Source organism: Stomoxys calcitrans, chromosome 1 (assembly GCF_963082655.1).
Source record: "Stomoxys calcitrans chromosome 1, idStoCalc2.1, whole genome shotgun sequence".
Classification (NCBI taxonomy): domain Eukaryota; kingdom Metazoa; phylum Arthropoda; class Insecta; order Diptera; family Muscidae; genus Stomoxys; species Stomoxys calcitrans.
The window spans coordinates 101,933,610-101,999,180 of record NC_081552.1 but is presented as its reverse complement, the minus strand read 5'-3'; the positions used below and the strand labels follow the sequence as shown (position 1 = coordinate 101,999,180).

The window sequence follows — 65,571 nt, the reverse complement described above, 5'->3', positions numbered from 1 at the left end:
ATATATATATATATATATATATATATATATATATATATAGACAAGCTGAGTCGCGGACACGGCCCGCTTTGCGCCCGATAATGCTACGTTGCGGAGGAGAACTGTAAATTTTTAATTTTTAAAATTCTGCCTCATTTTAGTTGAAAATGTATTCCAATTTTGCTGTGGATCTTTCTACGCTCAAATAACTCTTAATTAAATAGCACATTGCAATGGTCAGTAAAAGTCCTTCCTGGGGTGTGGCCTTCGTCGCAAAAGTGAGTATCAAATCCGTGCTCTACTCCCAAAGACCTTCCATTTAAGCTATGGTCGGTAAATATATTCGATTTGAGGGGATTTTGGGGGTGGGGTGACCCACGAAACACTTATTCCCACAATCGGATACCAGATTCTTTTTCTACTCTCAAATACCTTTAATTTGATTCCCATATTGTAACGACTGGTCTATAAATGCGTTTTGCACCCCTTCACATATCAGAAAATTAAGTACTCTATTTTCACCTCGAGTCCATAATGCACCATCTGTGAAAATTTCAAGAAAATCAGTTCAGCCGTTTTTGAGTCTATATGGAACACACAAACAAACAAAAATTCATTTCTATATACATATATAAATTGCTGAGCCCGGCCCACATCGCTGCGCCTTCATTTTTTACCACGAAATATATATTTCTTATTCTTACTCCAAAATTTTGACAACATTTTAACGAATAAGATTTTGCTCCAACATTCATTTTTCTATAGAAGTGTTTTGTATTTATATCTATTTTTCCTTTGGCAAAGATTGGCATAAAACTACCTTAAACACCGTCATGGATGGGAAAGTAAACAACCGCACCGAAATTCCCATATTTTATATTTCTTTATTTAAAGGGTCGATAGGGGGTCATAACAAAGATAAATGCTGTATGATTAATTTTGACCACTTTGCCGTCTCTCTGTTCTTGTTGGCTTCTCCACATTATCTATCAATCGATCGATCGATCTAGCCATGCCCGACCGTCTGTCCATCAGTCTGTATGTCGAAATCAAGCAAACTTTCGAAACAGTAAAATAAATACTTTTCATTTGAGTCCAATATGTCTGTTTCAAGCACTTTTTGGCGTTGGGCGACACCTTGGATACTTGAACCCAATCTTTTGTACCATGTTCATAATCTACTCTCCAATATCATTCATTTGATTGTCCCGATCGATCAACCTTTATTTTGGGTGGTGTTTTGGGATAACGGGGGAGGGTACGCCCCTTCCAATATCAACAAATTCTATAGTCTATTCCTCCCAACTGACCAGCCTATTCCTCCTTACTGACTGACGCCCCCCTCGAGATATCTAAAAACCAGTCAGAAGGGCAAAAGTTGGGCGGTGCCGACTGTATAACACCCTACACCTACATTATAAGTACAATTTGAGACCTATATCCAATTCTTCCAATCCAATTGGACCTCGGCGAGCAAATATGTTCAAACTGTAAAAACTACTGTGACAAATGACAACATTATGGCAAATTACCCAAAATCTGACGAACATATATATGGGAGCTATATCTAATTCCGAACCGATTTCGAGCCAACTTCTCAGAAAATGTGGTAGTCGTCGAGGAAAGCGTTGTGCAAAATTTTGGCAAGATTGGTCAAACAATGCGCTTGCAGTGGCTCTTGGGGAGAAAATCTGGCGGTAAACATATATGACAGCTATATCTAAATCTGGCCCGATTTCTATGACATTCACCAGTAATATTTCTACAGAATCGGTTAGCAAATGAGCACTTTTTTGCAATATTTCTCAAATTCGGACGAACATATATATGAGAGCTATACCAAAATCTGAACCGATTTCGAGCAATCTCCTCAGATACTCCCCAGTAGAGAAAAGCGTTTTGAAAAATTTTGGCAAGATGGGTCAATATATGTGGTTGCAGTGGCTCTAGGAGTGAAAATCGGGCGATATATTGGGTTGCCCAAAAAGTAATTGTCGGTAATATAGTAGTAATATAGTCGGCGTTGACAACTTTTTTCAACGGCTTGTGACTCTGTAATTGCATTCTTTCTTCTGTCAGTTATCAGCTGTTACTTTTAGCTTGCTTTAGAAAAAAAGTGCGTGAAATTTTGTTTACATTTGTTTGTTTGGCGTCAATTTTAATATGGGTACCACATGTATTGAAAGAAATTCATTTAACAAACCGAATCAACGCTAGTGATATGCACCTTAAACGCAATGAATTCGATCCGTTTTTAAAACGAATCATAACTGGAGATGAAAAATGGATTGTTTACAACAACGTTAGTCGAAAACGATCATGGTCCAAGCATGGTGAACCAGCTCAAACCACTTCAAAGGCTGATATCCACCAAAAGAAGGTTATGCTGTCTGTTTGGTGGGATTGGAAGGGTGTGGTATATTTTGAGCTGCTTCCAAGGAACCAAACGATTAATTCGGATGTTTACTGTCAACAATTGGACAAATTGAATCAAGCAAACCATCAAGGAGAGCGACCAGAATTGGTCAATCGTAAAGGTGTCATATTCCACCAGGACAACGCTAGACCGCACACATCTTTGGTCACTCGCCAAAAACTGAGTGAGCTTGGCTGGGAACTTTTGATGCATCCACCATATAGCCCTGACCTTGCACTATCAGACTACCATTTATTTCGATCTTTGCAGAACTCCTTAAATGGTAAAACTTTCGGCAATGATGAGGCTATAAAATCGCACTTGGTTCAGTTTTTTGCAGATAAAGGCCAGAAGTTCTATGAGAGTGGAATACTAAATTTGCCAGGAAGATGGCAAAAGGTTATCGAACAAAATGACAATTATATATTTGATTAAAGTTCATTCTAAGTTTTATTAAAAATGCATTTACTTTCTTTTAAAAAATCCGCAATTACTTTTTAGGCAACCCAATATATGAGAGCTATATCTAAATCTGAATTGATTTCCATGAAATTCACCATTCAATTCGAGAGTCGTAAAAAAATCCTTCCTGCCAAATTTCGAGAGAATCGTTTAACAAATGACCATTTTATTGCATTATTACTGAAAATCGGACGAACATATATATGGAAGCTATAACCAGATCTAAACCGATTTTTATACCCTCCACCATAGGATGGGGGTATATTGATTTCGTCATTCTGTTTGCAACACCTCGAAATATGCGTCTAAGACCCCATAAAGTATATATAACATTAAAAGTCGAACTAGCCATGTCCATCCGTCTGTCTCTCGAAAGCATGCTAACTTTTGAAGGAGTAGAGCTAGCAGCTTGAAATTTTGCACAAATACTTCTTATTGGTGTAGGTCGGATGGGATTGTTTATGGGCCAAATCGGTCCATGTTTTGATATAGCTGGCATATAAACCGATCTTGGGTCTTGACTTCTTGCGCCTCTAGAGGACGCAATTCTCGTCCGATTTGACTAAAATTTTGCACATAGTATTTTAATATCACAAAAACTGTGCTAAGTATGGTTCAAATCGGTCCATAACCTGGTATAGCTGCCATGTAAACCGATCTTGGGTCTTGACTTCTTGAGCTTTTAGAAGGCGGAATTCTTATCTGATTTGACTGACATTTTCCACATAGTGTTTTCACTTAACAACTGTGCGAAGTATACTGGGATCTTGAGTTTTTGTTTTGCCTAAGAACAGATGCCGGGAAAAGAACTCGACAAATACGATCCATGGTGGAGGGTATATAAGATTCGGTCCGGCCGAACTTAGTACACTTTTACTTGTTTTTATACTTATTCATTTTATATTTAGTCATTCCGCTTGCAACACATCGAAATATCAATTTTCGACCCTACAAGTTATATATATATTTCGGATCATCATAAAATTCTAAGACGATTTAACGATGGCCGTGTGTCTGTTCGTCGGTCTGTTGTAATCACTCTATAGCCTTCAAAAATTGTGATATTGAACTGAAATTTGGCACAGATAAGTCTTTTTGCTGCACGCAGGTTAAGTTCTTGAACCGGCCAAATCGGACCGTAATTGGATATACCTGCTATATAGACCGATCTGCCGATAGAGGGTCTGAAATTCATAAAAGCTTTATTTATTACCCGATTTCGCTGAAATTTTAAATAATGGGTGGTTTTAAGCCTCGCCACTTCCGATCTAAATAGTAATCAGATCAGACTACACAGATATGGCTGTCATATAGACCGATCTTCTAATTTAGGGTCATAATCCAATAAAAAGCGGATTTCTAGCCTAATTTTTCTGAAACTGTTACTTGTATATGAGTTCTCGGCCCCTATTTAGATATAACTATGGATAAAGTAGTGGAGTTATAATAAAATAGGATGACTATTATATCCTTGGAGGTGGGTATCACACGTTTTTACTTGTTTTTTGTTGTTTTGGTTATCGTCATTCAAAATCATGCGTCAAAGCTCCCACTTTGGATACCACATTTTTAAAGATCCTCCTATGTCGATCTCAATTTGAGGGTACAAATTGTACTCTACTTCCAAAGAACTTTTATTGCTACCCTATTCCATCTGACACATCCTTTCATTTGAGTACAATATAATCTCGGTCGTCCTACAAGACAGTTTGATGTTGTTTTTATTGGCAGGAGAGGGTCGCTCCTCCAGACGCTAAGACACAAAAGACAATTTAGTTGTGTCCTTTATTGTCGAGATATACATGTCCTACTGAACGGCAGGACGGATTCTTGAATCTTTATATAAACATTAGATTCGAACTCTATTAACATAGACCTTTTTTGTACCCACCATCGAAGGATGGGGGCATATTCATTTTGTCATTCCGTTTGCAACACATCGAAATATCCGTTTCCTACCCTATAAAGTATATATATTCTTGATCAGCCTAAAAAACTATGACGATCTAGCCATGTCCGTCCGTCTGTCCACCTGTCTGTTGAAATAACGGTCTTTAAAAATTTGAGATATTAAACTTTGCACAAGATCTTCAAATTGTTTTGTCCATAAGCAGCTTAAGTTCGAAGATGGGCTATATCGGACTATATCTTGATATAGCCCCCATATAGACCGATCCGCCGATTAAAGGTCTTAGGCCCATAAAAGCCACATTTATTATCCGATTTTGCTGAAATTTGGGACAATGAGATGCATTAGGCCACTCAACATCCATCTTCAATTTGGCCCCGATCGGTTTAGATTTGGATATAGCTGCCATGTAGACCGATCTCTCGATTTAAGGTCTTTGGCCCATAAAAGGCGCATTTATTGTCCGATTTTGCCAAAATTTGGGACAATGAGTTGTGTTAGGGCCTTCGACATCCTTCTTTAATTTAGCCCAGATCGGTTCAGATTTGGATATAGCTGCCATATAGACCGATCTCTCGATTTAGAGTCTTGGCTCCATATAAGGCACATTTATAATCCGATTTTACTGAAATTTGGGACAGTGAGATGCGTTAGGCCACACGACATCCATCTTTAATTTGGCTCAGATCGGTTCAGATATAGACATATATACATATAGACCGATCTCTCGACTTAGAGTTTTGGGCCCATAAAAGGCGAATTTATAGTCCGATTTCCGAAATTTGGGACAGTGAGTAGTGTTGGGCCAATTGTCAGCCCTTTCATTTATTGTCCGATTTCACCGAAATTTGGGACAGTGCGTGTTAGAGCCTTCGACAATTTGTTCTACAAAATTGAACACTGACTTGAACTTATTAGACCACTCAATATCCGAATTTGGTCTAAATCGGACCAAATTTCGATAAAGCTGCTATGGGGGCATAAGTTATGCATTTTTCACCGGATTCCGATGAAAGGTGGTTTATATATACCCGAGGTGGTGGGTATCCAAAGTTCGGCCCGGCCGAACCTAACGCCTTTTTACTTGTTTAAAACAAATAAAATTGCCATAGAAAACGAATTTCTGTAGTAAAGAACTAATTTGCCAGTCTATATACTTGGTGCGGTGGTGATAGTTCTCACTATTAAAGCATGTAAAACTTTTGAACAAAAAAGTGTTGCCCAACAGTCTCTGGGGGTCCACCACATCCCAAGAAGGACACTTACTGACCATTGCAATGTGAGGTTTAAATAACAGGTATTTAAGTGTAGAAAAATCCACAAGAAAATTGGATTACATGTTCGACTAAAATTAGACAGAAAATTCCAAATTTAGAGTACTCCTCTCCAACATATCATTATGGGACGCAGCAGAGCGGGCCGGGCTTAGCTAGTCTAATATATACACAATTGAATTTGTGTTTGTTTGTGGGTTTGTAAATTTGTTTGTTCCGTACAGACTCAAAAACGGCTAAACCGATTTCCTTGAAATTTTCACAGATTGTGGGGAGTGGTCCGGAAGGAGCAATAGGGGGGATCCTGCCCCTAACCACAATAATACCACCCAAAAAAAAGTGGACCGATCGGGACAATATGGGACTTAAATGAAAGGTCTCCAAGAGTAGAGTACGAATTCCATATTAAAAATTGGGTTCAAGTAATTGGGGGGCCACCCCGACCCCAAAATAGGTTCATTGAACGATAATGGCAATATGGGGCTCGAATGAAAGGTATTCGGTAGTAGATTACGAATATGGTCAGGAAGGAGGTATAGGCTATATAATTTGTTAATATTTGTATCAAAAGAAAGATATTGGTGAGTAGAATACGAATATGGTACAAAAACTTTGGTTTTTTGGGAATGGGGTGACCCACGAAACACTTAGTCCCACAATTGGGTATTAGATTCGTTTTCTACTCTCAAATACCTTTGATTTGATTCCCACATTGTAGTGATTAGTGGGGGTTGGCGACCCTCCTAGGCGGCCCACCCCAGATTTTGATACCAACAAAATTTCGCTTAAATCGCCTTACTCATCTCCGAGATCTGGGGGTTTTGAAAATATCAAAAAATCTCACATATCAAAAAATTAAGTTTTGAGCCTATATGGAACACACAAACAAGCAAATCGACAAACAAAAATTAATGTTTGTATATATAGCTAGCTGAGCCCGGCCCGCATTGCTGCGCCTTCATTTGCACCACGCGAAAAATATATTTCTTATTCTTACTCTAAAATGTTTACAGCATTTTAACGAATAAAATTTTTCCCCAAAATTCTTTTTTCTATAGAAACTTTTTGTATTTATATCTACCTTTTCCTTTGGCAAAGATTGGCACTTAAATTACCTTAAACACAGTCATGGGTGGAAAGTAAACAACCGCAACGAAATTCCTATATTTTATTTTTCAATAAACCTATTTTTGGGTGGTTTTTGAGTAATATGGGTATCAAATAAAAGGTATTTAAAAGTAGACTACAAATCTGAGGGCCCTCCCCACTACCCAAAACCCCCCAGCAGGACAAATTTACCGATTGGGAAAATATGAATAGAAAATGAAAGCTATTGGTTTGCCCAAAAATTAATTGCGGATTTTTCATATAGTCGGCGTTGACAAATTTTTTCACAGCTTGTGACTCTGTAATTGCATTCTTTCTTCTGTCAGTTATCAGCTGTTACTTTTAGCTTGCTTTAGAAAAAAAGTGTAAAAAAAGGATATTTGATTAAAGTTCATTCTAATTTTTATTAAAAATGCATTTACTTTCATTTAAAAAATCCGCAATTACATTTTGGGCAACCCAATATTTACAGGTAGAGTCCAATCTTATATATAAAAATCAATTTGTGTTTGTTTGTAGATTTGTATGTTTGTGTGTTCCTTATAAACTCAGAAACGGCAGAACCGATTTTCTTGAAATTTTCACAGATGGTCCATAATGACCCCGTGGTGAAAATAGGGTACTACATTTTTTGATATCTGAAGGGGGGCGAACCCTCCCCCTTACCCTAATTTTCAGAAACGCCAGATCTCGGAGATGGGTGGTGCGTTTTAAGCGAAATTTTGCGTGCTCTTATATTGTACCCTAAAAATATAAATTTGGTATCCCAATTTCGGATGAAGTACCAAGGGGGGCTGCCCCACCCTAAAACCTACCAAACATATATTTAGACCAATCACGACAATATGGGACTCAAATGAAAGGTATTTAGGATAAGAAAACGTATCTGATATCCAATTGTCGGACTAAGTGCTAGGGGGACCACCCCAAGCCCCAAAACACCCCTAAATCGGACATATTTACCGACCATGGCAATATGGGATTCAAATGAAAGGTATTTGCGAGAAGAATACAAATCTGATATCCAAATGTGGACCACGTTTCTGGAGGTCCATCCCTTTCCCAAAACACCCCCAAGGAGGACTTATGTGCTGACCATGGAAATATGGGGCTTAAATACAAGGTATTTGAATGTAAAATACGAATCTGATATCCAAATATGGGACCAAGTGTTTGGGAGACCGCCTCTCACTAAAAACATCCCCCAATGGGGACAAATTTACGACCATAGCAATATGGGGCTCAAATGAAAGGTCTTTGGGAGTAAAGTACGAATTTGATATCAATATTCGGAAAAGTGTCTACGGGACCGCGTCACCCCCACAACACCACCCGAATAGTAAGTATTTTCGGACTATTGCAATATTAGGTTAAAATAAGAGGGGTTTTTAAAGTGGAATACGAATCCGATCTATATTTTCAAGCACAAGTCACAGTGGCCGCCCCAAAACAAAACACCCCCCAAGCCGGTCATATTTGTCGACTATGGAAATATGGGGCTCAAATTAAAAGTATGTGGGAGTAGACCACATATCTGATATCAACATAAGGGGCCAACTGTCTAGCGGACGTCCCACCACCATAACAACCCCCAAATAGGACGTATTTGCTCACCAAGACAATTTGGGTCTTAAAGAGAGTGGAACTAAATATTCATAGCTTTAGGGCCAACACCCTAAACCGGACATATTTGCTGACTTTTGCAATAAGGAGTTTAAATGAAATTAAGAAATGAATTTGATATCCAATTTTGAGGGCAATGGCAATATGGGGTTCAAATAAATGATATATAGATATATGAGAATAGAGCACGTTGCTGATATATTTTCCGGGCTTGGTGTTTGGGGGACCACCCCAATCCCCAAAACACCTCTAAATTGGGCATATTTACCAACCATGTCAATGTGGAGTTTAAATGAAAGGTATTGGAGGGTAAGGCAAGAATTGATACCCACTTTCGGGACCAATTTTCTGGGGAATTGGGAGTAGAATACGAATTAGATATCCAAATTTAGGACCATGTATTTAGGGCATCACCCCTTCCCCAAAACAACCCCCCAAAGGGTAACAATTTTTCGACCATGCTAATATGTGGCTCAAATGAAAGGTATTTGAGATTAGAAAACGAATTTGATAACCTATTTTGGGGCCATGTGTTTGGGGGACACCTCATCGTGTAAACTCCCCTAAACCAATGACAATAAGGGGTTTATATAAATGGTATTTGAAAGAAGGGCACGATGCTGATATTTTTTCAGGGTATAACGTAAAACTCGATGTAATAACAAACGTTACTTTCTTCAAACATAACCAACATTGTCAGAAAAAACTTCAGGGCCATACAAAAATACAGGCATTATGATCGCGTGCACAACATGAATCCTAATATTTTGTGGTACATTTTAATTCAAATTATACAACTTTCTCAATATAAAGTTTATATTTGAAATTATAGAATTGAAATGCGATTCAAATGTCAAATCATTATCAATTACAACACCTTGGCATTTAATACTGCTAACAACTTTTATAGCTTTGCTACAAAACGAAACAGATAAAGTAATAAAGTACCGTGTGCTATTTTACCAAAAAAAACATCGCCTCGATCTTATTTATATTAACAGATAACAACATCCAAGTATTCAAAACATTAACAGTAAAACCAACAGTATTCTGCAAAACGTTTAAAAACACGAAATCACATTTTGAAACAAAACTTTGACATCCTCATGTTCATAAATGAAAATATCAAACATGTTCTGTTATTTATTATAAATTATATAAATTTAACAAACAAGTAATTTTACAAAAAATTAAAAAAACATTTATACATTTGAAAATATTGTAATTACATTTAGAAACAAAACAATCGACTTTTCGCGCACAAATTCGACTAAAGCTCTCTCATTTTTATACACTCCACCATAAAGACCCCATAAAGTATATATATATTATTGATCGTCGTGACATTGTAAGTCTAACTAGCCATGTCCGTCCGTCCGTCTGTCTGTCGAAAGCACGCTAAATTTTGAAGGAGTAAAGCTAGCCGCTTGAAATTTTGCACAAATACTTTTTATTACTGTCGGTCGGTTGGGATTGTAAATGGGCTATATCGGTTCATGTTTTGATATAGCTGCCATATAAACCGATCTTGGATCTTGAACTCTTAAGCCTTTAGAGGGCACAATTCTTATCCGATTTGGCTGAAATTTGGCATGAAGTGTTTCGGTATGAGTTCTAACAACTGTGCTAAGTATGGTAGAAATCGGTTCATAACCTGATGTAGCTGTCATATAAACCGATCTATTGTAGGTCTTGACTTATCGATCCTCTAGAGAGCGCAATTACTATCCGATTTGGCTGAAATTTAGCATGACGTGTTTTGTTGTGACTTCCAACAACTGTGCAAAGTATGGTTTAAATGGGTTCATAACCTGATTAGCTGTCATATATACCGATCAGGGATCTTGACTTCTTGAGCCTCTAGAAGGCGTAATTATTATCCAATTTGGCTGAAATTTTGAACAACGGCTTCCCTCATAATCTCCAATGTACGTGTCAAATGCGGTCCGAATCGGTCTATAGCCTGATACAGCTCCCATATAAACCGATCTCCCTATTTTACTTCTTGAGCCTATAGAGAGCGCAATTCCTATCCGATTTGGCTAAAATTTGGCATGACATGTTTTGTTATGACTTCCAACAACTGTATGAAGTATGGTTCAAATCGGTCCATAACCTAATATAGCTGACAAATAACACGATCTGGGATCTTGACTTCTTAAGCCTCTAGAGAGCGCAATTATTATTCGATTTGGCTAAAATTTTGTACAACGGTTTCTCTCATGACCTTCAACATATGGTTTGTATCGGTCTATAGCCTGAAACAGCACAACAGAGATACCGGGAAAACAACTCGACAAATTTGATGCATGGTGGAGGGTATATAAGATTCGGCTCAGCCGAACTCTTTCGCCAGATCTCTACTCAATTTCATATTTTAACAAAACGCAGGTTTTTTTGCTTTGCTTTATCTGGTACTACTATGGCAACAACAATTTTGGCCAGTGTATTTCGAATATCAGGGTTGGCTACGCGATGCCTACACACCCACCACCGCAACAAAAACAGTTAAATAATGAAGGAAATAGAAATTCCCGGGGCACCCTGAGCCGCGTGGATGAATTGGCCAGATGCGATTTTGTATTTCCTAATAATTTCTCCTCCTGTGGAGACTAAATCATCAAGGAAACAAAAACATGCATCCGCAGATTCCTCCCACGCCAGGCAGTGGAATTGAAGTTACCCCAGAAAGCCATTCCGTGGGCACCCTGAGGCGCATGGAGGAACCGGCCAAATGTCGTTCTAGGTTTCCACGATTTTTTTAGCCCTAAGGCAAAAAAAAAAACAAAATTCACATCCCCGAATCAGGCGTAGGAATGCAGCCAACCACCAAAAACAACAACAATCAAAATCTGGGCACGGCAAACCATTAAAGCGCACAGATGGTTGCCGCCCGCGTGTGTCCAGGAGCTCTCTCCAGCCCTTTAACATGCTAATAACAGTGGCTGGAGATTAGTCGTGGTTTTGAGGCCGCCACGTAGGAGGCGCACGACGATTTTTTTGTGCTCTTAATGAGACTGAAAATATTCGTCCCGCAACATGATGCACACTTCTATTGGAATTTTTTAGAAATATACTTTGCTTGAGAGACAGGTTCGATTAATGCCCTAGCCGAACACCTCACACCGTGACAGAATAAGTCCAGGACAGTCGTTCCCAGAATAACTGTGGAATATTGGGACATTAGCATTGCAGTTGCAAAAGTTTGTAAAAAACGGGCAGCCTCTGAAGTTGAAGGGCCATAACCGCAATAAAGACGGCCGATATGCAGTTTCAATGGCTTTAAGCGTGACTACTCCGCGACTTACAGCTTGGTTTGTCCCGCAATAATGCTGTTTCTCAATTCAAATGAAATGGGTTCCGGTTAATGAGAAACCCCGAATTGAAGGATCAGTTTGATAGAGTCCTTCGAGAATATTCTGACTTGAAACCTGACAGCACTACCACCAAATTGCGTGTGGTATTTAATGCATCCGGTCCCACTTCCACTGGCATTAGCTTTAATGATATTTTGTATACTGGACCCGTGCTTCAAGCAAACCTCATTGTTTTAGTTCTCCGCTGAACACTTTAAGTTTGTCTATAATGGCGACATTGAGAAAATGTATAGGCAAATTCTTTTGAACCCCCGAATTGTTTTCCGTTTGGCCCCTGATAATGAAATTCAAGATTTCGAATTGAAAACGGTCCCCTATGTCGGAAACTGTGCCTCATATTTGGCCATACGGACCCTATTTAATATAGTTAAAGATTTTGAGGATCGATTTCCCTTGGATGCGTATGCGATAAGATCGCAAACACAGAAAAATTAGGTATTGTGTTTCAACAAAAGTGTTAATTGCTTCAATTATTTTTGAAATTCGATGTTTTTTGTATCACGGCAAGTGATTGGCAATGAAAGTATACGCTGAACATATTTTTAATTGTACGAATTAAATTTGTATATAATGTTATAACTTGTGTATTGCCCAATATTATACTGTGTTCCGGAAGTGCGAATGAGTGAGATATATGTGAGATATATGTCTAGCTTTTATCACATACAAACACAAAGTGGCGTGGCTTGACAAACAAATATCAAGAAAATTAGAAGGGTGGTTTTTATCTCTACATAAATTTAATTTTTTTATTATAATTTTATTTTATTTATTTAATATCAATACAAAGAAGACCCACATCGGCCAATTATTTATGTATTGCAGTAAAAAACTATAAAATAAAATTAATAAAGGTATAAACTATACGGCTCCCCAGCCATATGAAGTGTAGTAACGAAACAAAAATAAGAAATAATATAAATATAAATATAGGTCCTACTGCCTTACAACAAATATATAAGAAATTAGTTGCAAACTATACAAGCATATTTTCAAAAAAAGCTAAAATTTTATTCTTGTAACTATTATAGGAAAAAGAAAATAGCTTAAGGTAGTTTGGTAACGTGTTCCAAAAACTATAGATTCTCACCAAAAATGAGTGATCATAAATCGTAGAACGAATCAATGGGACATCTATCTGAACATTGCGTGGAGAGTTTATAAAGGAAAATTCGCCACCCAAAATCTCAGGTTGTCCGCATTTCATGATTTTATAAAAATGTAGCACTGAACGCAGGTTAAGATAATCATGAAATGGACATCCTAAAACCATTGGAGCAAGTTCGTTTACACGATCATGGTCACGCACGGTCAATCCGAAACAATATCGAACAATTCTTCTAACCACTCTTTTTACCTTTTGTAAGTTATAAGACCAAGTTCCACAATAAACCGCTATGCCATAATTCACCTGTGACATTAGAAGTAAGTGTGCTAATCGCAGACGAACACGCCTCGGAGTATACGATCTGAGAGCATACAACCTTCTCAAGACAAGACAAATTCTATTTGAAATAAGGACTATATGACACCCAAAGTTTAGCCCGGAATCAAGTGTCAAGCCAAGACATTTAAAAGATTCTACAAACTCAACCTTATGGTTATCAACATGGAAATGATACATAAGCAGTCTATTTTGATTTGTTAAATTGTTGTTACTAAGATGATCATTAATACAAGATATTAATGATCATATTAATAATAAATATATGTCATCTGCAAAAACAAAAGGTTTGCAAAAACTCATTCTCAAACTGTGATATCATTCTTGTATGCAAGAAATAATATGGGGCCCAAAACTGACCCCTGAGGTACACCAGATGTGACATTATAAACAGCCCAACTCGTCCCATTTATGTCAACATATTGGAAACGCCCAAGTAAATACGTATAGATCAACTTGCACGCGGACTTGGAAATATTAAATTTATCTCTTAGGTAAATTTAATATTTACCTAAGAGAAATGATCTACGCGATCAAACGCCTTAGTCAGATCTAAGGACACCAAGATTCAGCTTTCGCGTTCTTTAATCCGCTTCCGAATCGAATCAATAATAGAAGGAAGGGCTATAGTAGTGCTAAAATATCTTCTGAAAGCGAACTAGTTCCAAAATCTGCACTTTCATTGAGTTTTCCAAAATTTTGGAAATAGCCGGTAAAATTGCACTTCCCAATCGGTGCAATGCGTCCAAGTTTCCACGCAGTAGGAAAAACTGATGTTGTGAAGATACAATTCATTACATAAAGTATTGGGTTGCCCAAAAAGTAATTGCGGATTTTTTAAAAGAAAGTAAATGCAACTTAGAATGAACTTTAATCAAATATACTTTTTTTACACTTTTTTTCTAAAGCAAGCTAAAAGTAACAGCTGATAACTGACAGAAGAAAGAACGCAATTACAGAGTCACAAGCCGATGAAAAAATTTGTCAACGCCGACTATATGAAAAATCCGAAATTACTTTTTGGACAACCCAATAGTATCTGAGAAATGAAGGGAAAAATTAATTTAATGAATCTAATGGGTATACCATCATAGCCGCATGTATCTGACTTGATTGAATTAATGGCAAGAATTAATTCATCATTCATTAATTCACAATTCTCATGATCAGCAATGTTATCAAAATCAAAGACCCGATTATTATAAGGACTCATATTACTTGCAAAATCCGCCGCTAAAAACTCAGAATCCATGCCACCCGATTCAGAATTTATGCCTCCAACACACCCCATTCGCTGTAATCTACTCCACATCTGCCTACTGTCTACATTATTAAACATACGCCTACCATATTCAAACCTTGTCTTCCTAATTACAGATTTCGCAGTTGGTAAATTGCAAGTGCAAATTTTGCCCATGAACATTCCACTAAGGAACAGGGGCAAACTTCTCACATATCAATTAGTGCAGTCCGATTCAAGTTTAAGTTCAATGATAAGGGGCCTGCTTTTTATAGCCGAGTCCGAACGGCGTGCCGCAGTGCGACACCTCTGTGGAGAGAAGTTTTACATGGCATAGAACCTCACAAATGTTACCAGCAAGGAGGGGAAAACCACCGCTGAAATTTTTTGTTTTTTCTGATAGTCTGGATTCGAAACCAGGCGTTTAGCGTCATAGGCGGACATGCTAACCTCTGCGCTACGGTGGCCTCCCAGTTGGTATCAGTTCTATATCTAAGAAAAACACGATTAGACTGATCTCTTTTACGACTCGCATCAATAATATCCGGTGAGTTCATCCACATGTTGTCATTAGGGTCTGTAAACACTGTACGGGTAGGAACAAGGCTTAGTTGTAAAGAAATTGGAAGTATCAAAGCTCTGGAACCTATGATAAAGCTCGTCACTGTTTATACTATGGCAGTCTTTGAACTCATTCATTAGGTTTCGATAAGAAAAAACAATGGAAATTACAATAAAGCTATGGTGGGAGCAGAAAAAGGGAATCTAACTGAAATTTACGAGCTATTAAAGATGGGTTGCTAACAAGAAAAAAGTCAATGAAAGAGGTACTATTGTTCTGTAGATGGAGGTGTGTTGGTAAAGAATTGTGAACAATTTGTAGGTCACATCTAAGGACCAAAGACCTCATATTAAATGATTTGACAGGTTCAAAAAGATTATAATTAGTCACCCATGACAACAAGCCCAGGATACTCGTCAAATAGTTCGGAGTGTAATTCTGTTAGGTATTAGCGGGTAGATTACGAATATGTAAAAGCAAAAAAATAAATGTGGGTCGTTTGCTTTCAATTTTGGCCATATAGGGTAGATTCATTTGAATTTATACAGAAACAAGAAAAAAACATAAATTCGGCCGGGCCGAACTATGGATACTCCTAACTCGGATATCTATGTAAACCATTTTTCGTCAGAATCCGGTGAAAATGTATAATTTATGCACCTGTAGCAGCTATATCGAAATATGGTCCGGTTTGGACCAAAATTCGGCACGGATATTGAGTGGTCGAATGAATACATGTCACTGTTCAATTTTGTAGAACAAAATATTGGTATTTTTGATAGCTACATCTAAATAAAGACCGATCTGAACCATATAGGACACGGATTTCGAAAAGCCTAACATAAGTCACTGTGTTAAATTTCAGCGAAATACGATAAAAAAAATTCGACATTTATGGGCTCGATCGAGAGATCGGTCTATTTGACAGCTATAACCAAACCTGGACCGATCTGGGCCAAATTAAAAAAGAATGCCTAAGGGCTTAACGCAACTCACTGTCCCGAATTTCAGCGAAATTTAACAATAAATGCGCCATTTGTGGGCCCAAGACTTTAAATCGGTATATATCGTGGCTATATGACAGCTATAACCAAATCTGGACCGATCTGAACCAACTTTAAAACATATGTCGAACACACTGTCCCAAATTTCAGCAAAATCAGATTATAAATGTGGCTTTTATGGACCTAAGACCATAAATAGGCAGATGGGGGCTATATCAATATGTAGTCCGATATAGCCCATCTTCGAACTTAACCTGCCTTTTGAGCTCAATATCTCTATTTAAAGACTGTAGCGTTATTTCAACAGACAGATAGACGGACGGACATGGCTAGATCGTCTTGAATTTTTACGAAGATCAAGACAATATATATTTTATAGGATCGATGTGTTGCAAACGGAATGACAAAATGAATATACCCCCACCCTTCGGTGGTGGGTATAAACAATTTAAACTAAGTACTTAAAAATTGTTTCGTTACGTACGTTTCTAAAGTGTTTAGTGAGCCAACTTTTTTCTGAACTGTTCGAAAACTGGGCTTTTTCAAAAAATGTGTGTGTTTTTTTAATGTGTGTATTTTTAATATCAGGATATGCAGGATAAATATGATGAAATATTAAAAATTAATATTTTCACTTAAATAATTTAACAATTTTTGTCCTGTGATACAAAATTCAATGAAATCTTTTTTTTAAGCCAAAAGTTTAATGCAATTCGCAATTTTAAGGATAAAGGCAATATTTCTAAGGAAGTTATTAAAGACAAAATTTTATTGATATTTTACCAAAATTTTTCTATAGAAAAACTTTTAATTAGATTATTTCTAAAGACAAAATTCAATGAAATTTTATTTAAAGACAACATTTCTATGAGATTTTTTCTAAAGACTAAATTCCAATAAAATTTTTTATAAAGGCAATATTTCGATCAAATTTTCTCAAAAGAAAAAAATGTCGATCAAATTTTCTCAAAAGACACAATTTAAATGAAATTTTTTATTAAGACAAAATTTCAATAAAATATTTCTAAAGACAAAATTTTAACTAAACTTTCTCTAAAGCAAACTTCAATCAAATTTTATCTAAAAACAAAATTTAAAAGAATTTTTTTTAAATTAAATTGTTTCTAAGGACTTAATTTCAAAGAAATATTTTCTAAAGACAAATTTTAATAATTTTTTTCTTAAGATAATATTTTAATGAAATTTTTCTAAAACTAAAATTTTAATGAAAGCAAGATTTCAAACAAATTTATTCTAAAGACTACATATTAATTAATTTCTTTTTAAGTAAATTGCTCAACTCTGACTCAGATTCCGCAGCCCTGCTTCGCAAGAGTGGAATCTGGGCAGAATTGAAAACGTCCGTTTGGACCCCCATAACAAAGTCGGAGTTGTTGATATCAAGCCTGCAAATTGTATCCTATCTAGGCCAGCTGTCACACTCGTTCATTTTCCTACGACAAACAAAAACTAATTTTTTTTATACCCACCACCGAAGTATGGGAGTATATTCATTTTGCCATTCCGTTTGCAACACATCGACATATCCATTTCCTACCCCATTGATCAGCGTAAAAATCTAAGACGATCTAGCCATGTCCGTCGGCTGTCCATCTGTCTGTTGAAATCACGCTACAGTCTTTAATAAAAGAGATATTGAGCTGAAACTTTGCACAGATTCTTTTTTTGCCCATAAGCAGGTTAAGTTCGAAGATGGGCTATATCGGACTATATCTTGATATAGCCCCCATATAGACCGATCCGCCGATTAAGGGTCTTAGGGCCATAAAAGCCAATAAATGCGGCCGATTTTGCTGAAATTTGGGACAGTGAGTTGTGTTAGGCCCTTCGACATCCTTCTTCAATTTGGCCTAGATCGGTCTAGATTTGGATATAGCTGCCATATAGACCGATCTCTCGATTTAAGGTCTTGGGCCCATAAAAGGCGAATTTATAATCCGTGTCGTATCGGTCGGTCGATCGATCTATATTTGGTCATTTGTTTTTCAAAATTGAACAATAACTTGTACTCAAAATCTGTGTCAAATTTGGTCCGGACATATTAAGATAAAGCTGCTATAGGGGCATACATTTTTAATTTTTCACCGGATATTGACGAAACGTGGTTTACATATATACCCGAGATGTTGGGTATCCAAATTTTGGCCCGGCCGAACTTAACGCCTTTTTACTTGTTTTGTTTTGTTTGTTGTTGTGCTCACTTAATCTATATTATTTACGGAATGTCTTGTCCCTCCACGCCGCTTACCAATGAGCGCCCTGATGATAAGACCGAGACCGCGTCGAAGGCCGGGAATTTGCGTTGCAAAGTATGTATGCAAGCGCAAGTACTGCGCCGATGCCCCCGGTTCAGAGCGATTTGTGTCAATTGCTTGGCCGATTCCCACAATCGCATCGATTACCTTGAGTGCTGCGGTGAGCACCATACACTCTTCATCAGCTAACGCGAAGGCACGGAATGGTAACGATGCCGAAATCCCCAATCAGATCAAAAATTCTAGTCAACGTGCCGTCGAGCCCAAACGTCAAGATAAGAGGCAGCAAACTAACAGATGCTTTAATCGGCATAAAAACGAACAAACCAACGCTACCACCCAACCCCAGACCAACCAAAATAATGGCCAAGCCAACAAACGTTCCCGAAGCAGGCGATCACAACAGACTGGTGCAAAACGACATAGCACTTGTGGCTGCGGTTATAGAGGGTCTAAACACCAATAGCGGACCAGCTACAATTGGTTTCCTTGTCCACTCAGGATCCCACTAACATTTTATATGTCTTTGTGTAACGTGCGTGTCCTTGAAGTGAAATCTGAATTCTCGTCTTCCGGCCCACACCCACCTCCTAATTGCATTCCTGCGAGGGGGCGCGATGGTCGTGTGGGCACCCCTTAGTTTTTAAGTTTAAATAAATTGTAAAATAAAACCCTCAATTTATTACGAAATAAGAAAAAAATTAAATGCCCAAAAAAAGAACTTCACGAAACAAGTACAAAAACGAAACACCCAAAAACAAACCAACGATACCCGAAGATATTATATTTACCCCCGCTTTATCTAAAATTTTAAAAACTAACTTATTTGTGTTTTTATTTACCCTCTCGTTTTGGTTATTATTTTATTTTAATTCCCCGCATTTTCAATCATTATGCTAAAACTTTAATCAGACATCACTCATTGATATGGGAGAAGTATTCTGTTTATCTTCAACGAATGTTTGTGAAAAAATTTATATAAATTGGTCATTTGCATAAAGTTAACACTTGTTTCAATTAATGAACCAAATATATAAATACATGTAAATTTTTGGTTTATTGCACAAATTACTTACACTTTCTGAAAATGAACGAAAATGTATTGTTTAGGATAGAAAAATTGATTTCCACTCCAAAAAAAGAACATCCCGATCCCAAAGTCCATGAATCAGTCGACTAGTTTTTCTTTGTTGACAGCACCCCGCCAATTGATGGAAACAAAATATCACAAATTTCTTTTATTTAATATTTCGCCGGCTGGCAGAATTTTTTATTGAATTCTTCATATTCTCCCGATTTAGATACATTCTGGTTTTCATCTATTTTGGTTTATTGATAATTGAAGTGATGAATGTAAAATTGCGAATTGCAATTTAAAATACATTTACATATACCAAATTGTAACACAACTACATTTCAAATACAAACTAGTATTAACAAAACATGAAAAATAGACTCTAAATACAACAATTCCTTCTGGTAACTGAAAGGGGGCTTGGATGATAGGTTATGGGTAGCTAGACATGAGCGGACAGTTAGTGTGGATGTTAGAAAAATATCTTCATAATTCATAGAATGTAGTTATATAAGGCAATAATATTAAAAGCTTAACGTAAAGATTTATATTTTATCGGAAAAATTAAAGAAAATATTGAAAGAGAAAATGCATTCAAAATAATATGGAATGAGTCCAGTTTAATTAGTTTTTTTAAATGCCGCTAACTGCTCTAAATTCTTCTTCACAAAATTCGTACTATACACTAATGCCCCTGAATATGCTTTGAAGACAACGTTGTTCTCTCCATGTAACAGGCAATTTTTTGTAACCGGTTAATAGAATGAGAAATTATCTAGTGGCCTATTTTGATAACAACTGTAGTTTGCATACGTTTGCCTGTGTTAAGCGTAGAATAAATTAAATTGATTCGCTCGCGTTGTTTCTAATATCTTGTTCTAATGAGTTTTAACTTAAATAAAAGGATGTATGAAATAAGTTTAGTAATTGCTCCTTAACTACTCCAGATACTGTTGTTGCAATTGATTATTTATTGAGATTTGCCCTCCAACTTGGCTTTGAGGGAAGCGGGCATCTCTGGTGGTGGGGGACGGGGCAAAGCCAAAGCGACCTTGACACCGTCATAGATGAACCATTGCAGGGCAGTCAATGTACCGATCATAATAATACGGGGTGTCAAACCATTCCACATACCCATGAAGCCCAAGGATTTGGCGACTTGGATGGCAGTTGAGCCCTTGGCTTGATTCAATTTTGATACAACAACATCAGCTGGATGGGAGACAATAGCACAGAAGACACCAGCAATATAACCAGCAGCGAAGGTAACAACCAATTGTTCGCCCTTGGAGCATTCAGAACGTGGCTTGGGAACAACATGTCTGCAAAAGGTAAACAACAAATGCAAATAGATATAAGAATGTATCAAAAACATTTGCAAACGTCATGAGAATTTTAAACTGTTTTTACTTACTTGTATAGCAATTCAACGGTCTTTTCGAAGCAAGCGAACTTCATCATTGTGTATGGAATTTGTCTCATCCACAATGGCACCAAACCTTTGTAGAAACCGCTGATACCTTCTTCCTTCATGATCTTGGGCATAGCCTCGCGCATAGTGTTAGCAAAACCGGGAGTAGTTTGAATCTTGACCTTGGCAGCTTCGAATGGAGCCAAAGCAATATCGGCGAAGAATTCGGCCGAAGCAGAGGCAGCCAAGTACAACCAAGTGCGGTACAAATAGGCGTTCTCTTCACCCAAAAGATTGGCATAGTATACTTTGAAGACTTCATAGAAACCAAATTTGCAGAGACCCTAAAGAACAAAAAGGAATCAAACAAAAAAATTATGATTAGTAATCCCTTAAGGCAATGAAAAATAATATCAATAAAAATATTAAGTAATAAGTATTACATATGTATTAGTGTAGTCATTATACGTTACCTAAATAGCAATTGCATTTATTGTATGAATAATAATGCTATATAATAATATTAAATCGCATTATTTAAAATGTCAACTATACTAAAGCAATTACTGGCTTAGTTGTATGTCTTTAGTGGCATGGGGCACATTAATATCTGCACCCTCTTTTCAACCTATCCTAAAGCAATTTTTATTGTATTTAATTTCCGTATACTCTTTCGATCCTTTGACCAGCACTCTTTTGTTTCTCCACTGAAAAGGCATTGGTATGAAGATGTATACTCCGGCGACTCTTAATTATCCAAAGAAAAATACCCTGAACTGAATTATACTGAATGGTCATCTGCCAACAATAAAAAAAAATTGTTGAAATCGGGAAAATCTCAAGGACACATGATTAAAACTTAAGTCATAAGTTCTGAATTTTTTTTCATCCACAAGTTACCAGGTTAGGTTAGGTAAGGCTAGGTTAAGTGGCAGTCTGTCATCAGACTCACTTAGATGTTTTTGTCCATTGTGATACCACAAGAACAAAAGAAGGAAGATGCCTCCTAGGAAGATGCCAGTAGAAGGAAGATGCATCCAATAAATTGCAAATGTTCACATCCGTGAAACTCTTTCTGACTGCTAGCGCGGGACACACACAGAGGTGTTCTATAGTCTCTTCTTCTTCGATGTCCTCACAGCTTCTGCAAAAGTCGTTACTGACCTTCAGTGTGTCAGCATGTTTTCCGATTAGACAGTGACCTGTCATGATGGACACAATGACTGAGACGTCTGTTCTAGCCAATGACAGCAAAGCGATAGACCTCTTCAAGTCTAGATTAGGCCACATAGTTTTGGTATAATCACAGCCCCATTTTTGTGACCATCTGTCATTCGTTGTCCTTCGGGCCTGGTCCGGAAAATTTAGCTTACATGTCGCTAGAAGCATACCCACAGATTCCAGTATCCCTGGAATGTGTTGGGTAGTTCCTAGTATCGCAAGCTCGTCCGCTTTACAATTCCCTGTGATATCTCTGTGGCCCGGCACCCAGAACAGCTAAATTTTGACATTCGAGAGCGGATTTTGTGTTCAGAAATACGTTCTCCAGGTATTTAATGGCTGCCTGGCTGTCTGAGTGGATATTTATCCCAATGTCGATGATGCCTAGAAACTCCAACTTCATCATGATTGCCGTCGGTTTTTCATTATTGAAAGCACCTTCAATGACAGCGAGAGAACCCTATATGTAGCCGACTAGGTCGTGAAGGGCTGTTTCAGTGGGTTTGCCTTTATTATATGCATGCCGCTGCCGCGACAGGCTATCTCCAGGGATCTTTGATTTAAGATATGTTTCTACCAACCTCTTAAGAGTCTTCAGCATAAAGGATGACAGACTAATAGGATGATAATCTTTCGCCTTCGTGTGGTAGGGTTTTCCTGCTTTCGGAATGAAAATGGCCTTCCTCCCTTCTGGTCCAAGCAGAGTATTTCTCCTTAAGCCAGGGATCCAGTCTACCACACGCAGCTTGTAATTCAACCGGGGATACATCATCAGGGCCTGGCGACTTAAAGGAGTCGAAACATCTTATCGCCCAAAGGATTTTCGGCACAGACACTAAAAATGCAAGTTTTTGCCCATAAAAATTTCCATATCAATCGGGGATACATCATCAGGGCCTGGCGACTTAAAGGAGTCGAAACTTCTTATCGCCCGAAGGATTTTCGGTACAGACACAAAAAATGCAAATTTTTGCCCATAAACATTCTACTAAGGAACAGGGGCAAACTTCCCATATTTCAATGAGTGCAGTCCGATCCAAGTTTAAACTCAATGATAAGGGACCTACCTTTTATAGCCGAGTCCGAACGGCCTCACAAATGTTGCCAGCATTACGAGGGGAAAACCACCACCGAAAATTTTTTTCTGATGGTCTTACCACGATTCGAACCCAGGCGTCCAGCGTCATAGGCGGACATGCAAACCTCAGACTCAGTGGCTCAGACACAATTTCCGTAATAACCTCCGACGAATGCATACCAGTGACAACCCCTTCTGGCGCCACGTTGTCCATTGAAGAATTTCCCGGTAAATGTGTATCAACGAGTAGTTCTAGTATTTCCTTACTAGACATTGTCCATACATTCTCTGACTTCTGAATATACACCACCGTAATAGGTCTCGGGACAGAATCTTCCTTAGCCTAGAAGCCTCAGATGTGTCCTCCACGGAGCTGTAGACACATCTGAGAAGAGATTTTTTCTGAGCCTTTCTCAGCTCACCCTTGTATTTTATTAGCTCAGCCTTATAGATGTCGCAATCGTGTGGTGCTCTTGTGACTTTTACTCTGTTGAAGAGTTTTCTGCTGTCCTTCCTTATACCAACCAGCTCTGGGGTCGACCATGGCGGTCGCTGTTTGCCCTTGGCGTGGCACTAGGACATGCTTGCTTTTCTGGTCAAGAAGGGTTAGACGTGCAGAATTTGTGCCGAAATGAATCCCAATTCGCATTTCTTTTGTTTAGCCGAGGACCACTTCTGCAATATTTTTCCCAAGACTGAAACTAATATAACGATGATCAAAGAAGCTGTGGTCGTCCAACACGTCCCAGTCGCATATTCTTCCACTTATATCTTCCGATACAAAGGTAATGTCTAGTACCTCCTACCTGTTCCTGGTAATAAAGGTCGGTTTATCCCCTTTATTACAAATTGCCAGATTGCAACTTATAATATGTTCAATAAGCAGCTCACCCCTTTCGTTAACATCCGAACTTCCCCATATCATCACTTCCTACAATGAGGCTTTTCTTCCCGACAGAATCGGCTTCAACCAGCGACTTAAGGTTTGAAGGCGGCATCTCTGAATCGTGTTTCATATATAGTAATCAGACTTGTTTATTTCCAGGCTGGCTACTACTAAATCTTCAGAGCAAGAATACAGGCTCTGTGTCTCCCATTCCCCGTACCCTAGAGTAGTTTTAATCCTGGAATTCTTAGGCCACGAACCATTTCTCCACACACCTATGGCTCCTGGATAAGAACCACGTCAAATCCCCCTGCCATCAGGAGGACCTTCAGTGCCGCCGAAGCGACCTTACAATGGGAGAATTTTATCTGCATAAACCAGACCATAGCCAGGATTCAGAATTTCCAACACCGTTGTGTTAGTCTCATTTTCTGAGTCCGCCAGGAGGTTCATCCTCACAAATTCGTTCGATCTTGTCATGAAAAGTTTCCCTACGCGTCGTGGGGCAGTTGAGAAACCATTGGAAACACTTTACCTCAGGCAGCGTTACCGTTGTGCCATTTTAGTATCAAATTTTACAACTTTTTTGGACGTTGCCACTTGTGTGCCAAGGCCCCTTATCATTGAGCTTAAACTTGAATCGGACTGCACTCATTGATATGTGAGAAGTTTGCCCCTGTTCCTTAGTGGAATGTTCATGGGCAAAATTTGCATTTGCATACAGTTTTTTAAATAAAGAATCGCATTTTTTATGCTCCTACTATACTACTAAAACCTCAGGTGCACAAAAAAAATAAATAAACTATGTGGTTTTATAAAACTTTGGACATTGCAAGTCGACGTTTTGTAGAATTTCAAAATAATTGTAATATAAATAAAGTCCTTGTATTTTCCAATCTAAAGAGCTTTCGTACATATTTTGATTTGATAAGGAATATGTCGATAACTTTTCATTATTTTGGCAAATAGATCATATTTTTTGATTAAAGAGACCAAAAGAGTTAACATTGATACGTAGAACACGATAAGTGCTAATTTCGACAATAACATTGCTAATTGACAATATATGAAGCGAAAAAACCCCATAGGTAAATTTTTTAACTTGAAACAACTGATATTTGGTAAATGATTACATAATTCAATAACATCAAGAAGGAGAAACGAAATGCTTCAGTGGCACCAACAAAACAAACCAAAAACAGACTGTAATAAATCTATCTTTTGGGCAACACTGATTTAAACAGCTCACGTACGTTTCGTGTTTTGTTTCACTGTCAAACATCTTCAGTTTGGTCTATAATTTAGCCATGAATCGTCTTACAAACGAACAACAACAACAAATGATTATATTTTGTTATCAAAATGCGTGATCTGTTAACACAGTTCATCGCGCGCTTCTTCCATTTTACGACGAAGCTCATTTTTGGCTCAATGGGTACGTAAATAAGCAGAATTGTCGATTTTGGGGAGAAGATCAGACAAAATGTTGCTTTTCGTTATTTTTTAAGCTTTAGTCGTGATTTTCTCGTGACTCGTGAGTCGAGTGTGTCGTGAGCGTATCGTGAGGCGTGAGCCGTGATTTTCTCGTGAGTCATGAGCATAATTTCACTCAGTCAAGTTTACACACGAAGAATTTTAATTTAATCACGGTCACGCACGATCATGTGATTGGATTTGGATCTCACTCACTAATCACATGACTCACGCGTGACACGACAACTCACGTGCACACCTCTATTTCAGACATGCCTGCTTCAATTGACGCATTGGAAGACGACATTGAAGCGTTTGTTCGTGAGATACCGGCCGAAATAATGGAAAGAGTATGCCAAAATTGGACTAAGCCGATGAACCAGTTGAGGCGCAGTCACGGACAACATTTGCGTCATGCACTCAATTATATGGACCCTACTATCGATTCAAATAAAGAGTTCATGCCTTCTTCTGGATTTTGTGTTTTTTTTTTTTTTTTTTTTTTTTTTGAAAAACTTTCCTAAAGCTCTTAAAGATCACTTTAGGTTTTCTACATTGCTAATTTTTTTAATGCATATAACTTAGTGTAGTCGGCAGTTTAAAGATTTTGGCTTTGTCATCCATCCTCTTTCCTACTACAAATTTTCAATTCAATTGAAATTTGGTTTTTACTCTAGCGTGCGCAATTCTTATCCGATTGAAATGGAATTTCGCACGACGTGTTTTGTTATGATACCCAAACAACTGTGCCAAGTATGGTTTAAATCGGTTCATAACTTGATATAGCTGCCATATAAACCGATCTTGGGTCTTGACTTCTTGAGCCTCTAGAGGGCACAATCCTTATCCGATTTGAACGAGTTTTTGCACGAAGTATTTCGTCATGATATCCAACAACTGCGCCAAGTATGGTTGAAATCGGTCTATAACCTAATATAGCTGTCATATAAACAGATCTGGGGATTTGACTTCTTGAGCTTCTAGACGCCGCAATTCCTATCCGATTTGGCTGAAATTTTGCATGACGTATTTTATTTTTACTTTCAACAACTGTGTCAAATAAGGTTCACATCGATTCATAACCTGACATAGCTGTCATATAAACCGATCTGAGATCTTGACTTCTTGACCCCTAGAGGTCGCAATTATTATCCGATATGCCTGATATTTTGTGCGACGGATCCTCTCATGACCATCAACAAACGTGTTTATTATGTTCTGAATCGGTCTATAGCCCGATACAGATCCCATATAAATCGTTCTCTCTATTTTACTTCGTGAGCCCCAATGGGCGCAATTCTTATACGAATTGGCTGAAATTTTACACAGGTCTCCAACATATAATTTAATTGTGATCCGAACCGGACCATATCTTGATATCGTTTTAATAGCAGAGCAACTCTTTTCTTATATCCTCTTTAGCCTAAGAAGAGATGCCGGGAAAAGAACTCGACAAATGCGATCCATGGTGGAAGGTATATAAGATTCGGCCCGGCCGAACTTTGCACGCTTTTACTTGTTTGCTTTGTAATAGCATTTCACTGGTTTCCTAGATCGCGATTTCTTTTGGAACCACCCAATCTCGTCGGTAGGATTTGTCAAAAAGGTATGTCTTCTGGGTTGAAACTATGCTCTTAAGAGTATTTCCATCTGTAGCGCATAAATCGGATCGGTCTATATGGCAGCTATATCCAAATCTGGACCGATCTCGGTCAAATTAACGATGGATGTCGAAGGGCCTAACACAACTCACTGTCCAAAATTGCAGCAAAATCGGATAATAAATGTGGCTTTTATGGGACTAAGACCCTAAATCGGAGGATCGGTCTATATGACAGCTATATCCAAATCTAGACGAATTTGGGCCAAATTGAAGAAGGATGTCGAAGGGTCTAACACAACTCACTGTCACAAATTTCAGCAAAATCGGATAATAAATGTGGCTTTTATGGGCCTAAGACCCCAAAGCGGAGGAACGGTCTATATGGCAGCTATATCCAAATCTGCACCGATCTAGGCTAAATTCACGAAGGATGTCCAAGCGCCTAACATAACTTACTGTCTCAAATATCAGCAAAATCGGATAATAAATGTGGCTTTAATGGGCCTTCGACCCTAAATCGGAGGATCGGTCTATATGGCAGCTATATCGAAATCTGAACCTATCTGAGCCAAATCGACGAAGGATGTCGAAGGCTCTAACACAACTCACTGTTCAAAATTTCAGAAAAATCGGATGATAAATGTGGCTTTTATTGGCCTAAGACCCTTAATCGGCGGATCGGTCTATATGGGGGCTATATCAAGATATAGTCCGATATGGCCCATCTTCGAACTTAACCTGCTTATGGACAAAAAAAAAAGAATTTGTGCAAAGTTTCAGCTCAATATCTCTATTTTTGAAGACTGTAGCGTAATTTCAACAGACAGACGGACGGACATGTCTACATCGTCTTAGATTTTTACGCTGATCAAGAATATATATACTTTATAGGGTCGGAAATGGATATTTCGATGTGTTGCAAACGGAATGACAAAATGAATATACCCCATCCTTCGGTGGTGGGTATAAAAAGGTAATAAGCTCGCCCAAGCCAAAAATTAGATTGCCACAACCATAGATATATTTCTCATCTGCAGATCGGTATATATAATACCTATAATTTAATTTAATTTACATTATTTGAACATTTCAGTAACTAGCCTCATAGAAGCCCTATATAGTTACAAAACTACTTAATAGAATCAACAATACAAAAAATATCTTAAGATGCGGAACGTATTGGGATAGCATATAGAGAAGCCAATACTACCCATTTATCCAAATTTCAGGTAAATCGGTTCAAAAATAAGTTATTTATGATGCCAAGAAGTTTAATCGAGAGATAGATCTATGTAGAAGTTATATCCAATATGGCCCGATACGGATCATATTCGACGCAAATGTAGAGAGTATCATACCCCTTTCTCTCTCTACAACGCATTGATCCAAATTTTAGCGAAATCGGCTAAAAAATTTGATTATTTTAAACTCAAAACCTTAAATTAGGAGATCGATCTATGTGTCAGATTTATCAAAATATAATACGTTCTAGACCTTTTTCGAATAAAAGGAGATCTAATGAAACACATTTTTGGAAATTAAGACCAAAATGGGTAAAAAATCCCTTTTATAAGCTGAAAACGCTAAACTGTGTTCAGTTATATAGATGAAGTTCGAAAATGGGCCTCTATAATCGAACTGAACATGACTGTGAATAAAAATTAATCTGATCCAATTTTCAACTCTTATTTTAAGACGCTGCAGCGTGATTATATCAGCTAAGGAACATAGTTTGGGATTTTCTCGCCTGTATTCGAACCGGGAGATTGAGATTGATAGGCGGCACGGAGGCATCCAATGTAATACAGATTAATTTTTTGTTAATTTCAAAGAAAGGCTACAACATCGGACAATATGTTCATATATCTTCCTTATAAACCGATCGGTCAATTCGATTTTTGAAGGGCGCGAAAGAACGAACCATTTTCCCTAAAGGCGGCATCGAATAAAAATATATTTTTAAATAATTTTCATGACTCAAATCTTTTGATTGTTGTTTACCATTAAGAATTATTTGTGATTGAAAATTTTTACATATTCATAGTTATTTGAATTTCAAAAACAAAAGTACCGACTACTGGTACTTGCCGAACCTAAGAGCACTTATCCTACACTGCAAAAACGATTCCCGTTATGAAAGTGAATAAAATGCGGTTATATTTGTAGAAATATTAAAAGAAATGCGGTTATATTTGTTTAGGTCAAGTATTTTAATTGAAGTTTTACTACTTGTTACATAGGCAAATCGGGGCCTTGTTACCCTGTTTATTTTACTATTTACTACCGGAAAGTTGCTAAATTGCTTACAGTTTGGAAAATGCAGTCAAATGGATATCCAAAGCAGAAATTATCCCCTTACCCTAATTTTCAGAAATACCAGATCTCGGAGATGGGTGGTGCGATTTAAAAATTTTTTATGTTCTCACATAGTACCCGAAAAATAAAAATTTGGTATCCAAATTTCGGATGGGGTGCCTAGGGGGGCCGCCTCACCATAAAACCTACCAAACATATACTTGGACCAATCACGACAATATGGGAATCAAATGAAAGGTAATTAAGATTAGAAAACTTATCTGATTTTGTTTACATTTGTTTGTTTGGCGTCAATTTTAATATGGGTACCACATGTTTTGAAAGAAATTCATTTAACAAACCGAATCAACGCTTGTGATATGCACCTTAAACGCAATGAATTCGATCCGTTTTTAAAACGAATCATAACTGGAGATGAAAAATGGATTGTTTACAACAACGTTAGTCGAAAACGATCATGGTCCAAGCATGGTGAACCAGCTAAAACCACTTCAAAGGCTGATATCCACCAAAAGAAGATTATGCTGTCTGTTTGGTGGGATTGGAAGGGTGTGGTATATTTTGAGCTGCTTCTAAGGAACCAAACGATTAATTCGGATGTTTACTGTCAACAATTGGACAAATTGAATACAGCCATCAAGGAGAAGCGACCAGAATTGGTCAATCGTAAAGGTGTCATATTCCACCAGGACAACGCTAGACCGCACACATCTTTGGTCACTCGCCAAAAACTGAGTGAGCTTGGCTGGAAACTTTTGATGCATCCACCATATAGCCCTGACCTTGCACCGTCAGACTGCCATTTATTTCGATCTTTGCAGAACTCCTTAAATGGTAAAACTTTCGGCAATGATGAGGCTATAAAATCGCACTTGGTTCAGCTTTTTGCCGATAAAGGCCAGAAGTTCTATGAGCGTGAAATACTAAATTTGCCAGGAAGATGGCAAAAGGTTATCGAACAAAATGGCAATTATATATTTGATTAAAGTTCAGTCTAAGTTTTATTAAAAATGCATTTACTTTCTTTTAAAAAATCCGCAATTACTTTTTAGGCAACCTAATAAAAGGGGTTTTAGAGTGGAACTCGAATCCGATATATATTTTCAAGGCCAACACACTGAGTGGCCGCCCATCCCCCAAAACACCCCCAAGCAGGTCATGTTTGCCGACTATGGAAATATGGGGCTCAAATTAAAGGTGTTTGGGAGTAGACCGCATATCTGATATCAACATTAGGGACCAATTGTCTAGGGGAAGTCCTACCACCATAACAACTCCCAAATAGGACGTATTTGCTCACCAAGACAATTTGGGTCTTCAAGACAGTGGAACTAAATATTTATAGCTTTTAGGGTCAATACCCCATACCGGAAATATTTGCTGACTTTTGCAATAAGGAGTTTAAATGAAATTAGAAAACGAATTTGATATCCAATTTCAAGGCCAATGCCAATATGGGGTTCAAATAAATGGTATATAGATATATAAGTATATAGCTATAGAGAGAATAGAGCTGATATAATTTCCGGGCTTAGTGTTTGGGGGACCACCCCAATCCCCAAAACACACCTAGATCGGGCATGTTTACCGACCATGTCAATGTGGGGCTTAAATGAAAGGAATTGGGGGGTAGAGCAAGAATTGATACCCACTTTCGGGACCAATTTTCTGGGGTCTACCCCTTTCCCAAAATACCTCACAAACAGCAATTTTTTACTGACCATCACAATATGGGGCTCAAATAAAAACATGTGGGAGTAGAATACGAATTTGATATCCAAATTTAGGACCATGTATTTAGGGCATCACCCCATCCCAAAACACCCCCCAAAGGGGGCATCACCCCCCAAAGATCATATGGGATATGGGATTCAGATAAAGGCACTTATATTGTTAAACTGTTAGTCAAACGATATACTATTTGCGTAGCATGGTATTTCACTAAAAGCTCTCTGTCGAAATTAAATATTCCAAAGAAAATTTTGTTCCATATAAATTAAAAGGCGCAGCGGAGCGGGCCCGGGTCAGCTAGTAGAGTTTAATCCTAAGTACTTCTAGAAAGCTGTTGTTGTTGTTGTAGTAGTTTCTTGTGTTCGACCTTTCTTCTGCTTGATTCTGTTGAGTGTCAACACCCAGGAACCTTCTACGACTAAGATGGCGTGCGTTCACAGGGATCTGGGTCTGTGTCGAGTGGGTCTGACTAGGCAGTTAAATAGGTGACGTGTATTGTGTGGTCCCAGATTACGATCGGGACATATCTTGCACGTCAGCATCTATCCTTGCTCTGTAGGAGTTGAGGCGGCTGCATCTGCCGGAACGTAATTGAACCAGAACTACTCTGGTTTGCAGAGTGAGATCAATTTCTTCAGGTGCAATGGGAGGCGGTCGTTCTCCAAGGACTACATTCACCCAGTAGTTATTTACCGCATCTGCTACCGTGTCTGCATGAATGAGGTTATCTCTTGTAGCTCTGAACCTCACACCTTAAGGCTTCTGTGCGGTGGATATCTATCCATAAGATGATGATTTGTATGGTCTGTGCGATAACAGCCTAAAAGGTATTGCTTAGATAGCATGTAGTTATGTCCTCGCACTGGTAGAACCTTTGTCTCCTGATGGAGGTGGTCCTGACAGATCTGAACATTATTCCAATGCATTTCACAAAGCTGACGAGACCACACCGGCGCTGAATAACATCGATAGGCTCAGTGCCACGAAGTCCGTCCTGTCACATAGCCGGGGCTGATTGAAGACACGGCAAATGTGTGCAGCGATGGAATACAAAGCACAGTCTTCGAAATCCATGTTGATGCTCGGGAGGAGTAATGCCTCAAGCGTCTTAGCTACTGGTGGGAGAAGGGAGATCGGTCTGTAAGACTCCCCCAAACTCGGGTCTTTTCCAGGCTTCAGTAGCGGGATCACTCTGCCCATTTTCCAGACATCGGGAACTATAAGAGTGTTCACGGAATGGTTTATCACGAAAGCCAATCCACCACCTCCATTCCTTGAGCGATTCTTACGTAGCATATTATATCAGTAACAACTGTGCAAGCTGCAGATGTTGATCAGATTTACCTCCTGGATCGCTGTATATGGAACAAAATATGTGTTGTGCAGAAGAGATGTGCACGTGGGTGAATTTTCACTCACGCTCACGAGAAACAAATATTACTCAGGCAAGACATTCACGAGCCAACAATTCTATTTACGCAACGACTCTCGCGACGCTCGAGACACACACGAGATACTCACGGCTGAAAATATATTTTTCAATGAAACGAATAATATTTTTGCCCAAGCGTCTCAAATCATGCGGTATTTTTACGTACATTTATTAATGCATAAAATGTTTCACAACTGTGCAACCACTTATTTGCTCTTTTGATTTTTATGCATCTGTAGACAGAAATTGTTTCTTCTTCCATACTTTCCAAAAGTTACAGCGTGCCTGAATTCATACGTTAAAATTCCGTATTATTTGACACGCATACAAAAAATTGTTTTTTTTCGATATTTTTTATCGATTAGTCGTGGTTTTTTCATGAGTCGTGATTTGTGTTGTGAGCAAGATCTCACTCACGCTCACGCACGAAAAATCTTAATTCAATCACGGTCACGCACGATCACGTGAATGGATTTAGATCTCACTCACGGATCACGTGACACAACAACCCACGACTTACGTGCACACCTCTATTGTGGAGTATTAACCATTTGTTTTTCTCTGAATTAAATGAAATTTAATATCAAATTAAGATCAGCGCATAATTCATAGTAACTGTTGTCCCGATTTTTTCCACCACTGCATATCCTTGTTTGCTGGTGCTTTTAAAATCCTACAAAACAATATCCTCTTTTATGGGCATATCTCTTCTAGAGTCAAGATACAGGCCTTTCCAATTTCTTGAATTTACCGCATTTTTTTCTAGTTAATATGTTAAAAAACAAAAATTGCAAGGCTTTATCTAGCACACTACAAGAGATATCCCCTTATATGAGGCAATGTTTTTAAGAATTTTGCAAGCAGTATCAATCTTAGAACATATTAAAATATCGGACCAAAGATGTGTTTTCACTAACCGAACAAATTTTGTAGGAACCAATAGACATTGAGGCATTTGTTTTAGTTGCAAATGTTTTCACTAATGATTTTTTGACTACACATATAAAGTAAAATAAAAAAAAAAATTATATCAATGAAATCGAAATAGTTAAATTTTTTAAGTAGAAAGGAACTTCGCAATTCCTTTACACGAAAAAAACAATAAATACCTATACATATGTATTTATGCATATTACAATTCTTTAGTGCTTTATTCTTAGTGCTTTTGAAATTTTTGAGGTGGTTCCAAATGTGTTCAGCAGGACTCAATATTTAGAAAAGTTTAGTCTGCATTTTAATTCGGTATTTTTTGAAAGTATCTTGGAGAAAATTAGTAAGGGGATAACTACCACTGAGAATTATTTGATATTCTTTTCGTGTTTTTAACCCAGGAGCGATATAGTCGCACATTAACATCTGCATCACGGTCAGAAAATGTTCAAAATATTGTAAAATCCAGTGTATATTTTGAACCTTTTTTAGACCGAGACAAATTTTAATACTTCGCCTTATGAATTGTTATTGGCGTATTTGCATTCCATGATATCAACAATTTGAAATTACTTTATGATTGAAACAAACAAACTAGTTGTTGATAAAATAGTATTGCGGCATGGAACACAAAATGTTTTTGCTACACCCACGATATGTTAATCCAATTTGAGTAATTACATTTTTCAAACACATGACACCTCTTTGAATGCTAGTTTTTTGTTTTTCTTTTTCCAAAAAAAAAAATATATATATTACAATGTTTAATTGCATAACATGTATGTTAGATTATCCGATTCCTGCATACATTACATAAAAACATAAAAAATGGTCAACACATACAAAACTTTCGCACATTAAACATATATCCAAAACATACCTGTGCAGAGTAGCCATACAAAGTCGGTGCCCAGCCCTTGGCTAAACCACGCATACCCTCTTCAGCTACGGTGACCTTGAATCCGTGGAACAAATTCTTGTATTTAGCCTGATCGACTTGCAAACGGCACTTAACCAAATCCAAGGGCACAACAAAGGTATGAGTAGTACCACAGGACAAGACTCCACCAACACTGCACAAAGCAAAATATTTGGTGGAACCGAATTCGCAGGAGTCACCGCTGTCGGGGGTGGCAGCAGCTTGAATTTGACGTCCAACAACTGGTCCTGCACCCTTGGCTGGTGTGTCGCATTGTACCTTGGTGAAAGGGGTGCGCAAGGGCGAGTTCTTGGCAGCTTCCAATAGTGAGGAGAACATCTTTTTATATCTGTTGGACTTTACCGTTAAGCAAACTAAAATGAAAAAGGTGAATATTACTAAAATATCTATCGACAGGTCATTGGATTAATTATCCACATCAAGTTCAATGCCAGCAATTTGAGTCAGGCCAATGTTTTTTTTTTCATTTTTGCACATGATTTTTAGGTTACATAACGTGGAGAAAAACTGCCTTCGTATATTGACTACCAAAAATTATACTTCCACCATAGAGTGCGCATATTATATTTTGAATGTTTTACACGTCTTATTTGGTACTTAATAAAATTAAATCTTTTATCTTATGCAATTTGGTAGCAATTGATTTATGAATTTTTTTATATTTTACTCCGTATTTTATAACCACACTCCCTATGATTTTTTAAGGTTACATAACGTAGAGAAAAATGAAAATTCTGGACATAATTTTATAAAAAAAAACACTATGAAAAATTCTACAATTACAATAACAACAATCGCCTCCTTGGGTTTAGACCCTTCGAAAAATTAAAACAAAATTCTGTGCAAAAATTACCTGGACCCCTGGAACCTGGAACTATGTATGGCTGAAACGGCAGCAAACAGTTGACAGACAGGGTTTGACAATTGCAATATGGCAATATAGTTTACGTATATGTGAACTAAGTTCATACGATTGTGTGTGTTACGAAAGTGGAAACGAAAGAGAAATGGAGGAATGATGGAACGGCTCTGGAGACTTCCCAGTACGCTTCGACGCTGAAAGTCGCGACGCTGTAGCGCCAGACGCTATTATTTATCGCTTTTTCCACTACATAAAGGCTGGTACAATGTTCGTTTTTTTAGGGTTTGTATTCTATTCTGCTTTCGGAATAGCCGCTGAAAATTTCAAATGTATAGCGAGCGAAAATTCCCTGCAATCCAATGTTTTTGTCTCCATTACAAAACACGTTTCTTTATATGCCCATATTTTTCTTCTCTATTTTATATACTCTTCTCACATAAATAAAGAAAAACGAAATACTTAAACCAATAAATCAAACAAAACTGATGCTTGCAATAGTTTTAAGTGACAGTATTTTTCTGCAATTTTCCTCGCTAGAAGCAGAGTACTTCATTTCCACCTTTTTTTGGCCAACGTTTTTTTATGTAGTTAGGCAGCATTCCGCCTAAAGAGCTAAACAGAATACTCAGCTTTATGCAGTAAAATATCAAATCGCCTTACAAATTCAAATGCAACACTGCGTTTGCATTGAATACAGGTTATTATCGAGATCTTTGGGCAGCACTTTTTCTTAACATCTGACAATTGTAAAATTTAGTAGTAATTTAATGAAATCGATTCACAAACAAAATTGCTGAATACAATAAAAATTATAATCACAATAAAAACTCTGTCAAAAACGTCATTGTTGACAAATAAAAAAGGTTAAGTCGTTGTGGAAACGGGTTTTGGAGATTACCTCAAATAAAGTGTATTTGGGCTCTAGTGGAAACATGTGAGCAAAATCTACCTATTTGAGGAGATTTGCAGCAAATCTTATTCGAAAGTGGTTTTGCAATAGGGTTAGTATTCTATTCTGCGTTCGGAATAGCCACTGATTTTTGTAAATGTTGTTCGAGCGAAATTTGACAGCAATAAAATTTTTTTGTTTCCATACCAAAACACGTTTCTTTATCTGCACTTATTGTTTTCTCTATTTTATATATTTTTTCACAAATAAATAAAGAAATACGAACTATTGAAACCATCAAAACAAACTAAAATGATGCCGGCAACAGTTTCAAGTGTTGCCACTATAATAGTTTTTGGACATTTTCCTTACTATAAACACTGTGCTACTTTTCCGCTTTTTTCAGCCAACGTTGGGCCGACGTTTTTTATATGGAGTTTGACAGCATTCCGCTCGAAAAACTGAACCGAATACTCAGCTATACGAAAAATTCAAATGCTACACTGCGTATACTGTGACTACCCAAGATATATTCATTTATAGGTAGTGGCAGTTGCCCAACAACGAAATGTTGAGTACACTATCTCAAGATATATTCATTGACAGGTAGAGGCGGTTGCCTAGCAACAAAATATTAAGTGCACTATCTGTCAAAATCAGTCGTTAGTCCAACTGTGATTTTGTGCATGTCACTAGTTGGCGCCATTTTCATTGTTTGTGTGTGTTATGGATTTTAACTATAATAGATACACACACACAACTAAATCTCGTTGACAGATAGTGTACTTCGCGAGAAAAAATTGTATTCGGCTGTTTACGGTACACTACCTGTTAATTATGCCATTAACTATCTATTAAAATCAGTGATTATTGCAACTCCGATTTTGTGCATATTTCTAATTCGCGACATTTTTCGGTGCTTGTGTGTATGGTTCTTAACTACAATACACACACAACGAAAACTCCCATGCACATACAATCCCATGGCAGCCGGTTGTACGCACCGGATTGACCCGATGGAATCTTCATCGGCAAGGACTGCCGCCTCAGTGTACGTGTTCGTCTTTTTTCGTCATGGGAGAGGCACATCCCGGAGTGCCTTCTCCGTATTCTTTTGGTCCGTGCCGGGATTGAAAAGAACCCCGGACCGTGGTTCTGTTCCGTTTGCCAGAACCGCCTTCATCATCGGTCAGTGTCGGTGAGGTGTAACAGGTGCTTGGAGTGGGTACATTTCCGTTCTTGCTCTGGCCTAACTTCGCTACGGGAGTATAGTCATACTGGCTATGTCGCTAGGTGCTGTGCGAACATAGCCAGCAGTGGGTCACAAGCGTCGCCGTCGTCGCCTTCGGCGTCCTCGTCGTCGGACTATGTGACCCCCCCGACCTCTCCCGTACGGCAATTTATGCAAAGACAGCACCCTAGCCCTACTATTGCCAGGCCAGTGTCGGGAAATGTATCGTTCCTGCAGTTAAACTGCAATGGACTGCGAGGCAAGATTGATGAGATTGTAGATTTTATGAGTCGGAAGAGCATATCGGTCGCAGCGATCCAGGAGACAAAGCTGACTAACACCTGCAGCTTGCACAGTTGTCACGGCTACAATGTGCTACGTAAGGATCGCTCAAGAAATGGAGGTGGGGGATTGGCCTTCGTTATACACCATTCCGTGCAGTATAGACCTATCTCGCCTGCGCTTGACGCTAGTGACCCATATATGGAATGTATGGGGGTAGCAGTCAGGTCTGGTACTGCCGAGATAGAGATATACAACGTGTATATACCGCCGGTTGGCAGCTGTGTCCCGATTAATGGCCAGGCCTACAGCCCCGACATAAGTGGGTTGCTATCTGGCCATAGTCGTCTGGTTCTGGGGGATTTTAATGCACATCACTCGTCATGGCATTCTCCCCTAGGCAACGACCAGCGTGGCATAGCTTTGGCAGAGCAGATAGATAGCTCCACGTTTTGCACGGTGAATGAGGATGCCCCCACTAGGATTACGAGGAGGTGCAGCAGCTCGCCAGACATCTCAATCGCATCCCCTGATCTCCTGAGTGACGTATCCTGGCAAGCCGTCATCTCTTTGGGGTCAGACCACCTCCCCATAATCCTCACCATCGACCGACCACCCGACTTCATAACCTCTGAGCGCCGGACGTTCATCAACTACAAGAAGGCCAATTGGACTGGCTTCAGAGAGTATACCAATCGCCGCTTCAATGAACTGCCACCCCCCTTTGATGTGCTTGTGGCCGAGAGGAAATTCCGAGACATCATCAACGCAGCAGCCGCTCGCTTTATACCAGCCGGTCGAATACCGCAAGTGCGACCCAATTTCCCGGCGCAAGCAGTGGTACTCGCAGACGAGCGTGATGGGATTCGTGCTATGGACCCCGCTAACCCCAGAATCAGCGAGCTGAATCTGGAAATAAACAGGGTAGTCAACGAACATAAGCGGAATTTGTGGCTGGAACACTTGGAGCAATGTAACTTAGGCACCGGTGCAGGCAAATTGTGAGCCACTGTTAAGTCTCTCTCGAACCCCGGTAGACGGGACGACAGGACCTCAGTCACTTTTGGCGAGTTAACCGTGACTGATCCGAAGAGATGCGCCAGGTTGTTCAACCGTCAATTTATCGTGCATCCCGAGAGAGACAGGGCAAGGAGGAGAGCCATTCGCCGTATTCGTGGTCTCCGAGCCGATGAACAGCCATCACAATTTACCGTGGGCGAAGTTACGAATGTCATCCGTGGCGCCAAATCTTCCAAGGCGTTGGGCCCCGACGGAATCTCTACATTGATGCTGAAGAATCTGGATTTACCTGGAGTTGAGTACCTTACCACTGTCCTTAACCTGTCATCGAACACTCTTATAGTTCCCGATGTCTGGAAAATGGGCAGAGTGATCCCGCTACTGAAGCCTGGTAAAGACCCGAGTTTGGGGGAGTCGTACAGACCGATCTCCCTTCTCTCACCAGTGGCTAAGACGCTTGAGGCATTACTCCTCCCGAGCCTCGTAGGAGAATTTCCATTCGCCGAGCATCAACACGGATTTCGGAGACTGCACAGCACAACAACAGCTTTGCATGCCATCACCACACACATTTGCCGTGGCTTCAATCAACCCAGGCCATGTGATAGGACGGTCCTCGTGGCACTGGACCTATCGAAGGCATTCGACACGGTCAGCCATGCCAAATTGTTTGAGGACATCGCCAACACGTCCCTCCAGCCAGGCCTTAAACGTTAGGTCGCGAATTATCTGTGTGGCCGCCAGTCATTTGTGGAATTTAGGGATAAGAAGTCAAAACACCGTAGAGTGAAACAGGGAGTTCCCCAAGGCGGGGTGATATCTCCGGCTCTGTTTAACCTCTACCTATCCTCCATCCCACCTCCTCCAAACGGCATAGAGATCGTATCATATGCGGACGACTGTACGATCTTGGCATCAGGCCCCCCACCCATTGATGACATCTGCGATAGGTTGAACGTCTACCTCAACGAGCTTGCCTTATATTTCGCTGCAAGAAATCTGAAGATATCCGCCACCAAATCTTCAGCCACACTGTTCACTACAAATACGCGTGAGGTGAATTCTGAGCTGACTGTGATGGTCGATGGAGAATTGATTCCGACCATCAAGTGTCCCAAAATACTTGGAGTCACATTTGACAGCTCCTACACTTTCTCCCCACATGCCACAGCAATCTGCAATAAAGTCAAAAGTAGAAACAAGGTCCTCAAGTCACTCGCTGGCAGCACTTGGGGTGCAGACAAAGAAACCTTGTTGACCACGTACAAAGCAATTGCCCGGTCTGTGGTAAGTTATGCAGCGCCAGTGTGGTCACGTCAGCTTTGTGACACGCAGTGGAATAATATTCAGATCTGTCAGAATGCCGCCCTCCGAACTGCGACGGGCTGCCTCCTTAGTTCTCATGTGGACCACCTCCACCAGGAGACAAAGATCCTACCAGTGCGAAGACATAACTACATGCTGTCTAAGCAATACCTTTTGGGCTGTTATCGCAGAAATCATCCAAATCATCATCTTGTGGATAGATACCCACCGCCCAGAAGCCTTAAGGTAGATCTACATGATCTAGAGCGTGAGGTCCAGCGCTACAAGAGAGAACCTCTAGATCAAGCGGCATATCAAGCGGGTCTGAACAACATTCATGCAGACACGGTAGCAGACGCGTTAACTGGCTACCGGGTGAATGTAGTCCTTGGAGAACGACCGCCACCCATTGCACCCGAAGAAATCGACCTCCCCCGGCAAACCAGAGTGATTCTGGCTCAATTACGTTCCGGCAGATGCAGCCGCCTCAATTCTCACAGAGCTAGGATTGATGCCGACGTGCAAGATGTATGTCCCGACTGTAACCAGGGACCGCACGATACACGTCACCTGTTTAACTGCCCGGCCAGACCCACTCGACTCAGACCCAGATCCCTGTGGACGCACCCCATCTTAGTCGCGGAGTTCCTGGGTCTTGACACTCAACAGAATCAAGCAGACGAAAGATAGTACACAATAAACTGCTACAACAACAACACAACGAAAACTCGTTGACAGATAGTGCACTTCGCGAGAAAAAATTGTACTCAGCTGGTAATTATGTCATGTGACTACCCGTTTTTATTTCTATTTTCGACAGCACTTTTTCGAAACATCTGACATTTTCCAATTATAATTATAAAATGTTATCGCTTAATGTCCGCTTTCCACCGTTGAAACCCCATCTTTTTCTCAATTACTTTTTTGAAACACAACACAAATAAAAATTTTATTAAAATGTTAAAGTAAAGATTGGTACTATATTCGGTTTTCGCGGTAAAACTCCATATTAAAGCCGGTTCTATATTCGGTTTTCGCGTTGAAACTCCATATAATAAAACAAACGGAAAAATTTGCTGAAATGTCTTCGTTTTGTCATAACTTGTTTTTCATCTAGAGAAAATTTCGATTCTAGTTATAACAAATTATAACAGTGAAAATACTACAAAATCTAATTATTGTTATAAATAAATGCTAAATTTGTCTCTTTTTAAATTGTTTTGCGTTCATTATTTATTTATTACGTACATGAATTTCAGTACGACCCAAACACTCACATTTGTGTGTACACATGCACATTAGCAGCTGATAAATTGTTTGGTGCCATATTAGTTTTTAAATGTAAATGGCAACATTTTGGCCAAAGAAACCAAAAAAAAAAAAACAAATGTGGTAACCTTGTCAAACCACCGAAAGAACTATTTTCGGAAATTTTTCCACAAAAAAGAACGTTGTACCAGCCTTAAAAGAATAAGCGGAAAATATTGATGAAAAGTGTTCGTTTCGCTATAACTTGTTTTTTCATCTAGGGAAAATTTACATTTCACACACCCAAAAAGAGCAAAACCACAGTCGCTGCGCATCAAAACGTTTTGTTATGTAAAATAAACGCCACCGCCAAACTTCTAACTGTAACTACGGAAAACAATTTAGTCTTTGTGGATGCATAAATAAGAAAGAGTTTGTTTATAAATATAAATAAATATACTTCTAAATTAAATAAAAAATGTTTTTCTTATAGCAAGGTACTGCAATACCTCTGTACGAAGTAATAACGATTGCGAAAGATCGTGTTGTGCTTTTGGTGCAATAACAACAACAATATTATATTGAAACAAGAGGAAGATGCTGACAATGGTTTTGGAAATTTGTGCTTATTTAACTTATACCAATGAAAATACTACAAAATTTTATTATATTTACATATAAAAGCTGTATTCGTTTCCTTTTAAATAGTTATTTGTTGAATTATTTATTAATTTCGAAGGAGTGTGTTTTGGTTGGAATTACAACAACATATATGCATTTGAGAACGGTCCAAACACTCACATTTGTGTATAAAATGCACGTAAGCACCTGAAAATTGATTGGTACCATATTAATTTGTATATGTAACTGGCAACATTTTGGCTTAAAACCCCAAAAAAAAAAAATAAAATGTGGTAACCTTGTCAATCCACCGAAAGAACGATTTAGGGAAACTTTTCCTCAAAAAGAAAATTAGTACCAGCCTCAATGTTGGAATGTACTACCGAATGAAATTAGAAAGTTTTTATGTACCTAACCTAACCTAATGTAGCGTCACTTGTCTGACACCAACGAAGTCAACGATGCAACCAAGATATATTCATTTACAGATAGTGGCACAGGATTCACTAAATAAGGTTAGGCCAAGCAATCAGCCGACATACAATTTTTTGAATTTTTGACAGTAGTCGGCATTGAGGATGTCAACTTGCTCTTTGCTTACATTCTCACATTCGTTGATGGTTTGCATATGTCATTTATTTAAATTTGAATTTTGAAACGTTTGAAATTTTCGAAATAAAAGATTTGAAAAACTACAAAAAATTTCGCGTTTTATTAAAAAAAATATTAAAGGAATAAAAAGAAAAATGCGTAGGTGTGCTTTATGCAACAAGCAGGACCACAAAATAAATGGACCGTTCTTTAGTGTGCCGAAGGATTTGGTCAGCCTGCAGGAATGGAGCGAATTGTGTGGCATTGAACTGGAAGCCAAACATTTTATTTGCGGTGACCATTTCCTTCCAGATGAGGTTGTATCATTTAGTAATAGAAAAGTGCTATTACAAAAAGCGAAACCTTTTTTTGTCTTGGTAAAGAAGTCCGATTGTTTAGAAGAGTAAGATGTCCCATAGCAAGTTCAAGGGAACTTATTGATATTAATATTTTGCACTTTATTTAGGGTGGAATTTACCTCAATGGACGAATCTGAAAATGAATGCAATATTGAGTTTGTATAGTGAGATAAATTAATACATAAATATTAAAGATTTTCTATTTTAGTGAATTAAATGTATTGGAAGATAAAATAGATGCTATTTTGGAATGCCCTTGCAAAACTATTCCTCAATCAAATACGATGAGACGTGAAATTGGGACACAGACTGAGTAAGAACTTTGCTTCCGTATGTACAAGTACATTAATGGTATTTATTGCAAAAAAAAAGTGTGAAGTAATCCGCCGTTTAATATAGGCATCCTACATATGAATATTGCCTGTTTGGTGTTGTAGTCACATTTGCATGTAGAGGTAGCGATCCTCATCAGGTGGGATGACAACCAGACAGGGCGAAGTTTGTAGCCTGTGTGGTGCTCATAGCTATCCCGTGCCTTAATTGTTGATTGTCTAATCGTATTCGTTCGTTTAAAATGAGATCCCAAAAATGTTAATAGAAACAAGTAGGGAAAGCCACAAGTCGGGCGGTTCAGACTATATAATACCCAAAAGCTATCTCATAAGCGATATAGGGCAACATAATTCTGAACCGATTTCAAAAGACTTTGGCAGAGGGTTTCAGATGGTTTATAACACAAAATGTACAAATTTCGAGCAAATATGGGTTTTCGGCTTTACTGCATGTTAAGCCCCTATGACACTTTTGATGCCTCTTGTTAAAAATTCTCAACGGTAACACTAGTCATATGCACCTTCCCTCAAAATTTAAGGTGGATACAATTGCAAATAACGGATTAATGATGATTTAAAAAAGGCCTAAGCCGAGTTTTTTCCGTGTCCTGTAAATTAACAAAAAATTGAGTAAGGCCCTTTTTATAATGAAAGCATTAACGTAGTTTCAAAGCACCCGTTCTGGCTGCTCTATACAAAACAATTAATAGTTCATTAAGCTACCCCTCACGAAGGATCGTATTTCTCATGTTTGAAAAAAACAAAAATTTTAAGAGTTATTAACAGATGCATTTTTTTGTTTTTTAAATTGGCTGATTCAGAATTAAAATTGAGAGTTGTGCGGTTATAACAATTTTAAACCAATCTTTAGCATTGATGTTGGAAGTTATACTACAAGCCATTGTGCAAAATTTCTGCTAAAGCGGATAATAACTGCGGCTTGTTGGGGCTCAAGAAGTCCAATAAAGACATCGGATAAATGTTACGACGATCAAGTATGTACTATATAAAGAAGTAAGCATCTCCCATACTATGGTGAAACATATAGAAAGGCTTGTTGTGGTAGAAACTACAAGGTAATAAATATGCCAAAAAAAATCTAAGCATATATTTCATCGTAGAAAATAGATGATTTATTTAAAAAAGTATTTAAATTAATTAAAAGTTTTTGTCTTTTTAAAACCAACAAGTAAAAACGAATTAACCCACATCTACAATCCCATGGGAGCCGGTTGTACAAATTACAAATTTTGCCCCCGGCACGGGATGACGATGGGCACCACACGGGTTGGAACTCTAATCTACGATTGTGTGGTGCTCATCGTCATTACGAGAAGCTCAACTGGGCGCTTCCACAGGTTGCAAATGTGCCTACTACAACAACAACAAATTTTGAATACAAAAACGAATAAAAATAATGTGGTGCACAGTATGCTAACAATAGCTGACATTCTTCTACATAAAGCAGTAGGTATAAATGAGATCTTCAATAGCTCGGCCAAATTGTGTTTCAGGTGTTTATTTATTCAATTGATTAGATGGGAAGGTATGCATCGACAGGTTTATCTCAAAAGGAAGACTCATGGGGACATCGACGATTGTGACACAAATCCATCTTGGAAGGGAAAAGAGGGGGAAGTTTACGCCAACAAAAGAAAACGTGTAGGTTCCAGAACTGTAAAAATATGAATATATATATATGTAAGATTCATATTACTTAAATCTGAAAGTAATTCTTATTATTGTAGACCGATCGAGCTATATTGCGAAATGGTGAAAGAGAGGAAGACACATAAACAAATAATTTCAAAACTTGAATCACAAATAAAAGACATAAAAATCGAGTTGCAAAAGGCCAATAAAATAGTTTCTTGTATGCGCACGGTCTTCACCGAAGGCCAAATCAAGAAGATTATTTCTCCCGGAGCAGTGCAATGGACCTGGGACGACATCTCACATGCAATTTGTTTGCATGCAGCCGGCCCAAGAGCATACAACCATCTCTACAAAAATGGCTTTCCATTGCCTTCCATTTCAACACTGCAACGCTGGAGCCGAAAAATAAATATAAGTGAGGGTATTATAAAGCCGGTCTTGGATTTTTTAAGATATAACACCGATATGAGCAATGAAGACAAGCTATGCGTTATTTCATTTGATGAAATGAAGGTTATGGAAACCTATGAGTACGACGCTAGAGATGATTGCGTAAGAAAACCTGCCAATTATGTGCAAGTTGTCATGATCCGAGGGATTTGGAAATCATGGAAACAGCCACTGTACTTTGATTATGATAAGCCAATGGATAAAACTATAATTTTTTCCATAATAACACAGCTAAATCAATGCGGTTATAAAGTTGTAGCAATTACCTCTGACATGGGGGCAACCAATCGCGCATTGTGGAAAAATTTGGGGGTGACATATGGTATACATTATTAGGTTCCCATATACTACAATAACTAAATTAATATCTTTACAACTATGTTCATATCAATGCAGATCGACCATGGTTTTCACACCCTTCGGCTACTGGTGACAAAATTTTCGTTTTCGCCGATGCTCCTCATCTTTTGAAGTTAATAAGGAACCATTTTGTTGACACTGGTTTCATTATTGGAGACCATTTCCTTACAACTAAAACCATTATTGACCTATTAAAGTACACGGGGTCAAGTGATGTCTCAATTGCTCATAAAATAACCACTGAACACCTCACAGTGAGTGGTCCAGGTATGAACACATATCTCCATATTAGAAACAATGCATTATAATCATACATTTCGATTTTATTAGCAAGACAAAAAGTGAAATGGGCAGCTCAGTTATTTTCGAATAGCACGTCCAATGCCATTAAAAGATGCCATTATCTTGGCTTTGAAATGTATAATCCTGAAGAGACTGCAGAATTTTGCCAATTAATAAACGATTGGTTTGACGTTTTGAATTCTAATATGAACACATTTAACTATCCAGGCAAGGTATGTAATAGCTCGGCGAAAATTAATGTGCTTTTACTTGTATAGTTTAACGTTTTTATGTATCTAATATTGTATTTTTTTAAATTAAGGAACCATTTGGAAACAATTTGGAAAAACAAAATAAAATTTTGGAACGCATGAATGCGGTGATGTCAGTGCCAATAATTCCAAATAAAAATACTCTTGAACATTTTCAAAAGGGTGTTATAATGACTAATAACTCGTTGTGTGGGTTACACGAGTATTTGAAGGAAAAATATAATATGGAATATATTTTAACATACCGTCTCAATCAAGATGTATTAGAGCACTTTTTTGGTGCTCTTAGAAGCAAAGGAGGCCTCAATGACCATCCGTCGCCTAAAGATTTTAAATTCAGACTCAGAAAATACGTTTTGGGTAAATTGTAAGTAACACTGTTTCCACATTTATTCAAGATATAAATTGGTCTTTCAGCACGTAATACGGAGCATTTAAATTCTACTGGGAATGTGGAGGGCGACACCACAGAGTGGCTTAGTTTTCCTGATGAGACCGACTGTTTGATTCTGCCTCAAAGTGGGACATCCGAGCCGCCTTTTTCGGATTCCGGTATTCAAAATTCTTTAAATATTGAAGAAGTAAATATAGATGCATTGTCAAATATCTTGGAAATAGAGTTGAAAGACTTTTCAGACTTCAGTACTCTACAAGACGATGCTTTGGAGTATATAGCTGGGTATATTATGAAAAAGCTTCACCTTGATGAATATCGAAGTCAAGAAAAAACCTTTACATGGGTGGATCAAATATCAAAAGGCTTTTTGCAAAAGCCATCTTCAGATTTTGTCCATGCCTTGAAGCGTTTGGAAGTACTTTTTGTACGTGTAAATGGCCAACGTATTAACAACGAAAAAAATTTGCAAAAAAGGCTATTAGAAGCTAGTGCCGAAGAATCGCTTCCAGAACATGTTAAGAAATTTTTTTTTAAATGTAGAATATTTTTTAGAATTAAATATTTGAATAGGGAATTAAAAATTCAAAAAAGTCAACAAAGAATAATGGCTCAAAAAAAATTTATGAAATTGAAATTATAGAAAATGTAAATATTAAATTATCTTAAACTTAAATTACTTTTTACCTATGTAGATAACGATTTTTTATTTACTTATTTATAAAGCTGTATTTTATCCCATAATTTACAATTTTGACAAATATTCCATAAAACTCCCAAATTTAATCATCTGCCTTTTAGCATAAATAAATCGATTTAATAGACAATGTCTACGAAACACATAAGAAATAGAAATTTGTTTTGCGAAATTTTTTAACATTTTTTTTTCTCAGTTTGAAAAAGGCTGGACCCTTGGTAACTTACACCACATGTGGATTGTGAAAATAATTAATAAATTAAAAAAAAAAAATGTTTAAGCCGGTTCAGATTTAGATATAGCTCTCACTGGAGATATCAACTAGCTGTCTCCCAGGGAATTTATCATAAACGTTATCTGAAACAAATTGCCTAGTACATGAGCACTTCATAAAAATAAATATAAAAAATTTTTGTTGTTTGTGTCTCTTTCGAGACCATCTCAATGATGAGATTTTTGCAATGGAAAAGGAATTACCGAGATCGAAACACAAACCAACCATCAATATAACTTCCAAAAAGATTCACATGTGGCAATTTCAACAGCATTGAAGGCAGTAACAAAACCAATTCTGGTACGGGATGACCATGAGCAGCACACGGGTTGGAACTCTAATCTACGATTGTGTGGTGCTCATCGTCATTACGAGAAGCTCAACTGGGCGCTTCCACAGGTTGCAGTCTCGCGCAATCAGCGATATCGAATGGAGAGTCTCAGTGAGATGCCGGGCGGCCTATTCTTGTTTAAATACTGAGTGCCTGTGATACTCGATATGACAAAGCGAGTTATTGGCGCCTTTAAATAACCAATTGCTTACATGGAGCTTGTTTTAACTTGTTTAACAAACAGCAAATAACAAAACAGATAGTTTTTTTTCAGAGAAAGAAGGAGAGAATGAAAGAAAACAAAAATCTACTGACATTTGATGACATTTCCAATCGGCACATTTGACATCCTCAATGATGTTATGGGGCCTATTCACTTTATGTTTTCGAATGTGACCTAACCTTCTATTGGTGAATCCTGATAGTGGCAGTTGCCAAACAACAAAATATTGAGTGTACTATCTATCAAAATCTGTGATTAGTGCAACTCTGATTTTGAATATGTTTGCGCCATTTTTCGTTGTTTTTGTGTGTTATGGTTCTTAACTATAATACACACACACAACCAAAACTCGTTGACATATAGTGTACTTCACGAGAAAAAATTGTTCTCAGCTTTTTATGGTACACTACCTGGTAATGGATACAACCCTATTGGAATGAGGGTAGAAACTCTAGAAAGCAATCCCTTGTCAAATCAAGTAAATCTACCAAAGATAACCATCCCGCAGTTTAATGGGAATCGAAATGGGAAACATTTTCCGACATAAGGCTGGACTCAGTTTGTTTTGTATTTCATTATTTATTAATTACGAAGGGGTGGGTTTTGGTTGGTATGTAAATTTCAGTACGACCCACACACTCACATTTGTGTATACACATGCACGTAAGCAGCTGATAAATTGTTTGATGCCATATCAATTTTTATTTGTAAATGGCAAGATTTTGGTTAAAGAAGTCCAAAACAATCAAATATGCTAACCATTTCAAACCAACGAAAGAAGGATGCCCGGAAAATTTCATATATTTAAAATTTCTTATACTAATCAATTATTTTCAAAATATTTTTTTCGAAAAAAATTGCAGGTCAGTCAAAGACTCTTATGATAGCTTACATGAATCTTTGTTGGCCTTAGAAGGCCATGGTGGGAAGCCGAAAGAGTGGGATCCACTCTTTGTCCATATCCTAACAAAGAGGATAGACAATACTACTCATGTATTGTATGAGCAGTCAATAGTAAACTCAAAGGAACTCCAAACAATGGAGTATTTCATGAGAAGTCTGAAGTGCCGGTTTGGGTCATTAGAGGCAGTCAACGGTATTCATAAGAGTAGGCCCAAGCAACAACCGTCTGAACAACAACACGATTAATGCAGAGATTGGGCATTGAGCCAATAGAAGCAACTCTCTGCATTGAAGGCGTTGGAGGAAGATCAAGAACAGCGAATCACCGGGTCAACGTAGAACTTCAGTCACTACCAAGCAGGTATCGAACACATCTGGAAGCGTTTGTGTTGCCATACATCATTCCACCGCAACCAAGTAGAAGTATCGACAATCCCAGAGGATATATTGTTCGCAAATCCGTACTTCTACAACACTGGGAAGATCGATGTATTACTTGGAGCAGAGTTCTACTTCGACCTGATTTTATCACAAGAAATTAGAATGTCCAAGGAGCTTCCGATACTGAGAAATTCAAAACTAGGATGCGTTGCTAGTAGAAGTGACCAGGCGGATTCAGGAACCATAACATTCCGTGTGCAGTTCTGGGAGAAAGTGAGCGGGCCTTAGAGAACTTGTTAAAGAAGTTTTGGGAGCAAGATGACGTAGGTGAGGACAAGAAGTTGACGCTAGCAGATGAAAGGTGTAAAAATCAGTTCAACCAGCACACAAAGTTCAATAAAGAAGGCCGATTGCCATTTGTCGATGATTCAGAGAAAATATCCGAGGCACTCAATATCGCTGCGTCCAGGTTATTTTCATTATAGCATAGACTTGCGAAGGATGCTGGTCTGCGAGAGCAATAAGCTAAATTCATGAAGGAATATAAAGGTCTAGGGCACATGACAAAAATACTATCAGGAGAGTTACGTGGAAGCCATTGGTGAATGTAGTCCGCATCAACTGGATGGCCACTTAACGATGTTCTACATTCAGGTCCGAAGGTTCAAGGAGATTTGTTTGGAATGTTACTGCGGTTCAGATTGTCAGGTTTACAACAGACATTGACCAGTACTTGCCAGAACTGGTCGACAAGAGGTATCGCAAGTATCAACTGATCGTATGGAGAAATTCCCCGGACCAGGAGCTCGGGCACTTTATGTTGAATACATTAACATACGAAACGGCATGCACACCTTATCTGGCCGTCAGATGTCTCAAACAGCTAGCAGACATCAACATACACAAATATCCATTGGATGCACCACCAGAAGAATTTCTTTGTGAACGACGGTATGTGCGGCTCTGACGGTTTATCAACAGCGATAGAAATATAGCTGTTGATAGCTGAACAGCTTATTATTGCATGCAGGGTTTAGATTGCAAAAATGGTGTTCGAACCGTGTGAAGCTTCTGCATGGAGTCCCTCCAGAAGACAGAAAAGTGGGCCTCTACTTCGACGAATCATCAACTAAGGTCTTGGGGTTGACACGGAGTCCTCAAGCAGATTGATTTTGTTTGAAGAGTGATGTAACTGATGGTGCAATTGTTACCAAGCCGAAGGTCACAGCAGACCGGCGCGATTGTTCGATCCGTTAGGAATAGCAGGTCCTATAGTTGCAGCAGCAAAAATATTTATTTAGCAAACATGGAAACAGAACGCCACATGGGACGACGAGGTGTCGTCGAAGATGACATCATATTGGCGAGCGTTCCGTCAGAAGTCAGAAACTTTTGGCTGCAACCATAGACAGAGCAAATGACAAACAACACGTATTGGAGCTACTAAAAAACCAGACATCGATCTCTATGATCTACAGTGAACAAAGTCAAAATTGATGAAAGTATGAGTCAAACAAGATTTAACAAAATGGGATCTGAGATGCAACATTTAGGGAACAAGGTAAAGAAGGAGGAAGATACTTCGAAAACAACTCAGTCAATCGTTTTCCTAACTTTACAACTTATGATGTTGTCGTCAAGGTTACAGCGTATAAAAGACAGCATCTTCGACGTCTTGACAGATGCGCATAAGTTCGCTATTACTGAGTCCCCAGCAGCTATTGACCGAGCTACAAGCGATCAAGGAACACCCTCCTCAATTTCGTGCTCTAGTTTCTGAAGAGAACGTAGCGGACTACTTCAACCTGATGAAAGGCATGGGAAGTGTTATGAAAAATAGCATCATATTTGAGATTTGTCTTCCTTTAGTGGATCTTCAGCAATATGATGTTAATTATAACATGAATCCCATACCCATGTTGCGATACCGTCATTTCATTTCAATATCACTAAAGTCGCATTATTGGCAGCAAATGACGCCTTTATCTGCCCTAACCCAGCAAAGTTCAGCAAGGGTAACCGGCCACATTTATGCGACATCAACTCCTTTCTGAACAGATCATCAGAAACTTGCGACTTGGAGTAAAGCATTCATCATGACAGCTGGAGACAAGTGAATCACATGGGTCAATGGATATTCACCTTAGAGGACAAAACGGAACTATCATTTGTTTGTGGTTCACAAATGACGCACCTTGAGGAATATAGAACTGGGATTCTGGAGATTGGGTCAAATTGCACACTAAAAGACAACATCTTCACAATATACGGCCACTCCGAAAACAAAAAAATTGCACATACATCAAATATACGGCTTAAACCACTGGGCACTATTATTTCAACCAGCAAGCCATTTATATTGGACACCTGCCACAATTAATGAAATCGTCCGTGATTCATCATCACACTGTGAGTTATTTGGCTCTTTGCATTGGAATAATATTATTAATCTACGTCACATTCAAGTATCATCGAAGCTCAACTTCCCATCGACAATCAATGGCGGCATCATATATCATCGACGCTACCGTTTCTTGAACGGTCACCGTCAAGATATATTCATTTTCATGTAGTGGCAGTTGCCCAACAGCAAAATATTGAGTGCACTATCTGTCAAAATCAGTGATTAGTGCAACTCTGACTTTAAGTATGTAATTAGTTCGCGTCATTTTTCGTTTTCTGTGTGTAGTCACAGTTCTTATCTATAATACACACACAAAACCAAAACTCGTTGACAGATAGTGTACTACGCGAGAAAAAATTGTACTCAGCTGTTTACGGTACACTACATGGTAATTAAGTTATGGTCACCGTTCAACGTGGCGGACAATATTCCAAAAGAACAAAAACCAAAGTACATCATAGCAACTTTGTCGTAATTTAGTTCTAATGTGTAAGCAATGTTCCAATAACACTATTATTTTTACCTACACAATGGACAATGTTCCAAAAGAACAAAAACCTAAGTACATCATAGCAACTTCGTCGTAATTTAGTTTTAATGTGTAAGCAATGTTCCAATAACACTATTAATTTTACCTACATTTATTCATTATGCATTATTTATGCAAGTCAGTAACCACAATAAGGAAGTAGCACAATTGATTCACCTAAGGCTACTACTGAAGCAAATTTGTATTACAACCATAATTAGTTTAGTTAGTATCTTTCAATAAAGAATCGCAGTTTATGAGAAATCGTCAAGCTGACATTGATGACTTAATTCGTGTGTTAAGTACATCAGTAATACCATTTCAAATTATTCACCATTTGACATAAGAGTGTATTTGGATACAACTCTAAAATTGCAATATTTCACCAACTGGGCAAGTGACTTACCTTCTTTAGTGAACACTGGCTCCATCAATAGAAATGCCGGCCACATTATAAATGCTAAACATCAAAGAGCGTAAGAAAGATAAGAGCTGGCGTTAGAGGGCAATACGTGATGACGAGTGACAAAATTTAAAGACAACATATTTGAATTGCTTACGATATTTCGTTTTTCCTTTATTGCAACTTTCGGTTGCAAAGAAACAAAGCAAAATACGAAAAAATGTTCGAACGAATGCTCGAATCAAAACAGAATAACCCGAAAATGTTGCAGCCCTCAATGTGAATCCAATTGGAATACAATAAAAATGTTGTGTCTTTAACGCGAGTTATTTTACGGTACGGGGAAGACAAAGCAGAAACCCTCTCTTGATTATCTTACGCTCTTCGCTAAACATAATGAAAATGCTGTAAAAAACATTGCTGTTGTCAATGTTAGTTCGAAAATTCGAACTTCAAATTACTTCAAACGTAGTGTAAACGGGTTTGGGAGATTCGCTCAAATTAAGTGGATTAGGGCACTAGTGTGGTTTTAACAATGGTAACACTTGGAGCAAATCTGGATTTGCGACGAGATTTCGGAAATCTCGTGTTTTACAACGAGGCTTCCCATACATTTTCAGTGAGAGCAAATACACTTATTTGGGGAGATATGCAATAAATCTCTTTCGAAATTCGAAAGCAATTCTACGTTTGTATTGACTACCGGTTATTATCGGTGGTTTTGGGCAGCGTTTTTTCCTAACATCTGACAATAATGTAATGAAATTATAATATTTTGAAGTCAAATTTAAAATTTCATTTCACAAATTTAATTGCTGAACACAATGAAAACACCCATGTTCACAAATGCAAATCACTTGCATCGTAGTGAAAACGGGTTTTGGAGATTTTCTCAACTCGCGAAGTGCTATCTGTTAACGAGTTTCGGTTGTGTGTGTGCATTACAGTTAGGAACCGGAACTGGTAACACACTCAAAATCTGAGTTGCACTAAATTCTTATTTTGACAGAAAACGCACTCAATATTTTGTTGTTGGGCAACTGCTCATGCCTTTTAAATGTATATTGGGCTCTAGTGTAAACGTGGTTTTACGACCCCCTCACAATTTTTGTCAGGTGATAAGATGGAGTTATATATATTTTATTTTTATTTATTTATTTTATTTAAATAGTTTGGTTTGTATTGTGTTACACAACAAATACACACACGTATCTGACGGAATAAGTTAACCAACTCTCAACTTTGAACGCGTTTCGGGGCGCAAAACATATGATTTGAGTAAGTTTACTATTCAAAAATTGATTTGCAGTCTGTTCAATCGAGACATTTTTTTATTAAAATCATTTTAACCACATTATTGACAATTTGCATTGAAATTAGCGTTGGAAATGACATAATAAGCAGATTTTAAGAAATTCGTATGTAGCAAAAGGCGCTTGGTATGTAATTCAACCAAATGAGCGCATGTGGGCGCATTGGATTGTTTAAGCACGCATAAGTGCTGCGTGAGATATGTAACTCCAGCTATAGTGCTTGATGCACTGAACAAATTAATATATAGATTTTGTCAGGTAAGGATATGGTTTTTGAGGGGTACCTATTTTCGGAGCTATTTTTTTTTAAGACGCTCAATGATAGCTGAGATAGTGTTATCCATTAGACGGTTGATGATCTGCGTCTGTTTCCACTGTTTCCCCGGAGTAGGCTTAGAATGGACTTAAAGACTCAACAGCTGCAGTGGTGGTATCAGGCCGTAGCATGTTGTCTTCTACTGAGACCTCGACTGGTGGAGCGTTTGCGACAGGCGCCACTGGCCGAAAGATGACTGGTCAGCAGGGGCTTTCGACGAAGACACCCGGTTTGAGTCTTAAGGACAAGGCCGAACCTATTTTATCTCCGCGTGTCTGTAATTTGCCTTGGTCACCGGCCCTCTCGGGCAAACCAATACGCTCTATAAGAGGCGCATAAATGGGAACCGACAAGCTTCTGTGGGTCGGTCATCCGCTTGGATTGGGCTCAAGGTGTGCGCCAGCGAAAAAGGATAGAACTCAAAATGTACTTCGACAACAGCAGCTAGTGAATCATCTAAGGAGGAATCGTCCACACTGCTTTCTCAACAGCCCCTGGATGCCCTGGCAGACTCAGCAGACGAGACTTGCGCAACAGTAATGGAAATTCTAAATCCTGACTATGGTTCGGTTTCTACAGATAAATCTCGCACTGAAGGTCTTTCTGATGGCAAGAGGATTTGACATGGTTCTTATTCAGGAGTCATGGGTGTGTGGAGGAATAGTTCGTGGACTATGAATTCCTTGATTTAACTACTCAAGGGCATGGGGAATGGAGAACACAGACTCTGTATTCTTGCAAACAGTTGTCTAAATATATTTTTTTCTTCCGTCTCTAAGGACTGAAGTTTCAGTAGTAGCCGGCCTTGAAATTAATAAGTCTCATTTCTGGCTGGCTTCCCTATATGGCACACGATTCAGAGATGCCGCCTTCAAGCAATAAGTTGCTGGTTGCAGCCGCTTCTGCAGGGAAAAAGAGCCTCATTGTGGAAAGTGATGTGATAGATGTTACCATTGTATCGGAAGATCTAAGCGGAAGCATATGCGTCTAGGAAGTTGTGGATGACCACAGCTTCTCTGATCGTCGGTATATTAGTTTCAGCCTTGGGTAAAATATTGCAGAAGTTGTCCCCCGGCTTAGTAGAAGAATGGCGGATTGGGATAGATTTCGGCACACATTCTGGTCGACTATCTCTTTAAGCAAACTGCGGAGGATATAGACACAATGGTCAAGAGGATCACGAAGGCCCTGAGTGATATGCTTGTATCAGGATGTCCATGGTGGACCCCAGTACTGGTTGGTGTAAGGAAGGACTGCATAAACCTCTTTAATAGGACGAAAGCCACAAGGGAACCAAACGATTCGGACGTCTACAAGGCTGAGCTAAGCTGAGAAAGGCTCTGAAAAAATCCTGGGTGGAATTCTACAGCTCCCTGGAGGATACATCTGAGGCCTTTAGGTTAATGAAGATCCTGTCCTCGAGACCTATTACGGTGGGATACATTCAGAAGTCTGATAATGTATGGACAATGTCTAGTGAGGTCGAAAATCCTTTTGGCGATAAAAAGTTTCCAGTTTTATATGTCACCAGGCCCTGTTGATGTATCACCGGTTGAATTACTAGCTGTGTCCGATAGACTGGTTCATTGACTTAGGGACATATACTCTGCTTGTATCAGCATGTCGTATATACCTGAGGGATGGAGGGACACAAATGTCATTTATATTCCAAAAGCAGTAAAACCTTGCCACACGAAGCCGAACGATTTTTTTTTCCTAATGCTCTATCATCCTTTACCCTGGAGATTCTAGAGAGGGTAAAAGAAACATATCTTCAGGCAAAGATCTTGCAGATCGCCTGTCTCGGCAACAGCATCCATAAATTAAGGACAAGTCGACTGAAACAGCCCTTCACGACCTAGCCACCTACATAGAGGGTTCTCTCGCTGTCAAGGAATACACAGTGGTAACATTTCGTGACACTGAAAAAATAGAACTGGTCATATCGAGAAGGTTACCCGACCACTGCAGTGTGTATCAAGCGGAACAATGAAAGAAGTTCCGCTATGTCCTGCAGTGTTCTCGGACAATCAGGCAGCCATTAAATCCCTGGAGAATGTAGTTCTGAATTCAATAACCGTCCGTCGACTGTCGAACACCTCTCAACGAGATGGCTGAACAGTTCAATATTCATCTGTTCTGGGTGCCAGGCCAGGGAATTGTAAAGCGGAAGAGCTTGCGAAACTAGGAACTACCTTACACATTCTAGGGGAACTTGAATATGTGGGTATGCCTCTAGCGACATGTAAGCTTAAGCTTCAGAATCAGGCCCGATGGTCAACGGATGATAGATGGTCACAAAGGGGCGTGAGCATTCCAAAATTATGTGGCCTAATCTAGGCTTAAAGAGGTCTACCGCTTTGCTGCCACTATAACAGACGTCTCAGTCATTGTGTCCGTCTTGACAGGTCACTGTCTCATCGGAAAACATGCTGACAGACTGAAGGTTGCCAGTAACAACTTTTGTCAACGCTGTGACGATGTCGAGGAAGAAGATTCTATAGAACATCTGGTGTGTGTGTGTCTGTGTCTCGAACTGGCAGTCAGAAGGAGTCCCACTTTAGGTTCTCATTTCTTTCAGAACTTGTCTGATTTAGCGGAAGTGAGTGAACATTCGCAAGTAGTTGCACTTTTTAAAGCGATCTGAATGGTTCAACGGTAGGAGCAAGAAGGTACCTTTCCTCTCCTGCTCCGGTGGTATCACAATGGACGAAAATGTCTAAGTGAGTCTGATGGCAGACTGCCAATTTAACCTAACCTAACCTTTGTCCGGTAAAGACCTGGTTCTTGAGATATAGATCTTTAAAATTTCAAATATTAATTATTTATAGGCCGATTTCAACGAAATAAAGCGGAGTTATTTGTGTCATCCGTTTGACAATTTGCAGAAATGCGATCGAAACAACTTCCAAAAAATGCACACAAACGACATGTGTATGCCATGGAAGCTAATTAGTCGTATGGAAAAGAAGTCTATCACAACAAATAAAATACATGCGGTAGAAAAGAACAGTCAGACTTGTGTTAGTGTTGATTTTACATCGTAGACACGTTTTCGCGGTATATTCGACATAAGTACGACCTACCAATATACGGCCCTGGAAGTCTCCACACCTAATATGACCGATGAGTTATTCTAAGCGAATGACGAAACGCGTCAGATAGTGGTTGGTGTGTGTTGTGACCTATGGCTTTCCTTTTCTCGAACGAGAAAGAAACGAAAAATTTTGAAATTAAATTATTTTCGCCCTAAATTTCGGTATGCACCTCGGTTGCAGCCAAGACATTTATGACTCCACTGGAAAAAGGCTGCTTAGACTACAAAATAGCAACAAACATCAATTTACTATTTTGGGCGATTTTTAATAATTTTTGGCTAATAAGGTACAAATGTATTGAAATTAACCTTTTTATTTGCAAATAATGTAATTTCATGTTGCTTGGAGCTTTTAAAAAACCGCAATTACTTTGTGGGCAACCTAGTTGCAAGAAAAAAATCACCAATGCCTATTATGTCACCCTGTTACTCAAAAAAAATTTAATTTCAGCTCCGTACCAGGAAGCGAAATTTTCGGTAACGGTACCGGTAACGAAAATTTCGTTTAGGATATGTCAATGCATTTCTTAAGGTAACGAAAATTTCGCCAGAGGTGTATACTGCGCTAAATGAAATTTTAGGTAACGGTAAATAAAATTTCGTAGATGATATATCAATGCATTTATTATGTGAAGCTTAGTATGCACCTTTAGCGATATTTTCGGTTACAGCCATGACATAATTACCAGGTAATACCGTAAACAGCTGAGTGAATTATTTTCTTGCGAAGTACACTATCTGTCAATTAGTTTTGGTTTGGTGTGTGTATTATAGTTAAGTACCGTAACACACAAAAATAAACGAAAAATGGAACGACCTAGTAACATTCTCAAAATCAAAGTTACTAATCACTGATCACTGATTTTAACAAAACATCGATTTTAATGTTGGTCGAATTTTAATAATTTTTGGCTAATAAAGTACGAATGTGCTGTAATTGATCGTTTTTATTTGCAAAAAAATTAATTTCATGTTGCTAAAACATACATTTTTATTTGTAGTTGCAAGAAAAAAATTCACCAATGCCTATTATGTCACACTGTTACTCAAAGAAAATTTCATTTGAGGTGCGTACCAACAGGCGCAATTTTCGGTGACGGTACCGATAACGAAAACTTCGCTTAGGATATATCAATGCAATTTTTATGGTTAGGTACATTTCGCCAGAGGTGCACACTGCGCTTTAACGAAAATTTCGCCAGAGTTACATACTGCCCTTAAGAGAAAAAAACTTGAAAATAGAAACGAAAATTCGTTTATATTAATTGTGACGTTGATTCACTTTAAGGTGTTTATGTGTGGATATATGTTACAATATTGTGAAATTCATACATGTGTCGTATGGAGAAGAGGACAATAGTACGGCTGAAGGAAGATCATCGAAAAAACGATTTGAAAACATCGGGTAATAAGGTAGAGTTTATTGGTCTGCTTGTGAGCTTAGTCTTGGTCTGCTTGTGAGCTTAGTAAAGCTCACTTCTGCCGTTATTCCGATGCCCTATTCTCTCGATTCCTTTGCGATGACTGCTTCATTGACACCGTCGCTGTCTGCGTCCGATTTAGAAACACCACCTTTCCTTAAAGGCTGGGGACGAACTGTGCAACATTTTATCGTGATTTCCCTTTTTTAGATACATAATAGATTTTGAAGCAAAAAAACTTGTTAAATTCATTCAGTATGACATTCCCTTATTACTTATGAAAATTTTTCTTTAAATATTATGTTTTTATTGAGATTTTTGTAGTGTTTCAAAAAAGTATGTTAATGGCAAACCATATTGAGGGGCTCAAGCTAAAATTTATTCGTTTTACATTTATTTTTGTTTGCGCCTGTGTTGTCTTTTGTGACAAGGAAAAGATTCTGTCAGATTTCGCAATTTCGCTGTGAATGAAGCCAGTAATAGGCTTTAGGGGAGATATATAGGGAATGCAACATTTGACATGCGACAATGCTTTGACAGTTAGCTCGGAATACAGACAAATTCCAATATATTCGTGGATGATTCCATATTGATCTGGAAACCCATTATGACAGGGACGGGTGTGTTGGACGATAGATTGTTCATTGGTCACACAGCTCAGTTGTGGTTGTTGTCAGATGATTGGAAATTGAGATCTGGACATGTGGACATTTCAGCTGCTCGCGTGATACCACCTTATTAAATCCATCTTGGGTACATGGCTACCCTGGATTTGACGACTTATTTGTCAATCTGGCGTTTGAAAGAGGCCCGTGAAGATAGATTTAAATACAACTTAGCCAAGACACAAACCTAACATTTTAACAGAATATACGAACTTAATTCTGTCCTTAAGGCAAAACGCAATGAAATTACAAGAATATTTTCTCTAAAGTCAAATTTAATGAAATGTTGTCTAAAGTTAAAATGCTAACGAAACCTTTCCTTAAGACAAAATGAAATAAGCCAGAATATAAAAAATTAATTAAAAATTTTTTTGAATTATCCTTATCGTGAGAACTTAAACTGAGACACAAGAAACTTGTGCTTCTTCCTGTGAATAGACAATAATGCTAAATGTTTCTATACTACTAAGCTTATATTAACTTTAATAAGTACATAAATATATAAATAAATTTAAAAATTTTAGATTTGTTTGAATAGGGGAAAATAAAACAAACAAAAATTAACCGGCCACCAGAACTGAACCCGTTTTATTGTTTGTACAACGCGTTCGCGCTTACCACTTCGCCAGCTTTGACTTGAATCCAAGTCTTTGATTATTTGACAAATGAAATTCATTAAAATCATCTTTTTTCGTTAACGAAAAAAAAAAATCGTGAAGTAAAAGTGTTTTCTTTAACGACAAGAAATAAAAATCATGATATAGAGTGGCTTTAGGGTTTTTTTTCACTTTTTTTCGTAAAAGATTTCGGAAACGTGTGCACAATCAATTAATAAGCGCGGATAACACTTTTTCTACATAATTGTGTACATTATATTTGTGATGTTTTTAAGTTTAAATAAGAAACTTACAGGCTAAGAGAAAAATTATTTATTATTTGTCATCTTCGTCCTTTTCTTTTTTAGCCGGAGTTATAGTAAAAAATCACAAAACGATTTCAGTTAACGAGGAATTAGAGAATAGCATAATCGTTAGCGCAAACGATTTTTTTGTCGACAAATTTAATTCAACTATTTTCATAAGGGCCGCTACCTAGCTCAGGTGAGATTTTCGATGATACACACGGTGGCAAAGGAAGATATACGTATTTAGCCAATCTGTCACCGTTTTTTTGCTGAAATACGTTTCGTCAAAAAAGGTTATAAATATAAATAATTGTTTTCATTCAATTATAAAAATAGGTCCAATGGTCTCAATATAACCTGTGGTTGTATGACTAATATCGCGGGTTCGGTTCTCATGGGCTGTTAATTTTTTTTTATTTTCCTTCATTCAAACAAATCTAAAATTTTTTTTAATTTATTTGTGTATTTATATACTTATAAAAGTTAATGTAAGCGTAGTAAAGTATAGTATAGAAACATTTAGCATTAACTACAAATTCTATCAGCTAAAAAAAATTAATCATCAATAAAAATCTTTGCAAGTGATTAAGGTAAAGTTTCGTTGGCATTTTAACTTTAGACAACATTTCATTAAAATATTCTTGTAATTTCATTGCGTTTTGCCTTAAGGCCATAGTTAAGTTCGTAAAACACATATTTTTCACGGCAACATATTTGAAATACTACAAAAACTCAATGTAGAGTTACGAAAAATGTTTCATAAGTAATGAGAGAATGTCCTACTGAATGCAATCAGCAAGTTTTTTTGCTTCAAACGCTTTTTTCTAAAAAATATGTTTCAAAAAACGAACACAGTACCAACCATAACGTTGTTTGCCACCACGTGTTTGCCATCGAAAATCTCGTTAGAGCTCAGTAGCGATCTTTGTGAATAATACGAAACTCTGTTTTTCTCTGTGAGTGCTTTCAATTTTCTGTAACTGTGTATGATGCATACATAATACGTGAAATATGTGAAAACATGTTTCTATTTTTAGGATTCGGCTTCTTGGTTTTCTCAGAAAACTTGATTTATCAAATAAGAATTATAGTTTGTGGTTATCTGCCTTTGGCCAACCGAATTCGTAGTCGGATATAGCTTAGTGGTTAGGGCGTACGCTTTGTAATATTGGGTTGCCCAAAAAGTAATTGCGGATTTTTTAAAAGAAAGTAAATGTATTTTTAATAAAACTTAGAATGAACTTTAATCTAATATACTTTTTTACACTTTTTTTCTAAAACAAGCTAAAAGTAACAGCTGATAACTGACAGAAGAAAGAATGCAATTACAGAGTCACAAGCTGTGAAATTTTGTCAACAATTTGTCAACGCCGACTATATGAAAAATCCGCAATTACTTTTTGGGCAACCCATGTATATGAATTTGTATCACCTATATATTGCCAGTCCAGCATAGTGGATCATAATTTAAATTCAAATATAACTTTTGGGACGAAATTCTCCGATCTGAAATTTTAATTTGAATATGGGGATTTCTGATTCTAAAAGCTCTTGGTAGGGGCTAATTCTGGTATTAGTTTGTATCACCTATCTATTGCCAGTCTAGCACAGTGGACCATTACGTTAAATTCAAATATAGTTTTTGGTCGAAATTTCTACGATCTGAAGAAATATTATTTGAATATGGGGAGTTCTGATTCTAAAAGCTCTTGGTAGGGGCTAATTCTGGTATTAGTTTGTATCACCTATCTATGACAAGTCCAGCACAGTGGACCATTATGTTAAATTCGAATATAACTTTTCGGGCGAAATTTCTCCGATCTGAAATATTATTTGAATATGAGGACTTTTAATTCTAAAAGCTCTTAGCAGGGGCTAAATCTGGTATTAGTTTGTATCACCTATCTATTGCCAGTCTAGCACAGTGGACCATTATGTTAAATTCAAATATAGTTTTTGGTCGAAATTTCTCCGATCTGAAGAAATATTATTTGAATATGGGGAGTTCTGATTCTAAAAGCTCTTGGTAGGGGCTAATTCTGGTATTAGTTTGTATCACCTATCTATGACAAGTCCAGCACAGTGGACCATTATGTTAAATTCAAATATAGCTTTTCGGGCGAAATTTCTCCGATCTGAAATATTATTTGAATATGGGGACTTCTGATTCTAAAAGATCTTGGTAGGGGCTAATTCTGGTACTAGTTTGTTTCACCTATCTATGACGAGACCACTGCAATGCTGTTTTAAAAATGGGTCATATAGGTCTTCAAAAAATATTTTGGCATAGAGCACACCTCTATGGGTTTGGTTCTTATTAAGCATTTTATAGTTGTAGATTAATTCTTTAGCAAATGATTTTAGAAAATATAAGGTGAGAAAATGCTAAAAATTAACGACACACATGTGTGCAACGCGCATTCATAGAACTGTTCCTGGAGGTGAAACGTGCAACAGAGCCATCTGTGGTTGCCAGAAGAAAGTTAACGCGAGGCTTGGTGAAACACATGGCGGATTTAAAAAGGTGGTCTTACGCGAACAGCTCTTAACAGCCGGCCATGTTTAACGGTATTAAGATGTCCGCTATCTTTTTTGCATTCTCTTGCTTGTAAATTTTTTTGTCGCATATTCTCATCTCGTGTACGCACACGTATACACACACGCACACAAATTTCTTTGTGTGTTTAGGTAGAATGTCGATCAGCTTGGTGGCAAGATGGCGAATTGCACCATATGATTCGTGGGTGTTGTACAAATGAGGCCACCTTTAAATGTTTCGCCATGGCTGAAACAATTAAAGGTGGTCCCCTTTTGCACAAATGATATGGTGCTATCGTCCATAATTATTGGGTTGCCCAAAAAGTAATTGCGGAAGAAAGTAAATGCATTTTTAATAAAACTTAGAATGAACTTTAATCAAATATACTTTTTTTAACAGCTGATAACTGACAGAAGAAAGAATGCAATTACAGAGTCACAAGCAGTGAAAAAATTTGTCAACGCCGACTATATGAAAAATCCGCAATTACTTTTTGGGAAACCCAATAGATAATCAAGGTTCAACTGTATATGTTGTTTTATAAAATTTATTTTAAAGGGCGATATGCACCACAAAAGAAATTTTCGCTGCCACATGTCTGAATTATTTTAACGATCGACACATTTGTACAACAACATTAAAACCATATGGTAAAATCGCCTTCTTGCCATCAAGCTGATCGAAATTTTGCAAAAACACAAACAAAGAAATTCTTTTGCGTGTAATATAATTGCTATATATACCAGTCCTAGATCATTTAAATTAAAATTCAATGAATTATTTATTATTTTTTATGGCTTGAAATTTACAACATAACATGCCAACTAATGACTGGTACTACGTTTTTTTATCACCGGTAAAAACACAGATTTTTTACGGTTACTTTTTGAAACCCTACAAAAATCTCAATGATACTATTCTGAAAATTTTTTCATAAGTAAAGGCTTGTACTATATTCGTTTTTCACAGTTGAAAACACATATTTTTCACTGTTTCTTTTTTGAAACGCTATAATAATAATTTTAAGAAAATTTTTTTCGTAAGTAATGAGGGAATGTCCTACCGAATGAAATTAGCAAGCTATTTTACTTCAAAATCTATTATCTAAAAAAAGTAACCACGAAAAAATGTAACAAAAAACGAACGTAGTACCAGCCATAATGAGGGACTGTAACACTGGACGAAATCAGCAAGTACTTTTGCTTCAAAATCAGTTATCTAAAAAATTTTATCATGAAAACATTTCGCTTAAAGCGAACAAAGTACCAACCTTAACTTGTGATCTTCCGTAAATTTATAACGAAACGATATTTTAGTTTGGAATGAAAAACGGCGGGTACACATTGTACGCATTGGATATTTATTTCGTCTTCATTGAATAAATATCCAATGTTATCAGTTTTTTTATATTAATATTATTTATACATAAAAACGCTAAGTTTTGATCAATGCAAAATTTATTATTCAACACGTGTGGCAGAATGGCCAAATGTATCCGTTTTTTTCAACAATATGTTTGAGAGCGAAAACTTGACTAGAGCTGCGTACTGGGCTTAAAGCAGAAATTTGTTTACAATATTATGTCACTCTGTATAGTTATCATCAATATTAACATCAACCGTACCTGTGCTGCAATATAGTTTGTAAATAAAGATCCGGAGATTGTTGTACGAAAAACAATTCTGGAATAAGTGTGGTATACCAAACTGAACGTATTAATCTCCACTTTAAGTTGGTGTACGCACTTTTTTGAACGAAGTCCATTTATATCGCAGACCTGATTTTGTAGAACAATCCTTCCAGATTTCTGTTTTAAAACATAAGGGCAGGATACAAAATCCAATCTGGAAGCCATAAATGGATTTCGTTCAAAAAGGTGCGTATACCAAGCACTTTTTTGAACGAAGTCCATTTATGGCTCCCAGACTGGATTTTGTGTACTGTCCTCAAGTTTCAAAATAGAAATCTGGAAGGATTGTTCTATGAACATTTCTGGGATATGTGTGGTACACAAAATTAAAGGTGTTGATCTCCCTTTTGACTTGGTATACGCACTATTTTAAACGAAGTCCATTTATGGCTTCCAGACTGAATTTTGTGTCCTGCCTTCCAGTTTCAAAACAAAAATTCGAAAGATTTGTTCTACGAAAAACAGTTCTGGGATGTGCGTCGCACACCAAATTAAAGGAGTTGATCTCCCCTTTGACTCGGTATACGCACTTTCTTGAACGAAGTCCGTTTATGGCTT

At 38.0% G+C, this 65,571-nt stretch overlaps 1 protein-coding gene across 1 annotated transcript; it reads right to left on the bottom strand.

Annotated features, from left to right (window-relative positions):
* Positions 1 to 19,905: 19,905 nt before the first annotated feature.
* Positions 19,906 to 35,730, bottom strand: LOC106094049 (solute carrier family 25 member 3). Its single transcript, XM_013261223.2, has 4 exons — positions 35,623 to 35,730; positions 34,710 to 35,122; positions 21,163 to 21,503; positions 19,906 to 21,070 (listed from the first exon to the last, which is right to left on the bottom strand). The coding sequence occupies exons 2-4, from the start codon at positions 35,085 to 35,087 to the stop codon at positions 20,719 to 20,721; spliced, it is 1,071 nt and encodes a 356-aa protein (XP_013116677.1). The 5' UTR covers positions 35,088 to 35,122; positions 35,623 to 35,730; the 3' UTR covers positions 19,906 to 20,718.
* Positions 35,731 to 65,571: the final 29,841 nt, after the last annotated feature.

Coding starts and splice junctions, on each gene's coding strand:
- LOC106094049 (XM_013261223.2), bottom strand. CDS start 35,087: ATGTTCTCCTCACTATTGGAAGCTGCCAAGAACTCGCCCTTGCGCACC. Junction 21,504..34,709: donor TGTATGGCTACTCTGCACAG/GTATGTTTTGGA, acceptor TTTGTTCTTTAG/GGTCTCTGCAAATTTGGTTT. Junction 21,071..21,162: donor ACCGTTGAATTGCTATACAA/GTAAGTAAAAAC, acceptor TACCTTTTGCAG/ACATGTTGTTCCCAAGCCAC.